This window comes from Orcinus orca, chromosome 10 (assembly GCF_937001465.1).
Source record: "Orcinus orca chromosome 10, mOrcOrc1.1, whole genome shotgun sequence".
Lineage (NCBI taxonomy): Eukaryota > Metazoa > Chordata > Mammalia > Artiodactyla > Delphinidae > Orcinus > Orcinus orca.
This window is the reverse complement of record NC_064568.1, coordinates 55267063-55339151: the sequence shown is the minus strand read 5'-3', so window position 1 is coordinate 55339151 and position 72089 is coordinate 55267063. Positions and strand designations below refer to the sequence as shown.

Below are 72089 nucleotides of genomic sequence, written 5' to 3'. Positions count from 1 at the left end.
AATGGTTTGTACATTTTGAAGCGTAACTTTTGAACTTACAATGAAGTAGTTTTGTAGTCCGTTTCCTGATTTCGCCCAGAGTGACTCATTCACATTCTAGAAAGAGCCCTGGGAGTTCTGAGGAAGGAGTTTCTCAGGAAGAATAATGCCTTAAAATACTGTAACCTGCCAAAAGCGGTTATTAGATTTGATGATTTAGAGTTTATTGGTGACCTCTGACACTGAACTGGAGGAAGCCATGTCTTAGGACCAAGATTCAGAGAGCATTCAGAAGGGTTTTCTTATTGGTTGGTTGGTTAGCTGTTTCTAGATATGAAGTTTTAAGTGAATACAAAAAGGCACTGGAACTTTCCATAGTGATGGGGAAAGACCACAAGCTGGTCCAGGTCTCAGTCACTCAGAGCTCAGAAGACATCTGTCACAATTAAAGCCAAGAACCCAGGACTAACAGAGGAAGCAGTAGGTCAGGTCCAAAGGAATGAGATGGAGAGAGGTTATTGGCCAGCGGGTTGGAAAAGTTCCTGTAGAGAAGTTTTGCAGTGACTGACATCTTTTGAAAGCCCTTGCTTCCTGCAAGTGACCTTTCTCAGTTACAAGGGACTTTCCACAATTTGATGAGTGAATGCCCGAGGAAGTGGTAGTTAACTTGTGTCTGGAAGGAAATATAGGTTAGCTTGGTAACTTAGAGGGAATAAAGGTCATTCTAATTAAGAGGATTTATTGAATGAGGACAGAAGTGGTCTAAGTCTGGCATATCCTGAAGACTCTTAGCAAACTGGCATATTCAAATCAATGTTTTCCAGGAGTTGGCGTGTGTTCTGAGAGTCTCAGTGCAACTTTGATTTTGTGTCTTGTGCTTTTCTTTGAGTGTAAGTGTGTAAGCTATTTAAGTTAGGTTATAAACGTGAAGGCTCAGCCTACAACTTTTATTTCAAAGGGCAGACAACGCTGGTGGAATTATAGCCCTTTTGGTATAGTTTTAACAAAATGCTGTGATTCTTTGTTTTCCTTCCCTTACCTCACCAAAGAGCTTCTTGACCTAGATCGGTGCAGATTATGATGTACACACAAATCACTTGAGGATTGTCAAAAATGCAGATTCTACCACTTATATGTGGAACCTAAAAAATAGTACAAATGAACTTATTTACAAAACAGAAACAGAATCACAGACATAAAAATCAAACTTATGATTACCAAAGGGGAAGGGGGGAGGGTTAAACTAGGAGTTTGGGATTAACAGGTGCACACTACCATATATAAAGTAGATAACCAACAAGGTCCTACCATATAGCAGAAGGAATTGTATTCAATATCTTGTAATAACCTATAGTGGAAAATAATTTTGAAAAGAATATAAAAATAGGATATAGATACATACATATATATGTATAACTGAATCACTTTGCTATACACCTAAAACTAACACAATATTGTAAATCAACTATAGTTCAATGAAAAACAAATTGCAGATTCTGTTTCCGTAGGTCTGGCGGGGGAGAGGCCTAAGAGTCACGCTGATGATGCTAGTCTGAGGACCTATTTTGAGTAGAAGTCACTCAGTGAAGGGGAATATGTTTGGTAGCAAAAAGGGGTTGAGCTTTATAACCAGGAAGGCCTGGGTGGTTTGAATTCTGGCTCTGAGATTTATGATGACTTGAAACTTATGTGACTTAGACAGGTTGTTTAAGCCCTTTGAGCCTTGTTTCCTTATCTGGAAAGTGGGGATAATGACTTTACAAGGACCATTCTAACCTATACATTTCCTCCTACATGTCTTGTTCACCCTTTCATCTCCAGTGCTAAGCACAGTACCTGACGTATAACAAATAATCCATAAATGTGCAGTGAATGAATGATTGAGTGAATTAACGAATTACCAAAAAAATAGGTTTGATTGTAAATTTTAGGATGTAAATGGAATATGCAGCAGTGTCTGGCCCTAAGAGACATTTGCATAAATGTTGGTTTCTTCCCTTCCCTTTCCCTCTGAAACCAAAGCTGAATTTGGGTGCGTCTCTCAAACTGTTGAAGCAACAACATATAAAATGGGTGCTCTCTTTAGGATCCTTCAGTGAAATAACAGTCACACTTCCAATGACAGACACTTGATGGATTTTTGAGGGAGCAGTTCCATAATGTTGTTCCACAGAAATGGACCAGGGTAAATTCAACAATCCCTTCTCACAAATTGATCATCGGAATCTATGTACATGTCTTACCTGCTGCTGGAGCCCTGGTAGGGAAGCAATTGTGAGAAAACACAAAGCTTTTTAGAATTCTGTGCATTTAGAAAAAACTGGAACCAGATATACAGCTGAATTTGGAAATACGAATTTCACAAGAGTTAACATGAATTCATGTATTAGTATGAGTTAGTTTAATCAGATTGCTTTCCTCACTTTCAGTCAGTCAACAGTATTTACTAAGTACCTGCTGTGTACCAGGGACTGAAGGAGAGACTGATCAATCTCATCACATCTTAGGCAGGAAACCTTGGGCAGTTCCTGAATTAATGATGATGAGTGAGCCCATGAGCTGGCTGGATAGTTAGATAGATGGGACAACCATTGATTCTAAAAGCAGCCAACCACACTAGTGGTGACCAGTGGGGAGAAGGAAGGAGGCAGGGGCAAATTAGGGCCATGGGATTAAGAGATACAAACTACTATGTATAAAGTAGATAAGCTACAAGGATATATTATACAGCACAAGGAATTATAGCCATAATCTTGTAATAACTTTTAATGGAGGATAATCTGTAAAAATACTGAATCACAATGAATTGAAGCTAATCTAATGTTGTAAATCAACTATACTTCAACAAAAATAAGTGAAAAATAAAAACACTCAACCGTATTGAGATTAGGAGTACTTAGAAATGTAAATGGCATCAGTTGAAGTACTGTCACTGTGTTTTTTATAGCTGTGAGAGAAATATTGAAAAGTGGTAGAGGGGAAGAGGGCTATAAGCAAAAAACACTATCAAAACAAGTCTTCTTATTGTTCTGGAGATATTGTCTCAAGAAATCCGTCTTTTCTTATTAGAAAAAGTGAAGGTGAGAAATAACTGCTCTTATTATTTAATAAGTAAAGTGAGTCAGAGCAGAAAGACCGCTCAGAGTTATATTTTTCTGGGAGGATAAGGGTGGAGACTGAAGGGGCCAAGTATACTGAAACTCGTTTCCAAATGGGAGAATGTGGTCTTGAGAGTAGGTGCAAAAAACAGACCAATAAGGGAACCATGTGTCAAGAAGGCAGTACACCGGGAGGAAATGAAACATGGACCTAGGCAAATGGAATTCATCTTGAAGCAGAGAAAGAGGAGGGGGTAAATGAAAAGGGGCGGGGGGTTGGGGAGACAGAGAGAGAGACAGAGAGAAAGACAGAGAGAAAACCAGGAGAGAAATCTACACCTTAAATTAGCCATGTGTCCATCCTTCCTGTTAAGCAAAGTGGATGGACTATACTAAGTGGTTTTCAGATTGTCCTTTGTACATTTTAGGGGCATGGGAGGGGTCTTCTCAGGGTGTAGGTGTTCAAAAGTGGCTAGAAACTAATGACCCAGGGATGATCTCTAGATCTAACAAATTAGGATTTTCTGACTTTTATCATCCCCCTAATAGGGAAGGATTGATGATGAAAAGCAAAATAACACTTCTATTTTATGCTTCCAATTAACTGAGAAACTTATTGTACTTGCTAAGTAATCTGTATGTAATGTGATTTGATGATTAGCAATTAACACTAGTATTTCCAAAATCTTGTTAGTTTCATGCATGCATCGTTTGGAAGAGGAGTCCTGGATTCATTTTGACTCATTGAACCACCAAGTTCCAATAGTGGTGTCAGGATGGAATAGGAAATGGACTAAGGTCCTGGAAAGAATTGCTGTACAAGTGATGCCCCCGATAATCCACATGTTGTATACAAATGATCTTAATTCGGGTTATGAGCTTAGTGTTGGCATTAGATTTTATTTGATTGGGTAATGTGGAGACTTGCCCTCTCTTAGCTCCAGCGAAGTAAAGAGTAAAGCACCCATGAAGAGGTACCAATGTTTTACAGGCTTTTTTGGTAAAATGAAATGACTCCTCCTAGTGGCAAATTAGGGGGAAGGGCGGACTCTAAGAGAAGGAGGGAAGAAAGGGCAGGGTGACAGTGAACAGCCAGTTAATTCCTTCTGAGCCAATCGTAGGGTGAGTTACTGACTATGCCGGGTTAGGAAAGGATGCACAGAGAGAGGATCTATAGGGCAGACAAAAAGAAGGTGTTGACCAGAAACTCTTTTCTGTAGTTCAGAATGCTGACCCCACAGTTCGGATCACAGGTTTTTTGGAAGGTGGATGGGTCTTCTAGGTAAAATGAAGGAAACAGCATAAGCTCCTCCCAACTAATTAATAATCAAGAGTGCCTTTTTAGAAAAACTTTCGGTGTGGTTAAGATTGACTAAAAGAATCTAATTCCTATAATTTTATCTTTGCCAATATTATTTTAATAGAAAACTGATTTTTAAAAATTCTTAGTTGTAGGAAACAGTTTATGTTTCATTGTTGGCAAGCAGTAGCTGGCTATGTTGGTAAACTGTCACACAGATGCTGTGGGACACTTTCTCCTTGAAAGAACTGACAGTATTAGAGAAGGAACACAAAAGCCGCTGGAGTGTGTATTGACTTTGTAAATCGTGTTCGGATAAGTGGCTGCCACCACCAGAAAGACCCACGGTCAAGGCTCGGTTCACTCCCCTAGCCCTTCAGCCCCTTGAATTTGCAGAAGCTGCATCTCATCTGCCTGTTAGTTTCAGGGTAGGTTTGTGCTGATAGTATTCTGACAAAGGTCAATAACTATCTCAAATAATGTTGTGTTACATCCAACACATTAAAAATAAAAAGCCGAAAGCAGTTACTGAATTGTTTTCATCTGGCAGTTAATGGAAATTGGTTTTTGACCTGTCCTTATGTCCATAAATAGTTAATCCCATTATTGTAAAGAAAATGAAGCTATTAGCCTTATTTATAGAAGGATATTTTAAAAGAGTGAACAACTGGGGCCGGAGAATACTTTCTCAGGCTTTTAAACGCAGTTAGGAGATTTTCAACTAAGAAACCTAGAATGGAAATTACTCTTCTAAATGTAATTTGAACACAGTATTTTGTGTATCATTATCTGTACAGAAACAACTATAAGAACCATATATTTTGAAGCCAAATGATTTTCCCGAATCATATGCCTTTTCTAATCCATACAGCTAAACATTCTGATACCCCCAAGTCTTATTCTGGAGCCATTTGTCAGAATTATATCAAAAGCTTAGTGCTTGGGCTTCCCTGGTGGTGCAGTGGTTGAGAGTCCGCCTGCCGATGCAGGGGACGTGGGTTCGTGCCCCGGTCTGGGAGGATCCCACATGCCGCGGAGCGGCTGGGCCCGTGAGCCATGGCCGCTGAGCCTGCGCGTCTGGAGCCTGTGCTCCACAACGGGAGAGGTCACAGCAGTGAGAGGCCCGCGTAACGCAAAAAAAAAAAAAAAAAAAAAAAAAAAGCTTAGTGCTTATGCTGTCATATTATCACCAGGGGCAATACCTTCAAGCCCTAAATGAAATAACCATGTATAGTTGTAATTTACCTGCTCACCTCTTTATTTTGTTTTTTCCCCCACCGTTCTTTACTGTTGTCTGTAAACAAAGTCACACCTCTGTGACTTCCAGGACTTCGAACAGTTTATGAGAATGTTAGAATCACTTTTGACATCTCAGGGCTTGACACATATGACTAATGATGTCCTTGATAATGCAGGATGTGTTTTGCTGCTTGAAAGCTCTAATGTACTTAAAATTGATGGAAAGAACTAATTTCCTTGAGGTGACAAGTCAGTGTATAGTGAGTTAATTGCATGCACAAACTCTCTTTTCAAGACAAGCCAAGATTTTATTTTCCAGCACAGAATGGTGAGTGCATGATCAGATCCCCTAGGTAACTGAAGCCTTTCCTCCTGGCGTGCAAAGTATTTAGTGTCTGGGTGCATTTCACAGAGTAACCGTCTTCCGTTTAGCATCCTCACTCAGCGAGGATGAGGTCACCCATCATAACCGTGAATGGCCTGGCCGTGTGAATTAGAGATTTGTTGAAAGTCTGTGGCAACACTGATCCTTGGCTCTTTCCCCGCCCCCTGATACTGAATTTAATGTAAGGCTCCATACGTGTTTTTTGGCCTTATCATTCAAGTCCTTTGTCACATTAACTGAGCCATAGCATCTGTCTCCTTGCTTTTCCTGTCCCACTTCAATCTCTAGAAAATTTGCAAATTTCTTTGCTGTGATTTTCCCGCTAACCCTGACCTCCTGGAATGCCTTCTGTCCTCCTGAATCCAATACACTTTTAAGTCCCACCCTTTCTCTGAAGGCTTCGCTGACCAGCTTAGGACCACCTTGGCTGTGTTCTCAGTCCCCTGGACCGTCCTGTCCTGTAATTTCTCTGTGTGCATATCTCCCCACAATCCAGATTCTGGATTCTGAGCTTCTCAAAGGCAGGTTCACTACCATAATTGTGTATATCCCTTCCTTATCCAGTACATATGTGTACATGTAGTTGAAGCAGTTGGGCAAATTGAAAATTAATATCCTGAGTCCATCTCTTTGCCTTTATATTAGCCTGATCCCCTAAACTAGAAGATTATAAGCTTATTGAGGACAGGGACCATGGTTGGCATAACTTTCAATCCCCAGCACCCAGAGGCTACCATGTTATAGGTGCTCTGCATTTTGTTGAACTGAACTGAATTACCTCTTGAACTGAATTAACAGGATATACATGCCTGTTTCAAAGATGTTCGGAGAAAAAAGATATTTCATAGCATTCCTTGATAACTGGGCTTCTGAACATTATTTGTGTTTAACTCAAGTTGTCCTAGTTGAGATGGCTTCTGCTTTGGCTTTGGCAAAACCTTTGGCTACTGATGACAGCTTGACTTAATCACCACTTCTAATGAGAGTTGCATTATTCATGTACACAGCCTCGCAATAGTTTAAATACTTTAAAATAAAATGACAAATATCCCAAGATACTTTAAATTATATGAATGGGGCACATCCAGCTGGGAACTGTAAGCATGGCTCTTATTATTAAAGCTTTGCATGGAGATGTATAGCTGCATTTCCAAATTTCTGAGTCTGAATCTCAGCTTTATTTAGAGAATGCTAGAATCATTGGCTAAAAGTCAAGTCATTTGACTGATCAGCTGACAATATTTCTCTATATTGACTGGTGGATGTACAACTTCCCACAGCACCCCCTGGTGACAGTCCCCACATTTACCACCCAAAGCCTGTTTGGAACATGATACGGTTGGTGGCTGATGAACAATGTTGAGACATGGCATTAAAACTCACAAAATGTGATTTTCATTTGCCCTGCCATTGTCATGGGCATTCCAACCATCTTTGAGAATAAATCCACCAAGAACAGACCCACCCTCAAATTTCCAGGTGACAAGATGTTCATTTCCATTGTCCTTTAAATGTAAATATAGATATAAATACTGAGAAAGATGTACTGTTATTAAAATTCTGTCAAAAGGAGAGCAGGGCTGGGGAACACATAGCCTCTTCCTTCCCCCAGGCGTATCCTCACTGTTCTCTATCACCTAAAGAGACCCTTCCCTGAACCTCAGACCCGAGAAATTTGTTGGACATAGTAGGTAGACTAGATTTTACACTCAAGTAAACACACTCTGTGTGCTCCCCAAAAGGCCAATATTTATATATCAAGCTCACCAGGTTAAATTTACTTTCCCACATTAAGCCTGCATGATGAATGGCTTTATCTTGCCTATTAAAGCCTGTTAAATCATAAATCCCCAGGCAGGAGAAAGAGAAAAAATGACTTCTATAAAGAAAACCACTGTGGGACAAACTATTACCATTTAAGATGGTTACACTGAAACACATTTGCTAACAATAATATGTAAAAGACCTTGGAAAACCCATTTACTCTTATTTTCCTTCCGTTTCAATTTCTTTTGCTAACAACAACCAAAAAGGAATGTTGATACAGGAATAGATATTCTAATGACTAACCCAGTATTTCTATTTCCCTATTTTATTACCTCCATAATACAGTATTCCTGGAACCAATTTTACTTATATTCTTATTTGTTAGATGAGTAAAGAAATGACTGAATAAACATGAGAGTGAGAGTGCTGCCATGTTCTAGTAGGGAGGCCCTCCTGCTGACCGAGGCCCCACCTGCTCCTCAGTGTTTAGGACACTTGCTGCTTCTCAGAGGCTCTGCCTCCTGTGGTTGGTGGGGCTCTTGTCCTCCTGCACCACACTTATATAGAGGTTTGTATTTTGTTTAGGTAACTATTTTAATCTGCTTTGTATTAAAGGTATTTAAGTAGTGCTGGTGGTCACCTAGAGAGCATGTTGTTTAATTTTAAATCTACCCAGATATGGAAACAACCTAAATGGCCATTGACAGATGAACGGATAAAGAAGATGTGGTACATATATACAATGGAATATTACTCAGCCATAAAAAGAATGAAATAATGCCATTTGCAGCAACATGGATGGACCTAGAGATTATCATACTAAGCAAAGTAAGTCAGACAAAGACAAATATCATATGATATCACTTATATGTGGAATCTAAAATATGACACAAATGAACTTATCTACGAAACCGAAACAGGCTCACAGACATAGAGAACAGACATGTGGCTGCCATAGTGGAGGGGGGTGGGGGAGGGATACATTGGGGGTTTGGGATTAGCAGATGCAAACTGTTACCTATAGAATGGATAAACAACAAGGTCCTACTATATAGCACATGGAACTAGATTCAATATCCTGTGACAAACCATAATGGAAAAGAATATATATATGTATATGTATAACTGAGTCACTTTGCTGTACAGCAGAAATTAACACAACATTGTAAATCAACTATACTTCAATAAAATTTAAAAAAACTACCCAGATAGTGTTTTTTATTCTTCTTTCTTTGTATTCCACAAAGTGGAGCATAGGGTATTTAGAAGATAGGTTAGCATCAGGTAACTGTATAATTTATAGTCCAAAATGGACACTCTTAAGAGTGAAGGAGGTGGTATTAGAAATATTCTGGGACAGCAGGACCCTCCAGGGCAAACCAGATGTGTGGGATCCCTAGGAAGCACGAATGATAATTCTGATTTAAATAAGATTGAACGTTAATGAGATTGTACAGAGGACACTATGTTTGTGTCTGTTTTCTGATACCTAAGAATAGACTTTAGGGGGTTGTTGTGAATAAATTTGTTCTTCGTATTCCTACTGGGGTTACACATTGGAAGACAAGAGAATAAACATGGATGGCAAATTTTTGGATGCTTCAGGCTCCAATCCTGCAGGTGAGAACATAAATAAGGTATGTGGTTTCTATTGTACAGGTTCTGTATACTGAGTGCATTCAGGAAATAATTGTTTGTAGCTTAACATGATGGCTGTGTACATGTCTGTCTTTGTTACTACACTATAACCAACTTCATGGCAGAAAATGTTTGTTATTTATGTTTGTGTCTCTCACAGCCTCTTGAATGTGCAAGTCAAAACACTGTGTGCTGTGAAATTGTGTGGAATCTTGGAAGAGCTTTGCTAGCTCAGCCTATGCTTAGTGAAGTCTCTTCTATAAAATTATTTAAAAAGAATTTTTTCTCCCTCTTATTATATTTTATTTTATTTTTTTGTATGGGTATAATTGCTTTACAATCTTGTGTTAGTTTCTGCTGTACAGTGAAGTGAATCAGCTATATGTATACATATATCCCCTCCCTCTTGCACCTCTCTCTCACCCCCCACCCCCATTGCACCCATCCAGGTCGTCACAGAGCACCGAGCTGAGCTTCCTGTGCTTTATAGCATGTTCCCGATAACTATCTATTTTACACATGGTAGTGTATATATGTCAATCCTAATCTCCCAATTCGTCCCACCCTCCCCTTCCCGCTCTATGTCCATAAGTCCAGTCTCTATGTCTACATCTCTATTTCTGCTCTGCAAATATGTTCACCTGTACAATTTTTCTAGATTCCACATATATGTGTTAATATACGATATTTGTTTTTCTCTTTCTGGCTTACTGCACTCTGTATGACAGACTCTAGGTCCATCCACATCTCGACAGATGTCCCAGTTTCGTTCCTTTTTATGGCTGAGTAATATTGCATTGTATATATGTACCACACCTTCTTTATCCATTCATCAGTCATTGGACATTTAGGTTGTTTCCATGTCCTGGCTATTATAAATAGTGCTGCAATGAACATTGGGGTACATGTATCTTTTTGAATTATGGTTTTCTCAGGGTATATGCCCAGTAGTGGGATTGCTGGGTCATATGGTAGTTCTATTTTTAGTTTTTTTAAGGAACCTCCATACTGTTCTCCACAGTGGCTGTATCAATTTACATTCCCACCAACAGTGCAAGAGGGTCCCCTTTTCTCCACACCCTCTCCAGCATTTATAGTTTGTATTATTTTTTTGATGATGGCCATTCTGACCAGTATGAGGTGATACCTCATTGTAGTTTTGATTTGCATTTCTCTAATAATTAGTGATGTTGAGCATATTTTCATGTGCCCATTGGCCATCTGTATGTCCTCCTTGGAGAGATGTCTATTTAGGTCTTCTGCCCATTTATTGATTTTTTTTTTTTTTTGCTGTACGTGGGCCTCTCACTGCTGTGGCCTCTCCCGTTGTGGAGCACAGGCTCCGGACGCGCAGGCTCAGTGGCCATGGCTCATGGGCCCAGCCGCTCCGCAGCATGTGGGATCTTCCCGGACCGGGGCACAAACCCGTGTCCCCTGCATCGGCAGGCGGACTCTCAACCACTGCGCCACCAGGGAAGTGCCTGTTTTGTTTTTGTTTTTGATTGTGTTTTTGTTTTTGATATTAAACTGCATGAGCTGTTTGTGTATTTTGGAGATTAATCCTTTGTCTGTTGCTACCTTGGCATATATTTTCACCCATTCTGAGGGTTGTGTTTTCATCTTGTTTATGGTTTCCTTTGCTGTGCAAAAGCTTTTAAGTTTCATTAGGCCCCATTTGTTTATTTTTGGTTTTATTTTCATTACTCTAGGAGGTGGGTCAAAAACGATCCTGCTGTGATTTATGTCAAAGAGTGTTTTTCCTATGTTTTCCTCTAAGAGTTTTATAGTGTCCGGTCTTACATTTAGATCTTTAATTCATTTTGCGTTTATTTTTATGCATGGTGTTAGGGAGTGTTCTAATTTCATTCTTTTATATGTTGCTGTCCAGTTTTCCCAGCACTACTTATTGAAGAGGATGTCTTTTCTCCATTGTATGTACTTGCCTCCTTTGTCATAAATTAGGTGACCATAGGTGCGTGGGTTTATCTCTGGGCCTTCTATCCTATACTATTGATCTATATTTATTTTTTTGTGCCTGTACCATACTGTCTTGATTACTGTAGCTTTGTAGTATAGTTTGAAGTCGGGACACCTGATTGCTCCAGCTCTGTTTTTCTCTCTCAAGATTGCTTTGGCTATTTGGGGTCCTTTGTGTTTCCATAAAAATTGTAAAATTGTTTTGTTCTAATTCTGTGAAGAATGCCATTGGTTATTTGAAAGCGATTGCATTGAGTCTATAGATTGCTTTGGGTAGTATAATCATTTTCAAAATATTGATTCTTCCAATCCAAGAACATGGTATATTTCTCCATCTGTTTGTGTTATCTTTGATTTCTTTCATCACTGTTTTATACTTTTCTGAGTACAGGTCTTTTGCCTCCGTAGGTAGGTTTATTCCTAGGTATTTTACTCTTTTTGATGCGATGGTAAATGGGATTGTTTCCTTAATTTCTTTTTCTGATCTTTCATTGTTAGTGTGTAGGAATGCAAGAGATTTCTATGCATTCATTTTGTATCCTGCAAACTTAACAAATTCATTGACTAGTTCTAGTAGTTTTCTGGTGGCATCTTTAGGATTTTCCTCTGTATGGTATCATGTCATCTGCAAACAGCAACAGTTTTACTTCTTCTTTTCCAATTTGTATTCCTTTTATTTCTTTTTCTTCTCTGATTGCCATGGCTAGGACTTCCAAAACTATGTTGAATAAGAGTGGTGAGAGTGGACATCCTTGTCTTGTTCCTGATTTTAGTGGAAATGCTTTCAGTTTTTCAACATTGAGTATGATACTTGCCGTGGGTTTGTCATATATGACCTTTATTATGTTGAGGTAGGTTCCCTCTATGCCCACTTTCTGGAGAGTTTTTTATCATAAATGGTCTTGAATTTTGTCAAAAGCTTTTTCTGTATCTGTTGAGATGATCATATGGTATTTATTCCTTGATTTGTTAATATGGTGTATCACATTGATTGATTTGTGTATATTGAAGAATCCTTGCATTCCTGGGACAAATCCCACTTGGTCATGGTGTATGGTCCTTTTGGTGTGTTGCTGGATTCTGTTTGCTAGGATTTGGTTGAGGATTTTTGGGTCTATATTCATCAGTGATATTGGCCTGTAATTTTCTTTTTTTTGTGATATCTTTTTCTGCTTTTGGTATCAGGGTGATGGTGGCCTTGTAGAATGAGTTTGGGAGTGTTTCTTCCTCTGCAATTTTTTGGAAGAGTTTGAGAAGGATGGATGTTAGCTCTTCTCTAAATGTTTGATAGAATTCGCCTGTGAAGCCATCTGGTCCTGGACTTTTGTTTGTTGGAAGATTTTTAATTACAGTTTCAATTTCATTATTTGTGATAGGTCTGTTTATATTTTCTAATTCTTCCTGGTTCAGTCTTGGAAAATTGTACCTTTCCAAGAATTTGTCCATTTCTTCGAGATTGTCCATTTTATTGGCATATAGTTGCTTGTAGTAGTCTCTTATAATCCTTTGTATTTCTGTGGTGTCAGTTGTAATTTCTCCTTTTTCATTTCTAATTTTATTGATTTGCATCCTCTCCCTTTTTTCCTTGTTGAGTCTGGCTAAAGGTTTATCAATTTTGTTTATCTTCTCAAAGAACCAACTTTTAGTTTTATTGATCTTTGCTATTGTTTTCTTCATTTCTATTTTATTTATTTCTGCTCTGATCTTTATGATTTGTTTCCTTCTACTGACTTTGGGTTTTCTTTGTTCTTCTTCTCTAGTTGCTTTAGGTATAAGTTTAGATGTTTATTTGAAATTTTTCTTGTTTCTTGAAGTAGGCTTGTATTGCTATAAACTTCCCTCTTAGAACTGCTTTTGCTGTGTCCCATAGGTTTTGAGTCATTGTGTTTTCGTTGTCTTTTGTTTCTCGGTATTTTTTATTTCCTCTTTGATTTCTTCAGTAATGTCTTGGTTATTTAGTAGCACACTGTTTAGCCTCCATGTATTTGTTTTTTTTATAGGTTTCTTCCTGTAATTGATTTCTAACCTCATAGTGCTGTGGTCAGAAAAAGTGCTTGATACGATTTCAATTTTCTTAAATTTTCCAAGGCTTGAACTGTGACCCAAGATGTGATCTACCCTGGAGAATGTTCTGTGTGCACTTGAGAAGAAATTGTAATCTGCTGTTTCTGGATGGAATGTCCTATAAATATCAATTAAATCTGTCTGGTCTATTATTGTCATTTAAAGATTGTGTTTCCTTATTCATTTGCTGTCTGGATGTTCTGTCCATTGGTGTAAGTGGGGTGTTAAAGTCCTCTGCTATTTTTGTGTTACCCTCGATTTCCCCTTTTATGCTTGTTAGTGTTTGCCTTATGCATTGAGGTGCTCCTATGTTGGGTGCATATATATTTATAATTGTTATATCTTTTTCTTAGATTGATCCATTGATCATTATGCAGTGTCCTTCCTTTTCTCTTGTAACAGTCTTTATTTTAAAGTCTATTTTATCTGATCTGAGTATTGCTACTCCAGCTTTCTTTTGATTTCCATTTGCCTGGATTATCTTTTTCCATCCCCTCACTTTCAGTCTGTATGTGACCCTAGGTCTGAAGTGGGTCTCTTGTAGACAGCATATATATTGGTCTTGTTTTTGTATCCATTCAGTGAGTCTGTGTCTTTTGGTTGGGGCATTTAATCCATTTACATTTAAGGTAATTATCTGTATGTATGTTCCTATTACAGTTTTCTTAATTGTTTTAGGTTTGTTTTTGGGGGACTTTTTCTTCTCTTGTGTTTTCTGCCTAGAGAAGTTCCCTTAGCATTTGTTGTAAAGCTGGTTTTGTGGTGCTGAATTCTCTTATCTTTTGCTTGTCTGTAAAGCTTTTGATTTTCTGTCAACTCTGAATGAGATCCTTGCTGGGTAGAGTAATCTTCATTGTAGATTTTCTCTTTCATTACTTTAAGTATATCCTGCCACTCCCTTCTGGCCTGCAGAGTTTCTGCTGAAAAATCAACTGATAACCTTATGGGGATTCCCTGGTATGCTATGTTTTGCTTTTCCCTTGCTGCCTTTTATATTTTTTCCTTGAATTTAACTTTTGTTACTTTGATTAATATGTGTCCTGGTGTGTTTCTCCTAGGGTTTATCCTGTGTGGGACTCTCTGTGCTTCCTTGCCTTGGATGTGCTTCCTTTCCCATGTTAGGGACCTTTTTGACTATAACCTCTTCAAGTATTTTCTCAGACCCTTTCTTTTTCTCTTCTTCTTTTGGGACTCCTATAATTCAAATGTTGGTGCATTTAGTGTTGTCCTAGAGGTTTCTGAGATTGTCCTCAATTCTTTTCATTCTTTTTTTTTTTTTATTCTGCTCCTTGGCAGTTATTTCCACCTTTCTATCTTCCAGTTCACTTATTCGTGCTTCTACCTCAGTTATTCTGCTACTGATTCCTTCTAGTGTATTTTTCATTTCAGTTATAGTGTGTTTCATCACTTTTTGTTTGTCTTTTAGTTCTTCTAGGTCTTTGTTAAACATTTCTTGTATTTTCTCAATCTGTGTCTCCATTCTATTTCCGAAATTTTGGATCATCTTTACTATCATTACTCTGAATTCTTTTTCAGGTAGGTTGCCTATTTCCTCTTAATTTATTTGGTCTTGTAGGTTTTTACCTCGCTCCTTCATCTGTAACATATTTTTTTGTTGTCTCAATTTTTTTTTTTTTTGATGGGTGGGACTGTGTTCCTGTCTTACTGGTTGTTTGGCCTGAGGCTTCCAGCCCTGGAGTTTGTAGGCTGTTGTGCAGAGCCAAGTCTTGGTGCTGAGATGAAGACCTCCAGTAGACCTCACTCTGATTAATATTCCCTGGGATCTGAGGTTCTCTGTTAGTCCAATGATTCGGACTCAGAGCTCCCACCACAGGAGCTCAGGCCCAACCTCTTCCCCATGAACCAAGATTTCACAAGCCACACAGGGAGGCAAAAAAAAAAAAAAAAAAAAGGCCAGAAAAAAAGAAGCAGAAAAAAACGAAGAATAAAAAATAAAATAAAATTAGAACACTAACAGATATGTTAGAAAAAATAAAAATATAGATGAAACAACTGGAAGGTAAAACAGAGCCACAATAGCAAAAGAGAAGGAAAAAAAAACCGGAAAAGGCCTTGGCTGTGGGGGGCAGGGCTTATGCAGGGCTTGAGTCTTAGGTAGGGGAGGGGTTTAGGTGGGGGGCGGGGCCTATGCTTAGGACCCATGCAACTGGAAAAGGCCCTGGGGGGTGGGGGCGGAGCTTAGGCTCAGCATGGCTGGAGGTGCCCTGACGTGCCTCTGGCATTTGAGTGTGGATCAGCAGGCCCAGAACCTCAGCAGCCTCCCTGGGCCCTGAGTGGTTGGCAGAAACACTTGCTGTGCCTCCCCCCTGATCCTCCAATCCCAGAAGGTCCTTCCCCATTTGCCTCTATTCTTACCCCCCTCCCTCCCATGCCCCTAGGACCCAAGGTGCCAGAGGGGGCCTCGGAGGGTGGAGGAACAGGCCCGGGAGCCTAGCAGGCTCTCTGGGGCCCGAGTGGGCAGGGGAAATGGTAGCTGCATTTCCCCTGATCCTCTGAACCCCCTCCCCTCCCCCAGCCACCCCTTAGGGACACCAGTACCATCTGGCCTCCACTTCTCCCTCACTCCCCCACACATCCTACCCCGTCACTCGGGAGTTCCTTCTGTCCCTTTGGGTGTCAAGGCCCCCCACCAGCGTCTAGCAGGTGCCCTAGTTGTGGGGAGATGCATATATATATATATTTAGATTTATGTATCTGAATCACTGTGCTGTACACCTGAAACTAACACAACATTGTAGATCAACTATACTTCAATTAAAAAAAGGAATACCCAGTTCAGAGCAAGATCTGCCAAGTGAGGTCTGAGCAGTGCAGTTGACAGCAGTTTATTACCAAGGCTGCTGTCCATTTGTGCAGGCTGCACACTGTGCAGTGGTGCCTGGCAAAGGTGGTGTAGGGAGGCCAAGTTCCAGCCTGCGCTCCTCCCACTAAACCCCCTGCCTGGGTAGTGTCTTCACAGAGGAGAGACCTCCATTTTCTCATCATCACAAAGGCATGATACAGGCCTGCCAGTACCAAGTAAATTACTCTGACCTCTTCTCACCTTGCCCACCTTCTAGACTCTGTGCATTGTTAAAATACAGCCTAAGATTTCCTACCCTGTTTCAGCAAGTGTATTATTCATGCATCATTTTGACCTTGTGGCTACTGAAAGTCCCTGGGCCTTATTTATATGAGCTTCTGTTCAGCCAGATTTCTGCTATTGTATCTGACATTGATATATGTCATTGAAAAGGATAAAAACTTTCTGCAACTTATACAGATTTTCTTCCACATTGATTTGAAGTTATTAATCAACACTCTTTGGGAATATTTTTTTCAACCAGCTATTAATCCATCTCACTCCTAGTCCTTTCTCCATGTTCTTTAAAAGGGTACTTGAAACAGTAAAATCTTTTGCTGAGCTTGTTATTTTATGTCCCTGAATCAGCCAGATTTGGCAACTTTATCTAGGTAAGCAAATATTAATTCTTGGTAATCACATCTTCTTTTGAAGCAGCCACAATTTATTTAATATATGCTTTAGAATTTTAAATTTTTTAAATGAAGTATCAATGATTTACAGTGTTGTATTAATTTCTACTGTACAGCAAAGTGACTCAGTTATACATATATATATATTCTTTTTCATATTCTTTCCCATTATGGTTTATCACAGGGTATTGAATCTAGTTCCCTGTGCTATACAGTAGGACCTTGTTGTTTATCCATCCTATATGTAATAGTTTGGGGTTAGTAGATACACATTAGAATTTAATTAAGGCATGATATCAAGCTCACCAATTTCTGGAGTCTATTTTCTTTCCTCAATGATCATCCCCACTCCCTTTGTAAATCAGGACATTTATTTCTCTCTGGATATCTGGCAGCTCTCCTATTCTTCTTAAATCTCCAGGGGATATCTGTGAAGACAGCTACCCAGTCACTCATTTTGTCCATCTATTCCTCTTACCTCCTTTTCTGGAGCATTACAGAAACCAGAGTAAGAAGGCTGGAGAACCCTTGAGGGTGAGCCTGTGACCCCACATTCCCCAGAGATTCCCAAGAGAACAGGAATTGAGCTTGCTTCTCAGAGTCATTGGACAAGAGTCAAGGGACAAGCAACAGAAGGTGATTTACTTCACCATAAATATTGGGCTTGCTCAAGATGATGACTTCTGAGATTTGTGAGGAGCCCACCTCTCCCCACTGACTGCTTCTGCTCTTTGGAGGGTCCCCAAGTGCTGACTCCATTTAAACACAGTGTTTTACTCCATAGGGAAGCTGAATGTCTCCTAGTCTCGGTATGTAAAAGGAGAATATCATTTGTACTGTGAGAACTTGAGATTAGAAAGTATTCATTCTCTTATCTGAGAAGAACCAACTCATTCATAGCTAGTCTATTAGTGTAAGAAATGCCCGTTTCTGCTCACTCTCACCACATGAGAAAGTCCAACATCTTTATCTGCACAAGTTACTTAATAGTGACTAGAAAAGCACAATTTTACCAGAGAGGAAGACTAAGTAGGCTGTACAGTAGGACACGTGAGACTGCTGCAAATAACAAAAGACCCCCAAATTAAGTGGTTTAAAATAAGCTTAATTCTCACCCACCTGCTATGTTCACAGAAGGCTGATCGGAGGGCTTTTCTCCACAGCATCATTTTTCATACTCTGAGGCTCAAGGTGATAGAAAATCTCTCTGAACAGTGGTGGTTGCTGGGACAGAGAGAAAGGAGTGTTATGAAGCATGACTATGCCTTAAAGCTCTGCTCTGAAGTTACACACAACACGTTCCTCAATTTAATGGCAGAAGCAAGTCACACTGAACTTCATGTGGGCAGGAAGTACAACCCACTATGTACTGAAAATGGAGAGGACTGAAATATGTGTGAACAGCCAAATTAACCAGTTGAAAAGGTTTTCCTATTGAGATAGAAGTAACAGAATTGACAGATGCAAACTTTACCAAAAAGGTAAGAAGATTTTTTTAAGTGATGCAATTAGAATCTCCAAATTCTAGAAGTAAGAAAAAATGCTTTGCAAATTAGAAAAAAAATCAGCACACAATTTGAAAGAATAGTCTCTTCTGAAGACCAACTATGATTCCTAGGAGATCAAGTGTAATGATTATCTCACAACACAGAGCAAAAATACAAAGAAATGAATTTACTGAGTGAAAATATGTGGTGTAGAAGGCAGTTCCAAGACATTTAATTTGCAAATTAAAATTTTCTGAGGACGGGGGAAGGAACAGATAAAGGAGCAATAATAATTTTTAAAAAAGAAGAAGAGAAGTTCCTTAAGATAAAGAAAGACTTAAAATTTGTTTGAAAAATATAATTCAGGTCCAGGCTGGTTTCATGAAAAAACAAAAATATGTGTATATATATGTATATACATACATATGTGCAGACATGTATATATCCACAAATATTTATACACACATATAAATATATACACACATGTAAACACATCCGTGAATACATGTGGGTGTGTATGTTTTATATGTATAGCACTATGTATAAATAAAATCCACACATACACACAGGGCTGTGTATATATAGCAGAATGTATGGTGTATATGTATAATCTCTAACTCCTGGTGAAATTCTGGAAGCACATGGACACAGAAATTTTTCTAAGCTTCCAGAGAGAAAGAATATATTTCTTAGTTGGGAAGGAGAATCAGACCAGCACTAGCCTGCAATCACTGAAGCTAGAAAGCAGTGGGGTGTTGAGAGAGCATTGAGATTTCGCTCATCAACCAGAGAAAAGACATGCAAAACCTCAGGCTGCCATCTATTCTTATGCTCTGTCTGTGAAAGTATTGGATGAACTAACATAACCAAATGAAAATTGAACCAGAATAGACATTTCAAGACGGAGGACAGTGATGAACAGTGAATTTCACAATATATAGTTAAATACTTTCTTATCAAAATCACTCTATGAATGTGTTACTCTTTTCTTTTTGACCAATTTATAAATGGGAAAACAGAGGTTTAGAGCAGATTAGCATTCTCAGTAGCTGAGTTGGAATCGAGATGAAGCAGTTTGAGGATAGAGCCATGGTCTTAGTTACCTGACAATGTGACTTTCCTTGAAGCCTGGGTGTCTTAGTCTGTACTGGCTGCGATAACAAAATACCACAGACTGCACAGCTCACAGAGAGCAGAATGTATTTCTTCTTGTTCTGGAGGCTGGAAGTCTGAGATTGGGGGTCAGCAGGGTCCAGTGAGGACCCTCCTCCAGCTGTGACTTCTCCTTGGTCTTCACATGGCAAAAGCCTCTTTTATAGACCTAGTCACCTCCCAAAGACTCCAGCTCCTCATGCCATCACACTGAGCATTAAGATTTCAACATATGAACTTGGGAAGGACACAAAACTTTCAGAAAATAGCACCTGGGTGGGGGAGGGTACTGCTTAGGTGAAACAAGAAAACTAGGAGTTATAGAAGAAAGAGAGACACATTGGTCAACAAAAAGTGTTTGACAAAAGATGCCAAATACAGAATCTAAGGATCAAAAGTAGACTTGGAAAAAAGTATTTCTAACACAGGGCAGGATAAAAGTTAATGTAACTAATATGATTGCACCAAATGATATAAAACTAAAAAGTGGGCAAAGTATATGAACAGGCCATTCACAGAAGAAAGAATGCAAACTGCCAGTAACTTACAAAAATGTCACTCACCTCATTTGTAATCTGGGTGGCACAAATTAAAATAACATTGGAATAAAATTTTCCACTCTTTCGATTGGCTATGATTAAAATCAGGTGTACCATTCACCATATAACTGACGAGGACTCCGCTTTGTGTATCCTTTCATATGATTATGGTCGCAGCATAAATTTATCTATTAAGGAAAATAAAATCTGGTAGCATGTATGAAAATTAAAAAATACACACCCAGTAAGCCCACTGGGAAACATAGTTCTATAGAAGTCACAGCTTATTACATCAAGACGTCAGTGTACTGGTGAGTATTTAACCAATAGCTCTCAAGAAAAAAAGAGAGGAAGAAAGGAAAAGAAGAATGAAAATCTCTCATTTGTAGCACTTGCCAGTTTCTATGCTGTAAATACTCCCACCATGGCCAAGTTCAAACTAGGAACATGCAGACTTGGGGAAAGATGCACACAATCCTACAGACACGCTCTAGCACACTGCTGCTTCTAGACGTGTGCACAAGGACCTTGACTGCAATGTTGCTATGATCCCATAACTTTGTCTTCTGGATTCTCTTTGTATTGTTAGACTTGTTTTAAAAAAAAAACATTTCATACTTTTCTAGTTTTTGACATTCTTATAAAAATTGTTAAAGAATGAGATTTACTACTGTCACTGTTTGCATATGACATGATACTATACATAGAGAATCCTAAAGATGCTACCAGAAAACTACTAATGCTAATCAATGAATTTGGTAAAGTAGCAGGATATAAAATTAATGCACAGAAACCTCTTGCATTCCTATACACTAATGATGAAAAATCTGAAAGAGAAAATTGTGCCTATATAATGAAGCCTCCATAAAAACCTAAGAGGACAGGGTTTGGAGAGTTTCCAGGTTGGTGAACACGTGGAGGTTTGGGGAGAGTGACTCACCTAGAGAGGGATTGGAAGCTCTGAGCCCTTTCTCCATACCTCTCCCAGTCATCTCTTCTGTCTGGCTGTTTCTCAACTGTATTTTTTTATAAAAACCGAGTAATCTAGAGATGATGGATATTCACTAAACTTACTGTGGTCATCATTACATGATGTATAGGAGGCAGAAAGAGGAAAAAAGAACTCATGATGCACAGGAGCTTCTTCTGAAAGAGACTAGTAGATAAGGTCACCAAAGACCAGAAATACTGAGTTTTCCATTTAGAGTCAGGGAAGAGAGAAATGGGAGACTTAATTCTTACATCGCTTATGTGTGTATGTGTATGCTTCTTTGTGTGATTTTGTCTGTATAGGTTTGCTTTTACCATTTGTCCAAGCATTCTGTCTGTCCATTTTTTTAGCATAGTTTTTAGTGCTTGTTATCATTGGTGGATAAGTTTATTGCTTGGGTTGTTCTCTTCTATTTTTTCTTTAAAATGTTTTAATTTTAATAATATATTTTTATTTTTTATTTTAATAACTTTATTTTATATTCTTTTCTTTCTTTCTTTTTTTGTTCTCTCCCTTTTCTTCTGAGCCATGTGACTGACAGGGTCTTGGTGCTCTGGCCAGGTGTCAGGCCTGAGCCTCTGAGTTAGGAGAGCTAAATTCAGGACATTGGTCCGCCAGAGACCTCTCATCCCCTCATAATATCAATCGGCAACAGCTCTCCCAGAGATCTCCATCTCAACATTAAGACCCCGCTCCACTCAATGACCAGCAAGCTCCAGTGCTGGACATCCCATGCCAAAAAACTAGCAAGACAGGAACACAACCCCACCCATTAGCAGAGAGGCTGCCTAAATTCATAAGTTCACAGACACTCCAAAACACACCACCAGACATGTTCCGGCCTGCCAGAAAGACAAGATCCAGCCTTATCCACCAGAACACAGGCACCAGTCCCTCCACCAGGAAGCCTACACAACCCACTGAACCAACCTTATCCACTGGGGGCAGACACCAAAAACAACGGGAACTATGAACCTTCAGCCTGTGAAATGGAGACCCCAAACACAGTAAGTTAAGCGAAATGAGAAGACAGAGAAATACACAACAGATGAACAAGCAAGGTAAAAACCCACCAGACCAAACAAATGAAGAGGAAATAGGCAGTCTACCTGAAAAAGAATTCAGAGTAATGATAGTAAAGAGGATCCAAAATCTTGGAAATAAAATGGAGAAAATACAAGAAACATTTAACAAGGACTTAGAAGAACTAAAGAGCAGACAAACAATGATGAACAACACAATAAAGGAAATTAAAAATTCTCTAGAAGGAATCAATAACAGAATAACAGAGGCAGAAGAAAGAATAAGTGACCTGGAAGATAAAATAGTGGAAATAACTACCACAGGGCATCATTAAAAAAAAAGAATGAGAAGTCTTGAGGATGGTCTCAGAAACCTCTGGGACAACATTAAACACACGAACATTCGAATTATAGGGGTCCCAGAAGAAGAAGAAGAGAAAAAGAAAGGGACTAGGAAAATATTTGGAGAGGTTATAGTTGAAAACTTACCTAACATGGGAAAAGAAAGAGTCAATCAAGTCCAGGAAGTGCAGAGAGTCCCATACAGGATAAATCGAATGAGAAACATGCCAAGACACATATTAATCAAACTTTCAAAAATTAAATACAAAGAAAAAATATTAAAAGCAGCAAGGGAAAAGCAACAGATAACATACAAGGGAATCTCCATAAGGTTAAGAGCTGATCTTTCAGCAGAAACTCTGTGAGCCAGAAGGGAGTGGTAGGACATACTTAAAGTGATGAAAGGGAAAAACCTACAACCAAGATTACTCTACCTGGCAAGGATCTCATTCAGATTCGACAGAGAAATTAAAAGCTTTACAGACAAGAAAAGGCTAAGAGAATTCAGCAACACCAAACCATCTTTAGCTTTACAACAAATGCTAAAGGAACTTCTCTAGGCAGGAAACAAAACAGAAGAAAAGACTTACAATAACAAACCCAAAACAATTAAGAAAATGGTAATAGGAACATACATATTGATAATTACCTTAAATGTAAATGGATTAAATGCTCCAACCAAAAGACATAGACTGGCTGAATGGATACAAAAACAAGACCTGTGTATATGCTGCCTACAACAGACCCACTTCAGACCTAGGGACACATACAGACTGAAAATGAGGGGATGGGAATAGATATTCCATGCAAATGGAAATCAGAAGAAAGCTGGAGTAGCAATACTCATATCAGATAAAATAGACTTTAAAATAAAGTCTATTACAAGAGACAAAGAAGGACACTATGTAATGATCAAGGGCTCAATCCAAGAAGAAGATATAACAATTGTAAATATTTATGCACCCAACATAGGAGCACCTCAATACATAAGGCAAATGCTAACAGCCATAAGAGGGGAAATTCACAGTAACACAATAATAGTAGGGGAATTTAACACCCCACTTTCACCAATGGACAGATCATCCAAAATGAAAATATATGAGGAAACACAAGCTTTAAATGACATATTAAGCAAGATGGACTTAATTGATATTTATAGGACATTCCACCCAAAAACAACAGAATACACTTTTTTTCTCAAGCGCTCATGGACCATTCTCCAGGACAGATCATATCTTGGGTCACAAATTAAGCCTAGGTAAATTTAAAAAAATTGAAATGTATCAAGTATCTTTTCCGACCACAATGCTATAAGACTACATATCAATAACAGGAAAAAAAATGTAAAAAATACAAACATATGGAGGCTAAACAATACGTTACTAAATAACCAAGAGATCACTGAAGAAATCAAATAGGAAATCAAAAAATACCTAGAAACAAATGACAATGAAAACACGATGACCCAAACCTATGGGATGCAGCAAAACAGTTGTAAGAGGGAAGTTTATAGCAATAAAATCCTACCTCAAGAAACAAGAAAAATCTCCAATAAACAACCTAATCTTACACCTAAAGCAATTAGTGAAAGAAGAACAAAAAACCCCAAAGTTAGCAGAAGGAAAGAAATCATGAAGATCTGATCAGAAATAAATGAAAAAGAAATGAAGGAAACAATAGCAAAGATCAATAAAACTAAAAGCTTTTTCTTTAAGAAGATAAACAAAATTGATAAACGATTAGACAGACACATCAAGAAAAAAGAAAAGATTCAACTCAATAGAATTAGAAATGAAAAAGGAGAAATTACAACTGACACTGCAGAAATGCAAAGGATCATGAGAGATTACTACAAGCAACTATATGCCAATAAAATGGACAACCTCAAAGAAATGGACAAATTCTTGGAAAGGTTACAATTTTCCAAGACTGAGCCAGGAAGAATTAGAAAATATAAATAGACCTATCACAAATAATGAAATTGAAACTGTAATTAAAAATCTTCCAACAAACGAAAGTCCAGGACCAGATGGCTTCATGGGTGAATTCTATCAAACATTTAGAGAAGAGCTAACATCCATCCTTCTAAGACTTTTCCAAAAAATTGCAGAGGAAGGAACACTCCCAACCTCACTCTACAAGTCCACCATCAACCTGATACCAAAAGCAGACAATGATATCACAAAAAAAGAAAATTACAGGCCAATATCACTGATGAATATAGACCCAAAAATCCTCAACCAAATCCTAGCAAACAGAATCCAGCGACACATTAAAAGGATCATACACCATGATCAAGTGGGATTTGTCCAAATAATGCAAGGATTCTTCAATATACACAAATCAGTCAATGTGATACACCATATTAACAAATTGAAGGATAAAAACCATATGATAAACTCAATAGATGCAGAAAAAGCTTTTGACAAAATTCAACACTGATTTATTGATAAAACTCTCCAGAAAGTGGGCATAGAGGGAACTTACCTCAACATAATAAAGGCCATATATGACAAACCCACAGCGAACATCGTTCTCAATGGTGAAAAACTGAAAGCATTTTCACTAAGATCAGGAACAAGACAAGGTTACACACTCTCACCACTGTTATTGAACATAGTTTTGGAAGTTTTAACCACGGCAATCAGAGAAGAAAAGGAAAGAAAATGGTACAAATCGGAAAATAAGAAATAAAACTGTCACTGTTAGCAGATGACATGATACTATACATAGAGAATCCTAAAGATGCTATCAGAAAACTACTAGAGCTAATCAATGAATTTGGTAAGGTCGCAGGACACAAAATTAACACACAGAAATCTCTTGCATTCTTATACACTAATGATGAAAAATCTGAAAGAGAAATTAAGGAAACATTCCCATTTACCATTGCAACAAACAGAATAAAATACCTAGGAATAAACCTACCTAAGGAGACAAAAGACCCATATGCAGAAAACTATAAGACACTGATGAAAGAAATTAAAGATGATACAAACAGATGGAGATATATACCATATTCTTGGATTGGAAAAATCAACATTGTGAAAATGACTAAACTACCCAAAGCAATCTATAATTTCAATGCAATCCCTATCAAACTACCAATGGCATTTTTCACAGAAGTAGAACAAAAAATTTCACAATTTGTATGAAAACACAAAAGACCCCGAATAGCCAAAGCAATCTTGAGAAAGAAAAACAGAGCTGGAGGAATCAGGCTCCCTGCCTTCAGACTATACTACAAAGCTACAGTCATCAATACAGTATGGTACTGGTACAAAAACAGAAATATAGATCCACGGAACAGGGTAGAAAACCCAGAGATAACCCCACGCACATATGGTCACCTTATCTTTGAGAAACGAGGCAAGAATATACAGTGTAGAAAAGACAGCCTCTCCAATAAGTGGTGCTGGGAAAACTGGACAGCTACATGTAAAAGAATGAAGTTAGAACACTCCCTAACACCATACGCAAAAATAAATTCAAAATGGATTAAAGACCTAAATGTAAGGCCAGAAACTATCAAACTTTTAGAAGAAAACATAGGCAAAACACTCTATATCATCCTATTTGACTCACCTCCTAGAGAAAGGGAAATAAAAACAAAAATAAACAAATGGGACCTAATGAACTTAAAAGCTTTTGCACAGCAAAGGAAACCATAAGACGAAAAGAAAACCCTCAGAATGGGAGAAAATATTTGCAAATGAAGAAACTGACAAAGGATTAATCTTCAAAATTTACAAGCAGCTCATGCAGCTCAATATTAAAAAAACAAACAACCCAATCCAAAAATGGGCAGAAATAGTCATTTCTTCAAAGAAGATATACAGATTGCCAAAAAACACATGAAAGAATGCTCAACATCACTAATTATTAGAGAAATACAAATCAAAACTACAGTGAGGTATCACCTCATACCGTTCAGAATGGCCATCATCAAAAATCTACAAACAGTAATGCTAGAGAGGGTGTGGAGAAAAGGGAACCCTCTTGCACTGTTGGTGGGTATGTAAACTGATACAGCCTCTATGGAGAACAGTATGGAGGTTCCTTAAAAAACTAAAAATAGAACTACCATATGACCCAGCAATTCCACTACTGGGCATATACCCTGAGAAAACCATAATTCAAAAAGAGTCATGTACCACAATGACTCTTTAGTTCATTGCAGTACTATTTACAATAGCCAAGACATGGAAGCAACCTTAGTGTCCATAGACAGCTGAATGGATAAATAAGATGTGGTACATATATACAATGGAATATTACTCAGCCATAAAAGGAAAGGAAATTGAGTTATTTGTAGTGAGGTGGATAGACCTAGAGTCTGTCATACAGAGTGAATTAAGTCAGAAAGAGAAAAACAAATACCGTACGCTAACACATATATATGGAATCTAAAAAAAAATAAAAAAAGTTTCTGAAGAACCTAGGGACAGGACAGGAGTAAAGACATGAACTTTGACAATGGACTTGAGGAGAGGGGGAGGGGGAAGGGTAAGCTGGGACGAAGTGAGAGAGTGGCATGGACTTATATATACTACCAAAGGTAAAACCGATAGCTAGTGGGAAGCAGCCGCATAGCACAGGGAGATCAGCTAGGTGCTTTGTGACCACCTCGAGGGGTGGGGTAGGGAGGGTGTGAGGGAGATGCAAGAGGGAGGAGATATGGGGATATATGTATATGTAAAGCTGATTCACTTTGTTATATAGCAGAAACTAACACACCATTGTCAAGCAATTATACTCCAATAAAGATGTTAAAAAAAAACCCAAAAACTAAAAATAGAAATACCATATGACCCAGCAGTCCCACTACTGGGCATATACCCTGAGGAAACCATAGTTCCAAAATAGTCATGTACCACAATGTTCATTGCAGCGCTATTTACTATAGCCAGGAAATGGAAGGAACCTAAGTGTCCATCTACAGCTGAAAGTAACAAAACAATGTAAAGCAATTATACTCCAATAAAGATGTTAAAAAAAAAACAGAATGAGTTTTACTGAGTATTCTAAAATTACCCCATAAAGCCTTCAGCATTTTAGGATCTGATTTATTGGGCTCTGGTGTGTCAGACTCAGTCAAGTGCTTCATGACGATTTCCTCATCCTCTCTTAGACATTGTAAAGAAATCTGACAGCTCCATTAACAAAGTGAATCTTCAATATTCCAAGGTTGGCAAAGGAGTGATGGATAACTTCATTTCTAACCTTGGAGGTTCTGTGCGTGATTGCATCAAAGGATCTTCCGGTTTTACTTCAGTGTTAATGCCACCAGAATGCAAGTTCCATGCAATCAGTGACCATGTTGTCTTCCTCTCCAAAGTTTGCAGAAATTCAAAGGATTGTACAATTCCTGGCACTTGGGAGTGACTTAATAAATGACCAATCTGCTTGTACATAACTAAATAGATTTTGTCTTTGCCACGCTTGACCCTTTTGTTTGAAAACCATCTTGATAGAGAAATGACAGCAAAAGAGCTTTTCTACTCCTTGTCTGCTGTGAACATTTGCTCTGCTACAGGTAGCTGTACTACCCTACCTTTGTTTTCCTTTTCTCCTTGAACTTAAAAGTAGGACTCATAGAAGAAAAAGGCTATTGTGTTTCTTTATATGTTTCTGAAAATTGTTTGGTTCTTTCTCAGCCTTTCTGACACTGTGTCCTTCACGTTGCCCATGATTACTGCCTTTGTTCTTACCCTTTGGAAAGATTAGCTCATTAGAGCTTTCTGGGCAGCCACTTATCATCTACACATCTACTCCTGTTTTCTTCATTTGGATCTTATGATAATATTAGCAGAATTTTCCCCTTTAATAATCTCTAGCTTCTTTTGAGCCATCTCCCTTTTTCATTTCTCAAGCCATGTTGTCCTTGTTTTTTGTTTTGTTCGATAAGCTCAGTATTTATGATTTTTCAACCTCCTTAGCCTACTGGAAATGAGTGTCACTAGATCTTGGAGTGTGTTCCTCAGTTTTACACCTATCTTTGCTTCTCAGCTCAGAAGCCCTGGGGCTGTGGTATAAGGCAGTGGTCCCCAAACTTTTTGGCACCAGGGACCGGGTTCGTGGAAGACAGTTTTTCCATGGATGGAGGGGAGGATGGTTCAGGCGGTAATGCCAGCAATGGCGAGCGGCAGAGGAAGCTTCTCTCTCTCTCTCTCTCTCTCTCTCTCTCTCTCTCTCTCTCTCTCTCTCTCTCTCTCTCTCTCTCTCTCTCTCTCTCTCTCTCTCTCGCCCACCCCTCACCTCCTGCTGTGCGGCCCAGTTCCTAACAGACTGCAGACCGGTAGCAGTCTGTGTCTTGGGGGTTGGGGACCCCTGGTGTATGGGACAGGCATTTCACTGTCCTTCACAGTCTGGTGATGAGGTAGTGTTTGCTGAGTGCCCACTGTCTGTCTGTCTGAGTCAGTGTTGCCTATTTTAATATAAGCTCTTAGGAAAAAACAAATGTCAGAGGATATAATATAGTGTGTTCCTATGGGCACTTAAATACTGTGTGTGCTTGTGTGTAGTGTATGTGTATAAAGAAAATATTTTATTTACATGTTTTTAACAGAAAAGTTCTGAAATAGGTTGGTACTTCAGTATTTAAGTAATTCCAAGTGCTTTGAAAATAGTGTAGTATCTGTGAGCAGCAGCTACGGAGGATTGTGGAATAAACCTTAGAGTAACAGACAGAGTGACTCAATTTCATTGTAGAACTCTTTCTCAAGTTAGAAATAAACTATAAAAGCATTCACAAAATTGGTCATATCTCTAGAGTGCCTGTTTTATCCTTTTTGCCAAAGCCATGCAAAGAAGAGAAACCAGGAAATCTGGAAGGGGAAAAAGGGAATATTCTGTGCTAAGTAGTCTGGCAGACAGGAGAGATGTATTCTGTTAATTTCAGTGTTAGAGAAAGTGAAAACTTAAATATGAAGAAAGGCCACATGGAGTTAGACACTCATAATGCTGGATAGATGATTTTTGAGCAAAGAGCCCCACCCAAAACACAGACACACATAGACACACACAGAGGTAAGAAACTTAGGTGGCAGGAGGTCTAATCAGGTTTATCTGTGATCACGCTTAGAGTGAGCAGTGACTGATAACAGTGTAAGGTTTGTAAACGGGGCCCCTAATGGTACTAGGTGTTTGAATTTCTTTGCTATTACTCTGTTTGACTAAATATAAAGAAAGATACTTGTATTAATAAGCAGGTCTCTTTTATGAAAAAAGACCTTACCTAAGTGGAATTATTGTGCTAGTTATATGTGTTTTGGCCTAGGAAACCGTTGTTAAGCCACTACTGAATATCTAAATCATATATGTATTTAGGAAGAAATAAATAGCCTCATTCTGTAAAGCCATGCCTAGAAAATGACAGTAAATGTCATTGTCATTGGCTCTTACACTCTGATTAGGGACAGATAAACCTGCCAAAGAATCTTTGTCTTGAAATCTGTGGCCTAAACATTCCATTGGCTGAACTCAGGAGACAGAGCTTAAATCTCTAAGGGATCTGGGATTATTCACTGAGTTACTCTTTGCTTCACCCACAAAAATGGACATACTCTTTGTCCGTTGCCAGATTCCCAAGGGGGTATAAAGAATGGAGTCTTTCCAGCTTTACAGAACATATATAAATAATCGTTTTAATTGAACCCTCTCCTTGGGCAGATAGGCCCTGTGATATGACAGGTTCCTTCTCATCTCTATTACCTTTAATGGAAATGCCTACTCTCATCTGTCGGGCTCATATGTTAGTATCTTCACGGGGTCCTCATGGATCTGCCAACCTGGAAAGATGTGATTTCTCACCAGCTTCGCATTCTGCTTGTGTAACAAACTCAGAAGGCCAGGCAGATCCATTTGGCTTTTCATGTTGCCCAGCACAGTGATGAACTCACCCCACTTTCTCCAGTGAGAGCACCGAGAAGAATCTTCAAAGGTCGATGTGTTTTAAAATGATGACCAGACATGAATTTGGGCCTAATTCAACTCAACAAGTTACTACAAGACACCTACTAAGTATAGGACATTCTAGTCAGTGTTTACTAGGTGGAATGTTTCCAAATGCCAATAGTACTTGGTCTCTTTTCTCAAGGAGCTTAAGATGCAACTTAGCAGGTAACAGAATACATATTTAATACTAGTGAAAAAAAATTGTGGTGACTGAGACCAAATTGCCAAGGAGAGATTAACTTTTTCTGATAGAATCAGGGCTAAGTAGACAGAGAAGGTGATTGGAAGTAAGCCTTCAGGACTTAAATTTATGACTGTTGTTATTTCTGCAGCTTTAAAGCTAAGGGCCTACTTAGATATAGGTGACAATGGCCGCCAAAGAGTGCCATTTGTTGGATGAATGGGCCTGAATGGGTAGGGTCAGTGTCTAATCCCATGAGTGTTCACTAAGTCTTTAAACAAATGAGAAGCTTTAAACAAATGAGGAAGCAGAGGAGGGAACTTCCTGAGAGAAGAGTCTTCCCAGAGCCTGGTTAAATGGCGATGCTGTGCGTGCTTCACACAGACTTTCTGAAGAGACTGATCTCCACGTGGTGGCCATGGAACCGGGGTGGGAACCTGAGAGAAGAGTGGGATTCTAGAGCATCAGGTCCTAACAGGAGACAAGATGTGAAGAACAGACAAGAACAAAGGAAAGGAAGTGCAGATGAATGAGAGAAAGTAGCCAATAAACACATTTTAACAAATAGGGCCCCGTTTTTAGCCTTAGATTTGAAGGGAACTTTATGTTTGGGCAGCTATCGATTTTGCTGATACTTTACAATGCTGACTCTTACCTAGCATTCCAAATATTTTTATGCAGTTTTGCTTTCATAGAAGATAATGTTGGATTCCTGAGTGTTTTACCTTGACAGTGTTGATATCCATAAGCCCTGTTTAGACAAACAGTGGTTTGGGATCATTTTGTTTGTCTACCTAAGTATCATTCTTTCCCTGCAGACATCAGACAGTACTGTTGGTGGTCCTGAGGACCGTTGGTTTCAGAACTGTCAGACGAAAAGAGAATCGAATTCTAATTTTATATAATAAACCAGGATGCAGGGCACTTCATACAGTAGTTTTTAAAAAATGAAAATTAGTGGATCCTTTGGATTTTGTTGAAAAGTATAAATTATCTTTTGGATTTTATATAAGAGAGAAAGTCTGTTAGTGTTTTTTCCTCCTGCCTCTTCCCAGTTTATATAAATTAAGATAGGGTCACATCAATTTCATTAGTCATTAACAACAACAAAATAGCACCAGCCTACTGGTTAACATTGAATATATCGATGAAACCAATACAGAGAAAGCACTTTGTGATCCAAGAGTTTAGTAGGAACTAGAGCTTCATGGAAAAGTTTACTGGCCAGGAGTCAGGAAACCTAGCTGTCTGTTTTGACTTTGCCACCCACCAGCAGGGACCAGACTACACTGCTTTTTTCTCTGTGTCTCTGTTGGTAAAATTTAGTGTTTAAACACTTGTTTCTTGGTTATGAATATGTTTACATTGAAACCATTGCAATTTGACTCTTTCTACCTCTATAATTTTATCTATAGAGGAAACCTAGGAATTTGGTAACTTACAAGCCAAATCTGCCTGCTCGATGTGTCTTGTTTGCCAGCACGGGAATTACAAAAATTTATAGTTGCCAATATTTTAATATCAGGAAGCTTGCCATAAATAATCTAGATTTCTGACCTCTTTTGAAAAATGGAAAGATCTGGCATCCCCAGGCCTTAATCCCTCCATGACAAGTGACCACTGGAATGGAAATCATGTGATTATCAGGTTTCACATGCACCCACCCAGCCCTCTTCATTGTCTGTTACCTCCAGGGCCTTTGAGTTCATATGAGTTTGTGGCTTCTGGATTAAATTAAAGATTTCTTCTCCAAAATCAAGGCATTTACAGGTTTGCTGCATAGCACAGCATGTGGGCTATTCCCCTGGCCTCCTCCTCAGGGCATGCATGGGAATGCAAGGCATAGTGGTGTGGTACCTCTTTTATGGGGCTTTTATAGACAGAGGATTTCTCCAGAGTCAGTGACATTTCAGCTTCGGGAAGGTGAGAGGAGTTGTAATTGGCCCTGTCACCATTTGGGTTTTATGCCGCCGCCTCATGTGTTTGCCCTGGTTGAGTAATCTGTTTGCATCTGGGTAGACCACACGCAGACCAACGTGAACTCTGTTTGTATTCATATCCTGCCTGGGAACTTGATTTCTGTGGGTCAAGCTTTGGAAAGATTGATAGATTGGAAATTAACTGATATATTCTTGGATGCAAAACTCACTTGAACCCATTTTGGGAGCTGACCTTAATAACCTTCCTCAGACTACAGCAAAAGAGCCTTTCTCATTGATGGCTCCAGTGGATTAGACCAACTGCATGAGCATCATGTCTGAATACAAAATGTTTGATGTCATGAAGACGTTCGGTATTCCCATTTTGTAGGTGAGGCAGTCAAAACCGAGCATTGTCTAAGGTTACATTAGCTCAGTAAGTTCCCATTATGGATCACCAGCACCTCTCACTAATGGGCAGAATTCCCTCTTGTTTCCTGGGTGCCTCTCCCAGGCAAGTCAACGAGCTCCACTCCCAGAATTCCTGAGGAGATACATGCACCACCTGTCCTCTGTAAACCACAGTCTGCAAGGGCCAAGAGGGAAGTGATCAGGCTTAGGAGACCAAAAACTCCTGGGTCTTCTCTATGCCTTGTCCTGAGGCCAATCACAGACACTTCCTAGGGTCTCTTTCCCCTTTGTGATGATCTGGCAGATTCTTTGCAGTATTGACATCAGTGAGCGGAACATATAGCTTTCTGGCATTGACAATCTCCTTCCCAGCCTCTGTCTTTAATCAGTGGGTTACAGGTAGAAGTGGGAGAGGAGTAAATGAGAAACAGTGGAAGCTCTTCGGGAGGAGGTTGATTGGCACCATCCTTATCAGGGACACTTCTCTGGGACCTACCCTTGGAAGCCTGGGGGATGTCTAGCCCCACCCAGTTTGGAAGCACTGCAAGATAGGTCCTAGTACAGAAGACGTGCAGATGGTCCAAAGCACACAAAAAGATGCTCAACTTTGCTAATTATTAGAGAAATGCAAATAAAAACTACGATGAGATATCACCTCATACCAGTCAGAATGGCCATCATTAAAAAGTCTACAAAATGCTGGAAAGGGTGTGGAGAAAAGGGAACCCTCCTACATTGTTGTTGAGAATGTAAATTGGTATAACCACTATGGAGAACAGTATGGAGGTTCCTTAGAAGACTAAAAATAGAGCTACCATATGACCCAGCAATCCCACTCCTGGGCATATACTCAGTGAAAACCATAATCTGAAAAGATGCATGCACCTCAATGTTCATTGCAGCACTATTTACAATAGCCAAGACATGGAAGCAACCTAAATGTCCATCAACAGAGGAATGGATAAAGAAGATGTGGTACATACATGCAATGGAATATCACTCAGTCATAAAAAAGAATGAAATAATGCCATTTGCAGCAACATGGATGGACCTAGAGATGACCATTCTAAGTGAAGTAAGTCAGAAAGAGAAAGACAAATATCATATGATATCCCTTATATGTGGAATTTAAAAAGACGATACAAATGAATTTATTTACAAAACAGAAACAGACTCACAGACTTAGAAAACAAACTTACAGTTACCAAAGGGGAAAGGGTGGGGGAGGGATAAATTATGAGGTTGGGATTAATATGTACACACTACTATATATAAAATAGATAATCAACAAGGACCTACTGTATAGCACAGGGGGAAAAAAAGCTATGTCCTATTACAGTGAGCATCAGATTTTTTATTAGGAAATATAGTCACCTTAACTCAACATCCAGCACTCTACTAGGCATCATGAGACTTACAAAAGGAACATGCCTAGGAAGGCTCAACCTTCAGGGAGTTTATACTCCAGGTGCTAAAGACAAGAATGTGTCTAAAATGTTCAAATAGGAGTTTGTAGTCTTGTTTGGGGCACTGACCATCAGCATAATAAAAACACTCCACACAATTAATAATCCCTTGCCCATTCCTGATTCATAATACCCAGAGACTGTCAAGGACAGATGCAATATGGGGGTGAAGGAAAAGAATTGCTCTAGAACTAAGGTGGGGAGATGTTAAACTGCCTTAGGATTGGAGACCAGGCAGAATTAGATTGACTTCAAATAAGCCTCGCTTTAATATGCAGCTACTTTCAACATTAACAGGGCTACCAAGGGGCCATGTTTAAATGATAACTTTCTACAGTTTAAATAGCCAATGATAAGTTCGGTGCAAACTTGAGCACAGTTTGGGATAGTAGGGAATATTTTTCACATGACTCGTAAGGAAGTGCCCAAGTCTTCCTTCCTTGTGGGTAAAGTCATTGACAACACGTGACATTATCCTCAGGCAGTGATGGCCCCATAACATGCATGCAAAGAACCCGGAGAGTAAATAAGCTTGATGGAATGTGTTTCCTTTTTCCCTTTTGCCATGGTTCTCTTTAAGCTGACCTGCAGCTCTGAAGGTGACTGTAATGAAACATCCCACATGCATTGTGTTTCTCACGTGTGAAAAGTTTAGTAGAGAATTTCTCCCATAAAGAGTGTGCAAAATCCTTGTGAATTGGCAAGATCATTTAGAGCTTCACTCTGAGACCACATGCCCTGGCTGTTGTGTGTGTTTTTGATGTATCTCATGTGTATGATGGTTTGTTGGCTAAGTCAATTTATCTGGCTGTCAGAGGAAGCCTTTCTCTGCAGACAGCCTGCAGTTAGAGGAAGTTTGCTATGCGTCTTCACGTTCGGTGCGAAGAGGTCTCTGGTTGTCACATGTGTCCCTCCACACCCTTCTTAATTCTGGCTTCTTTCCAGCCATTGTGACAGCTGTTTATTGTTCGTTCCCAGATGAATTACCCATTGCTCTGTCTGCTTGTCACTGTTGTAGCTTCTTCAAGTTCCCATGTGATGGGGGGAAGAAAGCAAACCAGTCTGGGATCTGTACAGGGCTGGACTTTCTATTCAAATTAGAATTATTTTTAGAAAGCTGCTATAGAATTTAAATTTTCTCAATTAGCAGGATTTATGTAAAACCATATGTTGGTGTGATTTCTCCAGATAAAGCCTTAGAAATGTTCTTTTAGGTTCCCAGAGCTGGGGCACGGTGCAACCTGTGGGTAGGATGCCCTGCGTGTCTGCAGGGTTGCAAGAGTCCCTGCAAGGGGCTGAGTGCAGGGATTTGAATGGCCATTCGCTTGTGAGGCACCAGATTCAACCAGGAAGGGCTGAAAGGCTGTGACAGTGACCTCTGCTAGCAGCCTAGCTGCAGATGTGAGTGATCTATTTCATCAATACCTTATCTGGACTGTCAGTTGTAAAAGGTTTAGAAAATAATGCAACAAAATATTCAGTTCTGAAACAGAGTGTCATTTCACCTTTCTTTGATTTGGAAGGCCTTTAGAATCTTTGCATCCTGGGGGAGCTGGTTAATAACGATTCCAGGTCTAGAATGGCTGATAAACCTTTATTTTATTTAGGAAGGGAAATAGTGGAGCCAGGAGAGGGTTGAGACCCCCAGGCAAAGGGGAATGTTTGTAGTCACGGGTGTTAGTGCTCAGTCCTACCTGTCTCTGATAATTGTCTCCCAATCTTCCCTTCTAGGGTATAAGATGGGTCAAGGTAGGGCCTCCTCTTTACCTGTTTTGGTCCCTCACCTATTAGCACTCAGTTCTGTGATGTACTCTGAGGTGCTTAATAAATCAGAGGGCTAATGATTTTCAGCAAAAATGCCAGGATTTTCAGGGAAGATCTCCTGGGGAAGGACCTGACTTTGTCTAGGCCCTCAGGCTCAGTTGACCTGGACAGGACTCTCACTCAGAAACAGGCTGAGAGAGCACATCTGAGACTGCAGCATCTCCCGTTCTGCTGGACTAGAGGGCGTGGAGGGCACCACCTGACTCTGCTGTCCTGACTTGTGCCCTGTCTCAGTGCCAGCATCCATTCTGGGCTTCCAGGCTCATCCTTCAAAGAGTTGAAAATAGCATCCCAGTTTCCTTCTCTTAGGAGCTTTCTCACCCTTGACAAGCCCATGGACCAAATAGACCTGACCTCTGTGGCCTCCTCTCTGTCGGCCCTGATTGAATATTCACTCTGCAGAGCATCATGCCAGGCATGGTGTAAAATTATAGAAAAAGGATGTGATGCACTCTTGGCCTTTGAACATCTTATCAACTTACAGGAGAGACAGAACCAGCACAATGTAAAATACATGAAAGCTCAAATATCAGCCAGATATATATCATTCATTATTTATAAATCCAATTAACATAGCCTGGGGACACATATTTATATATACACAGATCTGTATGTACACATGTTTATATATACACAGATCTCTATGTACATATATTTATATATACAGAGATCTATAGGTACATATATTTATATATACACAGATCTATAGGAACATATATTTATATACACACAGATCTATATGTACATATATTTATATATACACAGATCTATAGGTACATATATTTATATATACATAGATCTATAGGTACATATATAGATCTGCCAGCTCTCTGGGGAGGGCGCATACAGACAACATGGTCCAGGTGAGCCTGTTCCACAGCAGATCCACTTCAGAGGCACTGACCACAGCCGCCCTGGCCCACTCTGCCAGCGCTGTCAGTCTCATCCTTTATAAATACAGAAGGACACCAGGCCGAATCCCCACTGCTCGCTGGTCACCCCACCTCCCCGACCCAGCTGAGGTGCTGAAGGACAGGCTGACCCATCGCATCCCCAGCCAGTCTTGCTCTCGTCCTTCTGTGATGGTTCCTGTGGATGAATCAGGACTTCATGCCACAGATCAAGTGATGGTCTCACATCCACATGGGGCCAATCTTATCTGCCAGTCCCGATGTGGCCTGCAGCTCGGGCACAGTGAGTGAGTCCACGGGCGTCCTAACTGAGCACCCACCACTGCCTGAACCCTCACTCCAAACTGCCTCCTGCTTCCTGTCTGCTGCAGCTGGGAGCCTGGACACCCCTCCCTTGGCCGCCGGGCCACAAGCCCTCGAGGAACCTGCAGGAGAAAGCCTGTGGTCCTGGCTTCAGTGTCACCCCATCACTTCAGGTCTTCGTAGATGGCAGTTTCCTCAGTCTTCCCTCCCGCCTCCCCCTTTCCAGGCCATGGCTCTCATCAGCACCGTAAATGTGGCAGAGGCTGCCAGGGTCCCTCCCTCATCCCTCAGGCCTTTCAGAGGCCAACCTCCATCTGCCATTAGTTGCATCTCTTTGCAGGAAGGTTTTCTCCAAAAACCATCTGAGCACGGCAGTCCAGGAATCTCTGGGTGTCACCTCTTCCTGAGGGGCATCCTCAACCAGCAGCTGATGGAGCCTGGGGTAGTTTTGTGTGTGTGTGTGTGGTACGCGGGCCTTTCACTGTTGTGGCTTCTCCCGTTGCGGAGCACAGGCTCCGGATGCGCAGGCTCAGCGGCCATGGCTCACGGGCCCAGGTGCTCCGCGGCATGTGGGATCTTCCCGGACCGGGGCACGAACCTGTGTCCCCTGCATCGGCAGGCGGACTCTCAACCACTGCGCCACCAGGGAAGCCCGCCCGGGGTAGTTTTGAGGTACGTGATTCTCAGCTGTTCTCCAGAGTCCCTGTGGGCTCGAGCCCCAGTGTCCACGTCACCCACAGCTGGCCCAGCAACACCCCTCTACTGGTCGCTGTCCTTTCCCTGTCCTCCCACTGGTGTTTCCAATAAGGCCCCCATCAACTATTAGCTCTCAAATCCTTCTCCTAGGGTTACTCCTGGGGAACTAAAACTTAGTAGAAAACTACCATTTTCCAGCTCCAGTCACTTCAGCCATTTCAGCAAATGCTTTAACTTTACATACGTATAGATCTATGTGTGTGTATATATATATATATACACATGTGTACATATAGATCTGTGTATATGTAAACATGTGTACATATAGATCTGTGTGTATATAAACGTGTACCTATAGATCTGTGTATATATAAATACATGTTCACGGACACAGGTCGCTGGGCCCCAGGCTTTGGCTCACACCCCTGCAAGGAGTCCCCAGTGCTGATCTTCATTCATGTAGACGGGCTTTGATTACTCTCTCTAATCTGTCAAATTATATGATTTCATGTGCTTGACTTCTTTTTCTGTCCTGCATTTAGATGCTGGGCAGAGAGAATCTAGCATAGAGATGTCAGAATATGTTGATAATGTATTGATGTCTTTTATCTGGGAAAAAGTAGACGTGCTTGTACATCCTTATGTGCAGGGTGACAGTTTATCCCTGGAATAGGGAGAGGAAAGGGTGTCTCAGGCTGGGTTGGATTAGGAGACAGAAGCTACACAAGTTACTTTAGCAGGAGGAATTAGTAGGAAGACTTGTGCAGGGAGAAAAACATTTTCCTCAGCCCTCTTAGGGTCCCTGGCTGGGTCTGAAAATTAAAGGGACAAGAACAGATTAACAAGAGAAAGGCATACACATTTATTTAATATACGTTTTACCTGACACGGATCCTTCATAAGGAAATGAAGACCCGAAGAAACAGACCTGCGTATTTCTGTGCTGTGTGTGGTGAAGGGTGGGCTGTGGTGGAGGAATATGACAGGTTAGGAGTATGAGGTCAGCGCAGTGACCTGAGGGAACTTAGCAAGGCCTGTTTGCTGGGGTTCTTCTCTGCATCCCTTTGTCTTTGGAGATGAGGATGCTCCTTTTCTCTGGGTGTAGGGAGGGCACCTCTCTCAGGAATGTTTTATGATCTGTTTCAGGGAAGAAGTGAGAGGGGAGGAGGTTAGAGTGAGCATCCGGTGCAGCTGTTTTCTCAAACTCCTTCAGCTGCATGTATTCAATATGCGAGGTGCCATACGCTGGCAGAACGTGTCCTGAACCCCGTCCCTTGTTAACCAGTAGTGGACAATCCAAGAGGTGATGTGGGAGACTGAGACTCCAGAGGGGTGACTGCAGCTGTGCCTCTAGGGCTGGGGGACAGAGGGGAGACGTTAGCATGATGCAAACTTAAATACCTAGCCGGTGGGCCCTGCAGAGGGAAACCCAGACCCCCGACGACCGGGAGCTGGACAGCGGCTGTGCTGGGGTCTCTGAAGGAGGTGTGGAGAAAGTGAGGCTGGGAGGATAGAGAAACTGCAGAGTCCTCAATTGCTCTTCCTGGAGCCGGCTGCTGCTGCCATGCAGTTATACAAATCGCCATCATAGTAGCCTGGACACGAGAACTTGGTTCAGGGGGACTGGCATTAAGGACCCTTATTTACCTTGGGGAGGGGTGGTGATTAAGTTCTAAAGTCAGGGCATGAGGGGAAAACATATATAAACACTAGAATCTCTTCCTAAAGGTAGAATCTTACTTTTTTTATCTTTGTCCTCCCTTCCCCACTCTTCAAATGCTCTCAGATGCTGTATTACTTGATCGCACTAACCCTAGAAATGATATTACTGTGCCTCCTTAACCGAAAAGAGATCAGATGCACAGGATGGTGAACTAATGTGCTGTGGCACAACCAGTAAGTGATAGAACCTGCATTTCAAAGTCAAGTGTGTCTGCCCCACAGCCCAGGCTCTGTAAATAGCACAGCCCCGCTGCCCCTGATGAAGGTTCTGCCTTGAGTTCATGTCTGGGGCAAATCATGTTGACGCCAACATCAAACAAGGGCCCCTGTGAGGTCTTTAGATATGATAGACCCACACTCGCCAATCTGGCAGCCACTGGGCATGTGTGACTAAAGTGAAATTAATTAAAATTAAGTATAAGTTAAAATTCAGTTCCTTGAATTAGCCACTTTTCAAGAGCTTGGCAGCCATGCTGGCCAGTGATTCCTGAACCAGAGGGCACAGAACGCTTCCATCCTCACAGGCTGTGCATCCACAGGCCGGTAACTTAACCCCTCTGTGCCTCAGTTGCTGCTTCTGTCAAATAGGGATAGTCAGGCAGCTCCTCATAGGGTTCAGAGGAGGGTTAGATAAGACACTCTTGGTAACATTCTTAGCGTGGTGCCTGGCACGTTGTGTGTTCTTAGTATGCATTAGTTATCTAAAGGGGGAAACGGTACATTAGCGCTGACATTATGTGATTTTCTAAACACTCTACCATCTCCGTTTACCTCTGATATTTCTATTTGGGGAAGGTGGGAGGGTGTTTGAAGCAGAGGAAGGAAGGTCTTGATAATCTGTATTTGGAGTGCTTCATGGAGTCAAGGAGTTGTATGTGAACTCACAAGACTGTTTTATTTCACATACATTTCTGTCGTTCATATCATGTACCAGGTTCTGATCTAAGAGCCTAACAAGCATTCCCTCACTTAATCTCCAAACAGGCCTATGTGGTAGGTATTCTATACCCTCATTTTTTTTTTTTTAATTTATTTATCTTTTTTTTAAATTTTGGCTGCATTGGGTCTTCGTTGCTGCTCATGGGCTTTCTCTAGTTGCGGCGAGCCAGGGCTACTCTTTTTTTTTTGCGGTACGTGAGCCTCTCACTGTTGTGGCCTGGCCTCTCCGGTTGCGGAGCACAGGCTCCGGACGCGCAGGCTCAGCGGCCATGGGTCACGGGCCTAGCCGCTCTGCAGCATGTGGGATCTTCCCGGACCAGGGCACGAACCTGTGTCCCCTGCATCGGCAGGCGGACTCTCAACCACTGCGCCACGAGGGAAGCCCCTATACCCTCATTTTTAATACTCTCCACATTTCTATACCTTCCACATGTTATGACATCTTGGGAAGTCCTTCAGGAGTGGCGAAGGGAGGACTAAAGAATAAGATTCTGTCTTTAAGGAGAGTAGAGAAACAAATAACTTTAGAGCGTCTATTATCTCAGGCTCGACATTTTGTGTGCATTTTCTAATTGAATGCCTAGCCCTGTGACAGAGGGGAGAGTCTCTCCAGTTTATAGACATGGAAACAAGCTACGGAGGTTTAATAACCAGCCCACCATCACACAGCTAGTTCAGTGTGAGAGCTGCAGTTCTAACCCAGGCCTGATTCCAAATCCTATACACTTTCCACTGCATCTTCATGGCCATTAGTAGGCAAGATAACACTTTTGCATGTTTAACTCTAGTGTAAGGTAGAAATGAAAGATGTAGATAAGCTGCCCTCGGAGTTAAGATGGGGAAGGGATGACCCCCCAGCCAGGGGGCGTCGTGTAAGAGTCTTCCTTGAAGACATAACATTTAAATGGATCTTGGAATTGGGTGGGATATGGCTGGTGGGATTGGGGGAAGCAGATTTCTGGTGGAGGAAGGGGCACAAGCAAAGACTCTGGCGAGATAAGACCAAGGAGTAGGGGGTTTGTCTGGGCGGCAAGGAGTATTTTGCCACCCATACTGCTTAGAGTTGCCAGTGAGTGCATGGTCGTAGTGAAAAGCACACTGGCTCTTAGTTTTATTATTACTTTTAAATTCTCTACAGACAATGTCCCCTCTTTATTACATGTGCCCAGGACAAACTACCCCCTCCAGCGCCTACCCACTGGCAGCTAGGTTTGTTTGGATAAGTGTCTCTGGAATGCCTTCCTCTCTCCGCCTTCCTGGTAGCTCTCCAAGTTCTGGGGGTTCTCAGCCCCATTCTTTCTGGTGTGCTCCTTACCCCGTGTTCTGGGGACACAGGTCCTTTGAAGGACAGAGGAGTGGCCCTGGGCTCTGGGAGAGGAGGGGCAGATGTGGAGCCAGGTGCCTGTCTCACTCCAGGTCTGGAGCTCTGCTGCCCTAGGCAGGGAGCCTGACTGTGACAGAAGCTTCCTTCAGGAGCCAAAGGATGCTTTGGTTGAACCAAAGGGTGTGGACCACTGGCCCGGGGGACACTCTTAGAGATTTGTCACCTGGTGGCAAGTGGAGAGTTGGAAGCTGATTGAACTCACTAAAGAGAAGCCCAAGTGGTGGTTGACGCCCCTTCTTCCCTGCCTGTCCCCCTGCCCGCTGCCACCCCTGGCTAATATCCACTGCGTTTTGCTCTCTGTTATATAGTATCTCAGTGGCAGGACCCACTCGGGAGAGTTGGGGCGAGGCTGGCTGAGGTTCTCGAGGAGCTGAGTTTTGGGCTCAGGTGCCCGCCCGGCAGTGGAATGATGCTTCCCGACCTTTCAGACCTTTGAGACCTCTGCGCACTCTTAGAAAGCACTTCAAGCCTCCCGTTGGCACCCGGCTGCCCAGGGGAACCCCAGGGACAGGTGTCAGGTAGAGTATCCTTTCTGAGTTTATTGTCTCCTGTCCTCCCTCCCCTCCTTTCCGTGTGTCTGTGTTGCTCTGTTGTGTCTCCCTCTCCTCAAGGTTCCATAGGCCAGTGATGCAGGGGAATTGATTTATGTTCTTGTCAACAGAGAGATCGTGGCCCGAGAGGTGATGGATACCCGGATGCACTCACGACAGCATCTCAAAGATTCCACGCCACTAGCTGCTCCCAAGCATGAAGCCACCTTCCTGCAGAGGCGGCAGGAAACCAGCCTGGAGGAGGTGAGGAATGTCACTCTTCCCTCTGCCCTTGACTACATCGGCGTTTAGCTGTCAGTTGGTTTGGGCCCCAGCATGACAGGCCTTTTCCTGTGTGTCCTTCCACAGGTTCTACTTTTTATCTGGAGGATGGACCATCTTCTCAGGTGTCCTGAATCTGCTGAAGGACCATGAGGAGGAGGAGGTTGCGGGTCCCCAAGACAGAGCACAGCAGGTGGAACGGAGAAGCACCCAGAGCGGGACGCAAGCCCAGCACCCTTCAGACTGGAGCACCCTGAGCTGCGGTTCCTGATTGGACTGTCTTTGCTTTGTCATCACCCAATTGACACCAGTTCTGGATGCTTTTGAATGGTTGGCTTTTTTTCCCCCCCTGTCTTTTCTTCTTTCTTCCTTGACCTTGGGGATTGTAAGAGAAGAACTGCTTTGGAAAATATAATTCTGTGGCTGAAATTAGCCTTGTTTATGAACCAATTCTGTCCCTAGGGATATTTGAATTGTCATCCCAGATTACCTAGTAAATGGGGCTGCATGGTTTGATGTGTGTAGTACCGATATTTAGATTAAAAATACATTTTCTTTCTTCCTTTTTTTCACATCTGGATCCAGGTAATGGCCCGAGTCCCATTTGCTTTGCTACTGAAGCGACATCAGTGCGGCAACGCTTGGGGTTGAAATAAATCAAACATATATTATACCCGGGGCTCTTGCATGCTATTTGAGATGTATGATACTCCACAAAGAAACACAAACCTTGTAGGTGGAAATTTAATTCCTATCTGATCCTGCAGCTAGAATGGTGGAGAAATTATGGATATCAAAAGTGGCTTCAAATACTTTGAATGTAAACTAACCAGGAGTAGGTGGATGCTTCTCTAAGGTAGAGCAGGGACCAGAGATCACCTGCCCCGTCAACCGTGCCCCTTCTGGAGGAATCTGAGAACAAGGCCCACTTCTGTGTTTGCGTTTGCGTAGCCTGTGGCGTTTCTGACTTGTGTTCTGTAACTGTGCGTGCCTCGCAATAAAACACCTTCCACTGACTCAGCAACAAGGTCTCTGTCCATTTCCTGCAGTCCTGTGTCCTCACTGGCTTTGCAAGAAAGTCCAGGGTAGGCATGCGAGTGGCTGCCCTGCCAGAGATCTCAGCTGGATGCAACGCTATTGGTCCTTCAGGAATGTCTGCAAATGGGGTCAGCATGTGTGTCCACCTCTTCTGCTCTCGCTATTATAGTCACCTTCAGAACTTTCTAGTCAGGCATTGCCCTGTGAGGCCAGTGTGCTGCCGTCTGCCAGCATGCTCTAATTCTGGAGCCCCATTTATTTCTGTGAGACTTGAGGACACACACTCTCTGAACCTCCTTTTCTTCATACACAAAATATGTGGAAATATGAGGATAATGGTGCTTCCCATAGTGATGGTGCTAAGTGCCCATAAAAGGACGTCACAGGGATGGTTCTCACACATTATACACACACTGGGCTGGGGCCGCACTCAAAAATTGGTGGGGATTTTATTTCTTAATAAAGAATTGAAAGAACATTTGAATTCCTTAGAGTTGGCCTTTGGTTGAGAGCACCGAGTAACCTCTGAGTGTCATCTTAGGTCTCCTTGCTGAAAGCGTTTAGAAGGAAAGGTGGAGGTTCATGGGCAGAAGTCAGGGGAGGAGACTGCCAGCCCCTGCCTGGACCTTGTACCCAGACACCTTGGTCCCTCCTGCAGGACAGGGTAGGGCTGCACGCCCTCCTCAGGGACGACGCTGCTGCCTTTACACAAAGTGAAACTGACATGCACTCGGGTGTGTGAGATGCCACCTTTCTCACCTGTTTTCGCCACCAGGCCCAGGGCATCCAAGGGCAGTCGAGTCTCTCTAAATACTGGCACAGAGGTCTCATTCACCTCGGGGAAGAATTCCACCCAGGCCTCATCAGACTGGATCTGCCACTTAAGTAGAAAGCAGTTTCCAGAAAACCCCAAGCACTCTCCGCTTGCACACATGAGATTTCAAATGTGACACACAGACCAGAGCTAAGGTAACTCATTCCATGTTGGGTGGCAAGCAGAATTTGCTCTGATTGCCGTGGTACGTATTATAGTCCCACAGATATTATGCTGGACTTCAAGCCATGCACAGTAGAAAGAACATTTCCTACTTTCTACCTTGAAGTCATTAAAATGATAATGATAACACAAGAGCAAGTAACAATTATTAAGTCCTTACCACATACTGGGCACTGGGCACAGCACTGTACAAGCACTGGCTCATTTAATTGTCACAAAACCCACATGAGGTAGGTCCTGTCACCTCCCATTACTTGGATGAGAAACTGAGGTACGAATGGCTGGGTCACTGGGCCAGACCCCCCAGCTGGTGGGAGTCCCAGCTGGGATGCCCCAGGCCTGCCTGACCCCAAAGCTTGGGTTCTTTACCACTGTGCTCAGCTGTTCCCTCACCTGGGTCCCAGCCCCTGTCTGCTTTACTGCCTTCTGACTTTGAGCCTCACCTAGGGAACTTCATTGTCCTTCCTTGTAACTTGGGGCCATTGATTACCATCCTCTCCTGCCTGCTTCCTACAATTATTGTCTAAGCTTGGCAAATGTATGCCAACTAACAGCGAATCAATATGAAAATTAAAGGTTTTATTTTAAAAATTAGTATTTTTTAAATTAAAAAATATGCCTATTTCTGAGTGGGATCCAGGTTCAGCCCACTGTGTGCTGAATTCGACCTCTCTTTAGCATTCTGATGTTCCAGAGTGATGCACCCAGGGGAGGGCCTAGTGGACGGGAACGTTGAGCCCAGGAGCTACCTCAAGGGTAAATGAACGGACACCTACTAGAGGCGACACGATGTTAGATTCTTCAGCAAAACTATACTGACTCTAACCTTAGTTCCTAAGGTCTGTATTAAGGGTATCATCAAGTGGGACGGAAATAACCTCTTCCTAATTCCCTCCAACGTCTTATCAAGGAGGAGGTGTTATGGCATGTCTTTCTGAAGGACCACCGGCGTTGAAAGCAGTTTACATATTTGCAGGCAGATTGTAGCGGACGCAGTTGGCTCCTTGTCCCTATTTCTGAGGGCTTTCTCGGGCTGGGGTAACTGTGTGCATCCCAGGCCAGAAGTTCTAGGGCGTTCTCCCCTCCCCAGTGAGTCTAGCCCTCAACCAGGACTGAGGAACGTTGGTATATAAATGCCCCACCTCCCTCACCCTTTGGAGAGATGGACTGAGGTGCATTCTAAGCTGGCTCTGAGGTCCCCAATGAGGTGACACTTCGGTGGCCCATGGTGGGAACTAGTTTGTGAACCCACTTTTGCTGGCTGCCTTTCCTTCCTTGTTTAACACCTCACTTCTCAACCAGTGTTTCCTGGGATCACCTCTCCAATAAGTAGCTAACTTGCACACAAATACAAATACCTCTGCAGTGTTAGGAACTGAAAAGGAGACCTTATCAATTAGAGACCCACTTGCCAGGGGATAATTTCCTTCCTGTGAAACAGGCACCATCACAGGCTATGAGACACTTTTTCCTTTAAGTGAAAGACTCAATTAGCATATGAGACCAAGCAGAGAGTCACCTAATGGCAAATCAAATTACAATTCACTGGCTAGAACAAGTAATTAAATATAAAGGGGTAATGGGAAAAGGAAAGAGTCACAATCCCCAAGCCACCCTGTCACCTCTCAAGGACTCCTATTTGTCTTTGAGTCACTTCTGCTTCAATTAACATTGATGGAGCCTGCCCAAAGTGCCTGGCTTTTGTCAAATCCCATTACGAGAGGCTCCAAGACACTGTCCACAGCCTTTGTTGTGCCGCTACCTTTTTGTGGGAATATTGAATATTGTGTGGAGTAGCTAACACATTGATCAGGACTGTTATACAAGAGGTTTGCTTTTTCTGGCACTGCAGTTTTGTAAATGGGATTTCATCTCTGCCTTTATTGTGATCAACCCAAACCAGTTCTCTGAGTTCAAGTTATGATGCTCCAAAAAAGCATGTCAGACTCACCCACGACTACTTGTCAAGATAAACGTTGAAAATGTTGACCCTGTAAAGTAAGAAAATGTGCCAGAATCTCTGTTGAAAATGTCCCCGAATCTCTGTTAGAGGCATTGCACACCTCATTTGTTTTTTTGTTGTTGGGTGGAGGACACGTACAAAAACCCACGTTTCCTCTATGGTGTTCCCAGTAAAGACTTGGTGTATCAGAGATGTAAACAGGATTATGGTTGTACCAGAGTCTGCCTTACCTCTTTTCACTCCTTGCTCAGGTCTTGGAGGGTAGGGCTATATTTTATGCTTCTTTGTTTTCAATGATGACTGAGATCAGGGCTTCCTTCATTATTGGTAACCATTCCACCTTTACTTAAAAATAACTGAAGTAGACAATGGAAAATAATTATTTTATAGATTTCCTACTGAATCTCAGTTTAAGCCAACAGGAGTGTGTACCCAGCCCTGCACTTCTGGGGGAAAGAAGGAGAAATCAGAGCCCCATCCTTGGGTGTATGATCTGATATTGAAAGGCAAAATTCCTACTAGGAAAAAATCAGAGAATAACATCTTCTAGGATCTCTAGTGACCAAGGATCTTTAATGATCAAGGATCTTTAGTGACCAGGTGTAGGGAAAACACTTGCTACTATTGGTAACTTTTTAATTGCTCACGTTTGTAATCTTATTCATTATTAAATTTTTTCCTCAACATTCAAACACTACTTTTGCCACTAATAAATCAAAACATACTTTAGGAATCAAATCATCTTAAATCTTTAATTGCTGATTACAAATTTAAGTAGACAGCTGCTCCTAAATATTTTGATAAAATCTCTATCAATTTCATTTAAAAGCTTCAGAAAATTCAAAAGCAGACAGCATGCACATACGTGCATATAAACACACAAGTAATCACAATGGGATTCAAAATGTATTACACCTATACTTAAATGATCAAGAAATATTTATACTATGGGTTTGATTTATGTCTTCATTATTTATAAACTTGTTTTATACCTTCCCTGTATTTTATACTTCTCAGTGTTTCTACTTTCCTAGAGCTACAGTAATACAGAATGAGGTGTCAGACCAGCTGAGTTACAGAGTCGGGTTATCAGTCACTTATTTTTGGTTGGCATATGGGATCTTAGTGGATCTCTTCAAAATTGATTCCATCCTGAGCTGATGTTTTTTGGCCTGAGTTTTGTCTTAGAGTCAAGGTTCAGTTGCTATGGCAATGAGTCATCAGAAACCCTTATACTAGCAACATGGAGCCCCCCCGAGAGCGCCCTGTCCATCCAATCTTAGTCCCAGGCAGTGAGCCTTTACCTCACGATGCCTTGGTTTCTCAGTATTTTTGGAATAAAAACACCCAGTGGTTTCCTCATTGAAGGAGTGAAAGGGGGAGTCTAGGCAGCAGACCCTCTTCTTTGGATGCTGCCTCATACATCAGCCTCTAATACACAGCTGGACTTCCTATTGACTGTTAAGTGTGGCCATAGGAAGTGATCACTCCTCTGGTTAACCAAGAAAAATCTCTAACTTTCCTTGAGTTATTTGACTTAAAATTAACTCTATCTGTTCTTTTCTATTTACTTAGAAGAAAAATCAAAGAAACAGAACATCTATATCATGTCTATATTTCTATATCTATCTCTATATAAATTCTCTAACCTACTTATTAAAAATATTAAAAAAAATAAATATGCCCTTATTTTTGTTTTCCAGTGAACTTTTTGTGTACCTTACACTTTTTCATCGTTGAGTACTATTATGCATCAAGGCATTTCATAGTCATGTTGTCCCAGTGAACTATAATTATTCATGTTGCTCAAATGGTTGCAATGTGTACACTCCATTAAGCTGCCTCTTTTGTCTTCCTGAGGCATTTTTGAAAGTCTGTTTCTTAAAGGTAATGAGATGTTTCATACCCATATTAATTTTTTTCTACTATTAGCTAAGCTTTTAGTCCCTGAGAAGCCCTGATTCCTATTAATAGAGAATAGCACTAGAGTTGCATCAGTTTTATCCCCATGAGTGTGGTGGTAGATAAAGTAATGCTACTTTTGGCCACTGTTATGGAAATGCTGAAACATATATATTTTAAGATCATAAGTTTTATTATCATTTTCTAATAGGAGAATACTAATATTATTACCCATCCCACATTTTTAACTAATATTAATTTTAAAAATTTATTTTCTATACCAGGCCCTCTTGGATTATCAACTCAAACTGTAATCATGCTCCTTTCTCAGTTATTCGCCTTATATGTTTTATTGATCACCATTTTGGAGTTCTTTTCTTAACAAACATAAGAAAGGATGCAAGTGGACATAGCTATGAAATACAGTAGAAAGATCAATCTTCTCATTTGTAAAAGGAATGTGCTGATGAGGTTTAGAATGGAGATTTTGTCTTCTGGGCACTGGGCTAATCCTTGGAATTTTTATCATTGGTCTAAGGTAGAGACCACACTCTGAGGACCACTGGTTTAGGGAACATAAAGTAGGTTTGTTGGCCAGGTAGGGCTAGCCTTTGGGACCTTGAACTTTGAGGCTATTAATCAAGCTGAAGATTAAGTTAAAAAAATAGTAACTTCTAGAAAGACAAATCCTGGGGTTATAAAAATTGAAATTATCATTGTGAATCTTGCATATTCAACCAGGTCTGTCTTCTACTCCTTGGTACCAATTTCTTCAGGCAACTCTGACTGCTTATCAGTTGTAGATCTCATATAAAGACTGAAGTGCAGAGAGGTATACAAACCTCAATGAAAAATTAACAGAATTTTCATAATTCACGTAGAAAATTATTTTCACCGTAAACAAACACCAATGAAATTTCTCTCCCCATATTCTTTGGATGGGGAAAGAATTCACACAAACAAAGGAATTTTGTATCTTTAAAACCCAGATCCTAAATCCTGATTTTATTTTAAGGTGGAAGTGTACACCTTGACTCCTTTTCCCTGACATCTGTTACAGCAGGAAATCTCTTCCTAAGTGTTTTAACAAGTGCCAGGTATGCTGTCACTTCGAGATGAATAATAAACAGCCATGATAAATGGATGTTGTGGGTGACATTAATAAGATATTTGCAATCCTGAAGGAAGAATCATGCTGGAAGATAAATAGATGCATTAATTGATACTACTGTTAGGAACTTGAACTTCTGACACACAGAGCACGTGTTCAGTCTATTTTGGAACTTCCTGATGAAACTTCTTTGCTTCCCTCTTCCTCCAGCTGCCCCCAAATGTAGATGTTCCTTGAGGTTCTTCTGCCTTTTCTCTTTGTTCCTTCACCTCTGTATTTTTCTATCAGTGAACTCTTCTGCACACTTTAAGTTGTTATCTCTAGAGGAGATGATTTCACAGTCCAACCAACCCCTCCCCCCATTGAATCTTCATTTCCAGTTGGCTGTAGGGCATCTTTATCTAGATGTCATTCTGCGAACTCAAACCACTTGCCCATAGCAGGACTCAGTGCTTCCTCTTCCCAACCCAGTTTATCCTTATTTTTTCTTCTCTTTGAATATGAGCCACATTATTTGCTTCACTAAAACCTCTCTCTTTATTTATCATCTCAGACATCCACAAGATTCAGCCTCCAGGATGTCTCTCTGACATTGGTATCTTTATTTCATCTTCTACTGACAAAACTGGATCTTAGGCACCCAATGCTGCCATTCAACTGATTGTTAAGGCCTCTTAACTGATTTCCAGTCTCTCTCCACTACAATCCATCTTAAACATCATTGCAACACAAATTTGGGATTTTTCTGGACACCCAGTATATAATGAGATGTGGTCAAACTCTATCCTGCCATTCTGGATTCCCAGGACAGCCCTGACTGGCTTTCTCACTTTTCTCTCTCACTCTTTGCTTATGAACCCTCTCACTCCACTGGGGTAGTATTTATCTCTAAACATGTCTTTCAATGTAATCTTTTGTTTGTATTATTCCTCTTCATATCATCTTCTCTCTTTTTTTTTTATTTATTGGAATCCAATGCACGTTTTAAAGATAGATAAGAAATGCTACTTTTCTATAGAGTGTTGCTTAATTCACTTCAACCAATACCACCTTCTTTTCCCTTAAACTCCTACATTACTCTCTGGGGTTTTCACTTATGCCTGTACTGGGTGGTTGTGATGAGGCAGACCATTCTTTGTTAGCTCCTGAACTCTCAAATCCTGCCATGCATCTATATGGGAAGTGTTGAGGTGGACATTCCTGGCAATGCATGCTGTTACAATCACTCCCACATTTGAGAACCTTTTCTTGGCCAGGCACTGTGTCAGGCATTGGAGCCACACTCAGTTCAGGCTTTCATAGAGCTTATATTCTAGAAGAGAGACAAAGACAAGAAATAAATTAACGTAGGTTGTGATTTGTACCAAAAAAAAGAAAACAAAGTGATGTTCAAGAGAGTTGTGGGTATGAGATGTATGTAGTTAGGGCGAGTTCCTCTGAGTCAGTAAAATTTAATATGAGATCAGAAGAATGAGAAAAAGCTAGCCTGGCAGACGACTGGGGGAAAGAGTTCTAAACTGAGGACCAGCATGTGAAAGGCCATGAGCCAGGAATGAGCTTGGTATGTTTAAAGAAGAGATGAAAGGCCAGTGAGATGGAGTATTGTCAATAAAAGTTGTATGAAATGAGATTGAAGTACAAGGTGGGAATCAGATCATACTGGGCCTTGTAGACTTTGGGAGAGCATTTGGATTTTATTCTAAGTATCGTGAGAAAACATTAAAGGAATTAAAAACAGGCTAATGCTCTGTGGGGATGGAGTTAGAGTGGCACAGAAGAAGAAGCAAGCAGATGGTTTATTGTCCTAATATGTTAACTTCAAACTGTTATTTGGAAACTCTAGGTTGAGTGAGCTGGCCTATGGTTGGGTCTCAAAAATTCCCTTTGCTTTGTGGTCTAGATCAAAAGCAAGTCAAGTTACCATCTTGGCCTCTTTCCCCATTGGCCACAAGCTTACCTTGGCCCTTGATATCTTGTGGATCCTAGGGCAGGAAAAGGAGGGAAAGAACAAACTCAAAGATAAATATCCCAAAGATGCTCAAGGACCCAGGGGCATGGGAAAACTTTCAGAAAAGGGAAATTCTAAAAATACAGGAAATCCAAAGAGTCTAGGCTATGCGGATCCTACAGTTTTTAACTTTTTGGCTTATAACACTGTAGATTCTATGATTACAACAAAGTTTCATGCTCTATCCACAAAGCCAAACAGTGATCTTGGCCTGTGTCCCATGTCAGTATCCCCTCTTACGGATGGACAGAAAAGGGTCTTGAGCTCTTCATAAAGACTTTCAATTTTTTATTCCTTTTTAGGAATGGCATGTATATAATAGGCACAAAATATATAACTGCTAAACCAAGTTAAATATTTTATAAGCCACTGTCTTTAATCAGACACTCAGAGGTGGTCACACTCCAGAGTTTTTGCATTATTAGTTAAATTCTCTCCCTATTGTTTTTTGCTGAGTCCAGCATAGTCTGTACCTCTTTTTTTCCTACAAGTGACTAATTGTGGTGTTAGTTACTCCTTTTTAAAATTTTAAAGGATATAAACATTATTTAGGAACTTCTCTGATCTTTTTACAATTTACTTTTTCATGGCTTTTTAAACTTTACTTGTTTTGGGTCTCATGACTGCTGGATCATTCTTAGGTAAGATTATTAATTTATTGATGAACAATAATAACTTGATATAGCATTTTCCCCAGATTAAAAAATAAGTTGTTTCAGCCATCATAGCCTTAAAGTAAGGAATAGTTAATGAATCAAAGTATTATCTGATGTAACATATGTTTATTAGCTTCAGCTATGTTCTAGTTTGTGTGCTAGAATCAGAGGTGAGGAACAGTCTATGACTCTAAAAGATCACAGTCTAAACTCCAGTAAAATCTCAGGGAAGGGATTTTAAGGATTATCATCCAAAGATTAAATTCTCTCTGTAGAGTTGCTGCCAAATGGTGATCCAGCTTCCCTTGGAAATCCTCAGTGTCAGTGACCTTGTTATCGTCCATGGCAATCAGTGCATCTCTGGGAAGCTCATGCTTATTATCAGGTGAAAATCTCTCTCTCTGTGAGCTTACCCAGGGATTATCCTTCTAACTCAAGAAATCCAAATCCAAATTCCTACAGAGACATGGCAGATGGTACACGAGTTAAGCAATCCAGGTATTAAAATTAAGAAGTTCAAGTGACAGCTGGTATGTGGCCACAATGTAGTGAGGACAATAGAGAATGGTAGGGACTATGGTAAACTGAAGAGTAGGACACTTTTCAGCTCTCATTTATTGTCTTTTTAAGCCAAATGTGGGCCAAATATTCCTATGGGTTTTTTTTCAAATAAACCAGAATGTGGCCTTAACAATGTGTCTCTGTGGCATGGTCTGACTTTTAAATTGGCAACCAATTCAAAACCTTGAAAATATTCTGTGGGTCAGCACTCTGAGAGGGAAACCACACATCTACAGCTGGATTTGGCCTGTGGGCCATTCACTTCCAACCTTTGTTCTGAGCCCCACAGCTGTAAGGAAGGAATGCAAATTTTCTTTTACTTGACAGCCCAACATCCAGTCACCATCATTCATTACCACAATCTTCTCCATAATTTCTTCCTTCATTTAAGCATCACTTCAGCCAAACTCGCAGGAGATTCTTGATCTAATCCACACACTGCCAGTAAATAATTGTGATTAGGTGACATCCATACAAGGATTATGAAATAACTCAAGGGTTATAACTACTTGGAAAACCTTTGCCAAACTGTTTCTTACCTGTATAAAATGTTATTCTTCCAGAAGACTCAGGGCACAAAAATAAAGCCAAATCTTATTGAATGCTGGACATTTCACGTTGACAGTGAAAATATTTGGGGAAAGATTTTCTCAAATCATCCACCAATTCTACATATGGCTTTAATTAGATAAAATTCCTAGTCTGGTGTCTGCATAGTAGGCATTCAGTAAATGTTTATTCCTGTGCTAGTTATTCCCCATCTGCCTCCCACCTAGACCCACTCTGACACAGAAGGGTGGTTCCTCTGGACCACACAGCCAGGCTCCCTCGCCAGGTGGCTTCCATTAGGGTGTAGCCAATGGAACCATCAGAGATCAGAGCAGAGTGAGGTCAGGCTGTTTCTTCCACATTCCCTCCCTGCTTTGCAGGCCCACCTCTGACAAGAACTGTGTCTCTGTGTGGTCCCACGTATATCCAGAAAGCCCTGTGCCGGGGCTCCCATGATGCTGATTGTCTCTGCTGCTGCCTTGGCTTCTTAACGTTAATGCCAGATGCCTCAACATCCCTTGTTTGTCCCTTACTCTTGCCCCCAGTAGCTCTGTCTCTTGATTTTAAATATTTGGGGTGATTTTGTTTTTCTACCCTGAGAGTTACATACTCTTTCCCTTCCTCCTTAGCTCTTGCAGTGCCATCTCTCCATCTCTGAATGAAGGAACTTGTCTCTAAAGAAAGGTTTCTAATTTGTAGTTAGGAGTGTTCCTCATATTCTCTTGTTTCTCTTTTGGTGGGTGTCAGGATCTTCTTGGACAAGTCAGTCTCCAGAGTCCTGTTTCTAATTACTAAGCACTATCCCATGGACCCATGGGGTGCAAGAATATCTTTTTAAAATTTTTTATTTTTTAAAAATATTATTGGAGTATAGTTGATTTACAATGTTGGGTTAGTTTCAGGTGTACAGCACAGTGATTCAGTTATCCATATACATATATTCATTCTTTTTTAGATTCTTTTCTCATATAGGTTATCACAGAATATTGAGTAGCGGGACCTTCTGTGCTATACAGAAGGTCCTTGTTGGTTATCTGTCTTAATGAGTATATAAGGCTGCCATCTCCAGTAGGCTCTGCACATCCAGAAGCCTTAGTTCTTCCTAGTTTCTGAACTGGGCCTGACCTCTTAGGATGTACCAGAAACTTTATTCTCAACAGCAGGATAGGAGTTTGTCTGCCTTTTCTGACCCTTATTTCTGGTGAGCTTGAAAAGATGCCCACCAAACCTATCCTTTACTATAATTTCTGCACTTTGCATCTGCTCCTATGGTATTCTCATTTCACACCTGGAGACCTTCTCTTAATTGTACAAACTTCCCAGAATCATAGCCCTGCCACCCCACCTGATCTCAAGTATAGAGGGCTACATGGATTCTGAATTCAAGCCTCTTAGGCCCTGGAATTTTGTCCTCTGGCTTAGGCTGTACCCAGTCTCTTCTTTCTTTCCTTTTCCTTATGCCCTTCAGTTAAGGTCCAGCAATGGCTTGGGGAAGAATCTGAACCAGTTATGACAGTGTAATATAATAGGTCACCTTCTGTCAACAAAAATTTTATGTCTGTTAAATGTCAGGGACCAATAAACATAGCACTACAGCCAGCCCTACATCTGTAAAATCCACTAACAAGTAATTAGGGAGAAATGAGTAGAGGTTTGGTTTAGAAACTCAGAATATCTCTTAGCAAAATCCATTTTTAAAACAACATAGGTTTTAAAAGCTACACTAATGATTTTAATATGGTCTTATCTTTAAAGCACTTTCTAAGTGCTAATTGTCCCAGCATGTTTCTGAAGCATGTATCATTACCAGAGGTGTGTGCCAGACTGGGTTATTTTTATTTATTTATTTATTTATTTTTATTTATTTATTTTTTTTTATGAAAGAAAAAGAATATTCATTTATTTTTAATGACTTATTGGAACAAATACCTATAGATATCATTATATATATGATATATAAATTAATTATACAATATATCATGTATTAATTATTAAAACATACTCTGGTAAATATTATATATTCAATATGAAACAGGAGGAAAGGGGGCAGGGCACAACCTTTAAAAGAATTACATAGCCCGAGGACACAACATAAACTGATTAGAACAAAATAGGTCCAAGATGGCGGACGAGTCTACTTCCACTAGACCTTGAGCCTCAGTATACACTCATTGTAACACATCAGCAAGCTAAGCGACACACCCACAGGTGCCACGACAGTTCCAAGGATGACCAAAAAGTGGGCGGTGGCTCAATTCCTGGAAATCCCCACCCCTTCCCCAAAATAGCTGGAATACTCCTCCCACTCATCAGCGTATGAAATTACTCACCCCTATAAAACTAACAACCCCATACCCTGGTGCTGCCCTCGCCTTCTTTTTTTTATTTATTTATTTTTTTTATTTTTTTTTTATAGGTATACCTGGATTTAATTCTCACTTCTACCGCTTGGTAGCTGGATAGCCTTAGGCAAGTTTCATACCTCCCTGAAATTTACTTAATTCAGTCTGTAAAATGGCATAATAACTTATTATAGCATCCTTTTAGGAATTTTAAATCAGTTCTTGAAATAAAAGTACACAATATATAGACAAGTATGGATTCCTCAATAGATGTTTGACCTTTCATTTCTCCAGTATCCCACCCGCATCAAATAAAGAAAAATACTTTTTAAAATTCACGAATATTTCATTGTTGTAAAGTTAAAGCCATAAAAATAATCAAATGGCCTACTATCATCCCGTTAGAAGAAAAAAAAAAAAGGTGTTCATGAGAGTTCCATATTAGAATACAAGTTTTCCTTAGGCACCTGTTTATGTATGCTATTCTGCTCTTTACAATAAATAATTAAATTTAAAAGACTTAATTCCTCACTTTTAAGACCTTATTAGTTTACAAATTACATATTGACCTATGCTAAATTTTATACCGACCCATGCTAATGAATTCAGTACAGAAAACAAAAAACACTGCACTCAAGCAAACTACATATATATATATATATATATATATAAAACTTATATGAGAATTGCTACTCCAGCTTTCTTTTGGTTTCCATTTGCATGAAATACCTTTTTCCATCCCCTTACTTTCAGTCTGTATGTGTCTCTAGGTCTGAAGTGGGTCTCTTGTAGACAGCAAATATATGGGTCTTGTTTTTGTATCCATTCAGCCAATCTGTGTCTTTTGGTGGGAGCATTTAGTCCATTTACATTTAAGGTAATTATCGATATGTGTGTTCCCATTCCCATTTTCTTAATTGTTCGGGGTTTGTTATTGTAGGTCTTTTCCTTCTTTTGTGTTTCTTGCCTAGAGAAGTTCCTTTAGCAGTTGTTGTAGAGCTGGTTTGGTGGTGCTGAACTCTCTCAGCTTTTGCTTGTCTGTAAAGGTTTTAATTTCTCCATCAAATCTGAATGAGATCCTTGCTGGGTAGAGTAATCTTGGTTGCAGGTTTTTCTCCTTCAACACTTTCAATATGTCCTGCCACTCCCTTCTGGCTTGCAGAGTTTCTGCTGAAAGATCAGCTGTTAACCTTATGGGGATTCCCTTGTGTGTTATTTGTTGTTTTTCCCTTGCTGCTTTTAATATGTTTTCTTTGTATTTAATTTTTGACAGTTTGATTAATATGTGTCTTGGCGTATTTCTCCTTGGATTTATCCTGTATGGGACTCTCTGTGCTTCCTGGACTTGATTAACTATTTCCTTTCCCATATTAGGGAAGTTTTCAACTATAATCTCTTCAAATATTTTCTCAGTCCCTTTCTTTTTCTCTTCTTCTTCTGGAACCCCTATAATTCGAATGTTGGTGCGTTTAATGTTGTCCCAGAGGTCTCTGAGACTGTCCTCAGTTCTTTTCATTCTTTTTTCTTTATTCTGCTCTGCAGTAGTTATTTCCACTATTTTATCTTCCAGGTCACTTATCCGTTCTTCTGCCTCAGTTATTCTGCTATTGATCCCATCTAGAGTACTTTTAATTTCATTTATTGTGTTGTTCATCGTTGCTTGTTTCATCTTTAGTTCTTCTAGGTCCTTGTTAACTGATTCTTGCATTTTGTCCATTCTATTGTCCATTCTATCTCCAAGATTTCGGATCAACCTTACTATCATTATTCTGAATTCTTTTTCCGGTAGACTGCCTATTTCCTCTTCATTTGTTAGGTCTGGTGGGTTTTTATCTTGCTCCTTCATCTGCGGTGTGTTTTTCTGTCTTTTCATTTTGCTTATCTTACTGTGTTTGTGGTCTCCTTTTTTGCAGGCTGAAGGTTCGTAGTTCCTGTTGTTTTTTGTGTCTGTCCCCAGTGGCTAAGGTTGGTTCAGTGGGTTGTGTCGGCTTCCTGGTGGAGGGTACTAGTGCCTGTGTTCTGGTGGATGAGGCTGGATCTTGTCTTTCTGGTGGGCAGGTCCACGTCTGGTGGTGTGTTTTGGGGTGTCTGTAGACTTATTATGATTTTGGGCAGCCTCTCTGCTAATGGGTGGGGTTGTGTTCCTGTCTTGCTAGTTGTTTGGCATAGGATGTCCAGCACTGTAGCTTGCTGGTCGTTGAGTGAAGCTGGGTGCTGGCGTTGAGATGGAGATCTCTCCGAGATTTTTGCTGTTTGATATTATGTGCAGCTGGGAGGCCTCTTGTGGACCAGTGTCCTGAAGTTGGCTCTCCCACCTCAGAGGCACAGCACTGACTCCTGGCTGCAGCACCAAGAGCCTTTCATCCACAGGGCTCCTTAATTTGGGATGATTCGTTGACTATTCAGGTATTCCACAGATGCAGGGTATATCAAGTTGATTGTGGAGCTTTAATCCGCTGCTTCTGAGGCTGCTGGGAGAGATTTCCCTTTCTCTTCTTTGTTCTCACAGCTCCCAGGGGCTCAGCTTTGGATTTGGCCCCGCCTGTGCGTGTAGGTCGCCGGAGGGCGTCTGTTCTTTGCTCAGACAGGACGGGGTTAAAGGAGCCGCTGATTCGGAGGCTCTGGCTCACTCAGGCCGGGGGGTAGGGAGGGTCACGGAGTGTGGGGCGGGCCTGCAGTGGCAGAGGCCGGCGTGACGTTGCAGTCTGAGGCGCGCCGTGCGATCTCCAGGGCGAGTTGTCCCTGGATCCCGGGACCCTGGCAGTGGCGGGCTGCACAGGCTCCCCGGAAGGGCGTGTGGCTAGTGACCTGTGTTCGCACACAGGCCTCCTGGTGGCGGCAGCAGCGGCCTTAGCGTCTCATGTCTGTCTCTGGGCTCCGCACTTTTAGCCGCGGCTCGCGCCCGTCCCTGGAGCTCTCTCAAGCAGCGTTCTTAATCCCCTCTCCTCGTGCACCAGGAAACAAAGAGGGACGTAAAAGTCTCTTGCCTCTTCGGCAGGTCCAGACTTTTCCCCGGACTCTCTCCCGGCTAGCCGCGGTGCACTAACGCCCTGCAGGCTGTGTTCACGCCGCCAACCTCAGTCCTCTCCCGGCGCTCCGACAAAAGCCGGAGCCTCAGCTCCCAGTCCCGCCCGCCCCGGCGGGCGAGCAGAAAAGCCTCTCGGCTGGTGAGTTCCGGTCGGCCCGATCCTCTGCGCTGGAATCTGTCCGCTTTGCCCTCCGCACCCCTGTTGCTGTGCTCTCCTCCGCGGCTCCCAAGCTCCCCCACTCCGCCTCCCGAAGTCTCCACCCGCGAAGGGGCTTCCTAGTGTGTGGACACTTTTCCTCCTTCACAGCTCTCTCCCGCTGGTGCAGGACCCGTCCCTATCCTTTTGTCTCTGTTTAGTTTTTTCTTTTGCCCTAACCAGGTACGTGGGGGGTTCCTTGCCTTTTGGGAGGTCTGAGGTCTTCTGCCAGCGTTCAGTAGGTGCTCCGTAGGAGTTGTTCCACGCGTAGATGTATTTCTGGTGTATCTGTGGGGAGGAAGGTGATCTCCGCGTCTTACTCTTCCGCCATCTTCCCGGAAGTCAGACTGGGTTATTTTTAAAACAAATTAGTATAGTGAATAAGCATTCTGCTTTTGCCTTAATAGTTAAATTGGATTTTGGGGGTATCAATTAAAACTACACAATCAAGGCAATTAGTTTTACTCAATGGGTTCATAGACTAGGTTATATGTAGACATTTTATAATGTTATAGTCAATGCCCATTTCTTTCCTGTTGTATATTTCTACAGAGTGACCCCCTAGAGCAGAGATTCTCAACCAGCATAAATTTTGTCCCCCTTGGGATATTGGTGATGTCCAGGGACATTTTTTTTAATTAATTTATTTACTTATTTATTTATAAGTATAGTTGCTCTATAATGTTATATAAGTTATAGGTGTACAATACAGTGATTAACAATTTTTAAAAGTTATACTCCATTTATGGTTATTATACAATATTGGTCATATTTCTCGTGTTGTACAATATATTCTGGTAGCTTATTTTGAACCTCATAGTTTGTAACTCTTAATCACCCATCCCAGTTTTGCCTCCCCCTGCCTCCTCTGGTAACCGCTAGTTTGTTCTTTATATCTGTGAGTCTGCTTCTTTTTTGTTATATTCACTATATTTACTAGTTCGTTGTATTTTTTAGATTCCATGTACAAGTGCTATCATACAATATTTGTCTTTCTCTGTCTGACATATTTCACTTAGCATAATACTCATCTGGAGAAGTTTTTCCCCGATAGGGAGGAGAGGGGTCAGTATGCTACTGGTATCTAGTGGGGAGAGACCAAATACCCTAAATACCCTACAATGCACAAGAGAGACCCCTACAACAAAGAAGGATCTAGTCCAAGATGTCAATAATGCCAAGGTTGAGAAGCCCTGCCCTAGAGAGAAACCTTGTGATTTGCCATTTCTGCAGGCTGTCTACCCCGACCCCTCTCCAACCCCAGACTAGGGCAAACACCTTACTAACTGCAGGTCATTTCAACTAAGGGGGATTTTTGCTTAGGATTTCTTCCATCTTGCTACGTAGTGGCTGTGCCTGTGATGATGCTGCCTCCATAGCTGAGTGGAGAACAGAGGTGCTCATCATGATCTGTCAATCAAAACACGCGTGGCCAGGAGAGGACATTGTTATTTGAAACCCAACTGACTGTAGCTGCCTTTCCTGCTAGGAGAAGGGGCCGGGGGGTGGGGGCAGGAATAGATGATGGCAGCACAATTCTTATCATGAAAAATAAATTCGTATACGGCTTCTTCCCTTCACAACGACATATTGAGGACAGAAGCAGGCGAGCCTGCAGTTGTAAATTCTGGGTTTCTGAAGATGAGGATCTGAACAAATGGCCCTTTAGTTTAACTGAGGATGTTGATGAGTTTTGGGATTTGCACAGGGAGGCCTGTGAGGGTAACTTGTTCAGTATAATAGGATGAGGGGGTTGGCTTTCTGGGCGAAGGAATCCAAGTCTGAGAGATCAGGAAAATAAGAAAGCCAGAAAAGGTGTAGAGTCTAGAGGAAGAGGAAGATTACCAAGCAAACAGTAGGAGACCAGAGATGGTTGAGATAAGTGACCTGTGGGAGATTCCACTCCTGGTGGAGACTCTACATGGTTTTACAGGGAAGGTATGTCTAACACTCAGTCAACTCAGGCTATATGTCTCTCTGTGCTGTAAACACACACACACACACACACACACACACACACACACCACACACACACACACACACACACACCCCTTGTGAGTAGTTTTTGGCAATGTCAAAGTAAAGGGGATAAATCCCATGGCTGAATCAGTGTAGTGTGCAGAGAAAGGCATCTACATGGGAGCATCAGACTTCACTTGACACAAAGTAAGGTCCCAGAGCTAAATACAGGTAGGAAACTGTAAATCCTGACAAACTTGCAGACATCTTGGGAAAGGCAAATGAATTACTATAGAATAAAGGGAAGGGGACACAAATACATTTTATTTAAATCTCAAAGGATGAGGTTACTTCAGCTGGATCTGAGTAACATCATATATTAGAAGATGCCTGATTTCCAGTAACAGAAATCTACATCAAACTGGCTTAAGCAACAAGGGAATTTATTGGCTTCGATCGTTGGGAAAACCCAGAGGCAGCTGCTTCAGGTACAGTTGCATTGAGAGGTACCAACTGCCATAGGGGCTTTGACCATCTCCATCTTGGGACTTTACTGTCCGCTATGAAGACTTCACTTTAAGGGTCATTCTTCTCATGAGGCAGCACAGACGGCTCCTGTGTACTCCAGGCTTCTGGACACTTTGGTGTCTCCTTCCTATCTCAGAATGAAAAAGGCTGTCTTATTTGGGTCATGTGCTCAACCCCAGGTCAATGCCTCTACCTAGAGGGCAGCATAGTCTGGCCCTCCTGGGTCATGTGCTCATGCTCTTGCCTGGGGAGTCAGGATCCTGTGATGGGTAGGCCCACCAGGTTTAGGGGGGCATTTCTCCAAAGGAAAAATTACTAAGGAGACAAAAATGTAATGAATATGCACTGAACACAAATTAATCTCTGGTGGGGGGTGGGGTGCAGTGGGGAAGCACAGGGAGGTGGAGACATCACCCCTATCCCTCCCAGCCCAAGCTATGTCTTTCTTATCCTCTTATCCTCCACTTGAGCAGGAGTGGAGGCCCCTTCTCTGATCCTTCGTTCCTCGCCCACTTCTACATTGTGGCAGATAAAGGGGAAGAAAGCTCCTGGGGAGGAAAAGGGCCCTCCTTGCTGTGCCTGGGACCTGGCCTGACCCCAGGGGGCTCCACCCCCATGTCTCTTCCTCCCTCTCTCCTGTACCCATGTGCTTTCTCTCTTTCTCTCTTGAACTGTCTTTGTCTGCCTTCGGTATCAGGGAAATACTGGCCTCAGAAAATGAGTTGGGAAGTGTTTCCTCCTCTCTTTTCTGAAACAGATTATGTAAAATTGTTGTTAATTCTTCTTTAAATGTTTGGTAAAATTCTTAAGGGAAACCCTCTGGCCATGAAGATTTCTTATTAAGGAACTTTTAAACTAGGAATTCCTTTTCTTTCATGGTTATAGACTGATTCAGATTGTCTACTGATTATTGGTTGAATTTTTGTCATTTGTGGTTTTTGAGCAATTGACTCATTTCTTCTAATTGTCAAATTTATGAGCATGAAGTCATTCATAATATTCCTTTATTATCTTTTTAATGCTGCAGGAGCTGTAGTTATATTCTCTAATTCATTCTTGATATTGGTGATTTGTGCCTTCTCTCTCTCTATTTAAAACAAACAAACAAACAAACAAAAACTTTGTTATTCTTAGTAAAGGTTTATCAGTTTTATTATCTTTTCTGAAGAACCAGCTTTTTCTGCTGTTGATTTTCTTTATTGTTTTTCTCTTTTGTTTCACTGAATTCTGTTCTTACCTTCATAATTCCCTTCCTTCTTCTTGCTTTGGACTTATTTCATATTACTTTTTTTAATTTTTTGAGGTAGAAACTTAATTTATTGATTTAAGATTTTTCTTTTTTTCTATTGTAAGCATTTAGTGCTATAAATGTCCCTCTAGCACTGCATTACTTGAACCCCATAAAATGTATGCTTTGTCTTGTTTTTATTCAGTTTCATGTATTTTTTTTCAATTTTTGAGACTTTTTCTTTGACCTGTGGATTATTCAGAAGTGTATTGTTTATTTTCATGTTTTTAGAGATTTTTTTGTTGTCTTTCCATATTGATTTCTAGTTTGATTATATTATGTTCAGAGAACACACTCTACATAATTTAAACTCTTTAAAATTTTTTGAGGTTGTGTATGACCCCAATACAGTTTATCTTAGTGAATGTTCTATGTGCACTTGAAAAAGAATATATATTCTGCTATTGTTGGATGGAGTGTTCTATTGATCCTACTGGTTGATTGTGTTGTTTAAATATTCTATATCCTTGACGAATTTCTGCCTAGAAATTCTATCTCTTACTAACAGGAGATACTGGACAATTTTTCCAGTAAAACAAACAAACAAACAAAACATATATGAACATGCATACAATTATTTGCACACAATTTCAAGGATTTTCTAGGTTTTTCTATTGCTCTTATAGGGACAATAGTCTCTATTTAAAATCTCTGGTCTTGATAGAGATTTTCACTCTTTTTCATACCATAAGTAACAGAGATTGTCTGATAAAGTCTTGAAGTAGGGCAATAACTGTGAAGGGAAGAGGACTTCATCACAGATGAGATGGTGTTGACAATTTGCATACTTCACAGTTTTGCCCAGGCTTGGGCATGGCTGCTTTACTATAAATAATAGTAGAGGGGTTCCATGTAATTAGGGATTGTGATCATCATAAACATCCCTCTAAATGTAGGGACACCATTTAGGCACCACAGGTGATGTTCCAAATGTCAATCACCTATCATAATGTAGCAGGTACAAAGTATATGTCCAGAGTCTTGGTGTGTGTCAACTCCACTGAGGTTAATATATGTCAGGCAGACCAATGATCACATGGTGAGGAGATGAAGATGAGGCCTATATCAGTTAGCTATGCCTGCATAACAAATGCTCCACAACTTAGGGGCATGAAACCATAAATATTTATTATTGCATACAGGTCTTTGGTTTGGTTGGATGGTTCTTCTGGTCTCAGCTGAACTAACTCATGTGAATGAGGTGAGTTCCATGTTGGGTCAGCAGCTCTGTGGACATTGGCTGGGCCCTGTCCCATATTCGAGGGGTTGGTTGGCGACTGACTGGTCATTGATACTGCCCTTGGCCAGGACAATGTGGATCTTCCCATGTGGTCTCACTGTGTGACAGTGGTGGAAGTCTGAGCTGGAGAGTCAAATACACAAAGGGCCTGAGGCCTAAGCCTAGGATGGACATATCTCTCTCCTGCCATATTCTACTGGACAGAGCAAATCCTCGGCCAGTCCAGATAAAAAGAGTGAGGAAATACACTCCCCTCTTGATGGGAGGAGCTGCCCAGTCACATTGCAGTGGGAGAAGACACAGCATGGCCATGAATTAGGTCATGACTGCAGTTAGTCTCCCTGATTCCTTAAACAAGAATACTGGGAAGTCATTTGGTTTTCAATTACTGAAGCTTGCTTTAAAAAGCTTTCTGCTCCTTAAAATCATAAAGAACGTTGTGAGATTTTTCTCTGTGTCTTAAGGTAATTGGGTACTATTTTCTTGACTGTAGGTAAATTGTTGTCATCATATATTCCTAGAAATAAGACTACAAAACAAAGAGGGAGGGAGAGAGAACAGAAATGGAGAGAGGGAAGGAATGAGGGACGGAGGGAGACAGAGAGAGAGAGAGAACAGCCTTATGTTATGAAATCCAGACTTTATGGATTTCCAGGGCACTGATAACAGCTGTTAATTCTGTTAGGCCGAATAGACCCCTACTTGCTATTTCAAGATAATCCTGTCAAAGGCAATGGCTCTGTTGGAAGGCATTACAGTTATTTTTCAGCATTGCTAGAATCCTTTATGCTTGCAAAGTGCTTTACAGTCTCCTTTATTTTTATTTTTCTATGAGTAGTTTGGTATTTTTAGTTTTGTTTTATAGCCGAGTAAGTGTGGTCACGCTCTTTTCCTACTGTTACCCCTTGAATATTATTATAGAGCCAGAGGGCCTTTGAGAGGTCATGAGATAAAGAAAGGATGGGGACTTTTCATTTGGTCTCGCCAGAAGAGAAGGTTCTGGAGACTCTGGAATGTTCTTTGGCATCCCCGTTTCAATATTTTGACACTGTGACAGGTAAGTCCTCTTCACGTGCAACCCTAACACCTGCCACTTCTTCTTGTTCAGTCTTACAAGGGCATAGAATGCAACGGCCAGCATCTTCCAAAGACCAGCATTAACAAAATGGATACAGTCATGGGGGGCTCTCCTTGGGGAAGGAAAAATTTTTCTGAAGCTGTTGGAGATTTCTAGTGATAGTTCCTTAATGCAAAATCAGTCTAAGAGGCAGAGCAAAACAGTGTATCTAGGCCAGATAAATCAGGTTGAAAAACTAGTGTTCATTCATGTAGTTATTCAATCAATCAAATACCTTCCGGATGTCATGTGCTGTTCTAGGCCTTGAGGTGATAAATGGGACACATTCCCTGCCCTCAAGAGCTCACATTGGAGTCCAGGAAAAACAGACTTGTAAACAGATAAACTACTATCTTCTGTCACAGGTAAACAGGTGATTACTATACGTTCTGTCGCCCATGTTTTTTTTTTTAATTTAATTTTATTTATTATTTTTATACAGCAGATTCTTATTAGTTATCTACTTTATACATATTAGTGTATACATTTCAATCCCAATCTCCCAATTCATCACACCCCACCATCCCCCTGCTGCTTTCCCCCCTTGGTGTCCATACGTTTGTTCTCTACATCTGTTTCTCTATTTCTGCCTTGCAAACCAGTTCATCTATACCATTTTTCTAGATTCCACATATATGTGTTAATATACGATATTCGTTTTTCTCTTTTTGACTTACTTCACTCCATCCGTGCTGTTTTTAGAGAGACAGCCTGAGAACAGAGAGGGGTTTCAGATACCATGACCTATTCCTTCTTGCCATCTGCTGTGGTTAGATGCCTTGTGTCTTCCTTGCAAGGAGCTGTCTGCTCTTTCAGCCAAAAAAATATCTGTTGCATTCTAATTCCTCCAGTTTAGGACTTAATACTAGACTTTGGAGGGTTTTCCACAGCAAAGTGTAAAACTATTCACAGTGTTTTTGTTTTTAACATTTTTAAAAATTTTATTTAATTTATTTATTTTTGGCTGCATTGGGTCTTTGTTGCTGTGTGCAGGCTTTCTCTAGTTGCAGTGAGCAGGGGCTACTCTTCGTTGCGGTGCGCAGGCTCTAGGCACCCAGGCTTCCAGAGTTGTGGCTCGTGGGCTCTGGAGTGCAGGCCCGGTAGCTGTGGCGCACGGGCTTAGTTGCTCCGCGGCATGTGGGATTCTTAACCCACAGGCGGATTCTTAACCACTGCACCACAAGGGAAGCCCCTCACAGTGTTTTCTGAAAAAAAAAAAAAAAATCTCATACGATTTTAAGAGCAATGGAAGAGCTTGCTTTTGAGGAATGACTTGTCGAAAGTTTGAGAATTCAAAAATCAGGTTTCCGCTGCTAAAAGAAAATGGGCAACTTGGTAATAACTTGGTTTAGTTGGGCAGTTGGCAACGGAGTGGGGTGCTTTATTTGGATAATTGAGATTCAGATGGAGAAGTTTGGATGAATGATTCAGCTCTCCTGTGAAGGTTTTGTGATGGGCCCCAGAACCACAGAAAGCCTGCCATCAAGACAGTACTTGAAACATAAAGTGATACATGAGCAAAGATGAGGTCAAATCATTCATCAAATTCCCTAATTATGCCTGAGAAAACCCTGCATATAAAGTATCCCAAGAATATAAAATAGAGATGGTCTCTGACTGTTATCAGGTAGGGATACTTGGCATTAGAGTCTTTGTCAAACAAAGGGAAAATTTGTAGAGGAAAGGCTGTATTTTGGGATGAATTCAAGTGGGGAGCAGGAAACCACTCAAACATAGATTCTCTATCACTTAGCAGAGAAATGTACTTTTTGAGATGCGTAGTAACTGGGACTAAAGTTTGTGCCAGTGGAGGCACTGATTTGGGAGGGTCTCAGACCCTGATTAATATACAGCAAAGAGGCATGGGGGGTATAGAAAGGGCAGCATCTGGGATTTACATATTTGTGATTAAGAGTTAGATTATTTGAGGTCTTAGATATTCTCATCCTCCCAAGGCAATGTGGGCCTCACACTTGTAGGCCTGTTCCAGAGAGATGGTTCTGATTTCTGAATGTGTTAGTCGGGATAGGCTAGGTTATGCTACTGTAACAATCATGTTCCAACCTCAAGGGTTTAGCACAAGAAAATATTATTTCTTTCCTCTTTGATCAGGCAGGAAAGCAGGTAGTACCTTTAAGGCTTTACTGTGGGAATCTTTCTAATCCTCTAAAGATAGTTAACATGCAAAAATAAAATTTAGCAGAGCTGCAAAAATATGTTTTTCTTCTAGCTTCTACTTTGGCAGTCTCAGCACTGGATATAGGAGGGTGCTTCTGGTTCCCCTCCGAAAGAGAAGGCACATTCCTTTGGCAAGTTTTTCCATTCTTGTATTTTAGCTGAATGAGGCTGGGAAATAGAAAACTGTTTCATTTATCACATTTAGTGATAATTAAAGAGAACCTTGCAGCTTTTCTTGAAAAAAGTTAAAAATAAAATTATGAGAGATTGAAATTCATACAAGCAAAGCATGTTACTATAGGAAAATGCATTGCTTCCAGTAGCGCTCATTGGCTCAGATATTGCCAAGCATGAATCTTTTTTCATCACTTGGGAATATTGGAAACCTGGAATATTTTAGCTTGTTGTAGTGCCTCATTTGGCCTGGTAGCATTGACATAAGCCACACATTACCTTGATTTGTGTCCATTGAAACAACTGAAACATGTTTTTATATCAGATTGAAGATCTTGTTCTCACCCTCATCATCTTTGTGAACTTCGTTGGGATGTGGTGGAGTGGTGCAGAGTTCCCTGACCTCAGCGCTATTGACATTGACCCATCTTCTTTGCTGGGGAGCTGTCCTGAGCATGACAGTATATTCAGCACATCGTGGACATGACTCACTAGATGCTAGTGGCATGTCTTCTCTGGCCCAGTTTTGACAATCAAAATGTTTCCAGATCTTGCCAAATTTCCCCTGCTGCTATTTCCACCCCCAGGTTGAGAACTAGGGGTGGGTACCAACTGAGTTGAAGGTAGCCTATATATATATATATATATATATATATATATATATATATTAGTTTTTTAAATTTTATATTGGAGTATAGTTGATTTACAATGTTGTGTTAGTTTCCGGTGAACAGCAAAGTGATTCAGTTATACATATACATGTATTCGTTCTTTTTCGAATTCTTTTCCCATTTAGGTTATTTCAGATTATTGAGTAGAGTTCCCTGTGCTATACAGTAGGTCCCTATTGTTTATCTATTTTATATATAGTAGTGTGTATCTGCTAATCCCAATCTCCCAATTTATCCCTCTTCCCCTTTCCCCTTTGGTAACCATAAGTTTGTTTTCTATGTCTGTGAGTCTGTTTCTGCCATGTAAATAAGTTCATCTGTATCACTTTTTTTTAGATTCCACATGTAAGTGATATCATATGGTATTTATCTTTCTCTGTCTGATTTATTTCACTTAGTATGATAATCTCTAGATCCATCCTTGTTGCTGCAAATGGCATTATTTCATTCTTTTTTATGGCTGAGTAGTATTCCATTGTATATATGTACCACATCTGCTTTATCCATTCATCTGTCGATGGACATTTAGATTGATTCCATGTCCTGGCTATTGTAAATAGTGCTGCAATGAACATTGGGGTACATGTATCTTTTCAAATTAGACTTTTCTCTGGATATATGCTCAGGAGTGGGATTACCAGATCATATGGTGCCTCTATTTTTAGTTTTTTAAGGAACCTCCATACTGTTCTCCATAGTGAAGCTAGCCAATATTTAACCAATTGAATTTTTTTTTTAAATGAGATTCTCAGTGGCAGAGAACAATTAGAATGTTTAATTTTAGCTACACAGGCCAGTTCCTTTTTAAAGACTATATTCAATTTCCCAATTCCGCGTAGTGGTTGTCACAGAGGAGGTCATAGGTTTCATAAGATGTCACAGCTGGAAAGGACCTGAAGAATCATCTGTCATAACCCTCTGTGACAGATGAGGAAACTGAGGCTCAGGTTGGAGGCGGCCCACTGATGCCGGCAGCACAAGGTAAATAGTGCTGTGTTTCTAATGCTCTTTGGAAGAGTGTTTAGACCTAATGATTTTCTCCGCTGTGTAATTTTATGCTGATACAGTTTCTACAGAGACAAGGCCACGGTGCATTGGGCTAATTTGACACCACACTTGAAGAAGCTCCAGAAGAAAAGAAATAGGGAAAACCAAGGTGGTTTTCATCAAAGTTCTCTTCTTAGAGCCACTTAATCTGGATCCCAGAGTTGTGGTCACAGGGCTGCATCCCTCCTACTGGGATTTTGAACTTGTTTGCCCCATGCAGGTTTTTCTAAGGAAGCAGGGATGTGGTTTGTGTTATTAATGCCACTTTTTATGAATTGTTTAGCAGACACTATATTATTATGCATTTGCTGTGCATTGGGAGCTAGTGTATTGTGATGTTGACCTGAGGAAAAATGGAGCCCAACATCAAGCAGCAGGAAAAAACCAGAAAGATGACCCTTCAGGAGAAGTAGAGCTAACATCTCAGAGGTAAATATATGCTTGATACCTTCACATTAAGGATAATAACACAGAATCATAGAACTAAGAAATGGAATAGGGGAGGGCAAAGATGCAGCATTCAGATGGTCACTTCCCCTTCCCATGCAGTGACAGTTATTAACCAGTTATGACACCTGTGATGAACACAGGCTTATCATCCTTCTCAAGACAGTACTCCAGGGAGTCACTTCCAATGCACTGGCATCGACAAGGAAATAGATCTATGATTTAAACATGCTTTTCACCTTAAAGGTATTCTGGGCATCATTTTTTTAAAAAGGGCGTCATTTTTTTAAAAAGGTAATGACCCCAAATCATGAAACTAGTCATTTAAAATATTAGGAACCAGAGTGTGTATTTTTTAAATCACTGGCTATTTTTTCGTTCTCTCTACCAGGCTGGGAGATTGTGCTAGAAATTCTTCCAGGAGAAGACATGTGATGAGGGGATGAACACGTGCCAAGTTTGGCCAGGTAGAAGCCTGGGACAGGTGATGACTGCTGATCAGACCGACCTTGTTGGCACCAGAGGATGGGGAATGGCCTTGTGTTAAGGAACCTGGTGGTCCAGGGTCACTCTGCAGCCACCGTGCTTTGCAAAGCAACGCTAGTGAAGAGAGTGCTTCCAAATCTAGGCGCTGGCTGTGGTTGGACACACAGGGTGGATTATTGAAGAATGCTCCCATCTCCTCTCTTGATCAATGGAGTTCTTTCTTTGAAAGGGACAGAGACTTACTCAAGGTTCCATGTCTAATAGGGGTGAGAGGATTGAGAGGGTATCCAGAAGCAGAGAACCCAGACTCAGAAAGAAGAGGAGGCAGAGAGTTTTCCCCTAGTGATGCTGGGGGCCCTGTCAGGAGGTTTTGGGGGAAAAAGAGACAGCAGAGATGACATGGTATAAAACACGTTTACCAGGGCTGTCTCTTCCTTGGTGACCATGGATAGAGCAAGTGCAAAGGTTGGCATTTCTGGTACATCTTCTATCTACTACAGCACAGAATTGGGGGCCAAATTTCGAAGCCTTAATTTTAATCGTATCTCTGTTACTTGGAAGTTTACTGGCCACAGTCTCACTTTATTCATGGGTACAATATAGCAATACTCACACTTGGGAATCTGTAGGGATCAAATTTGATGATAACTAATATTTAAGTAGACTGTACAGTTTATAGCACACTTATTCATATGTTTCTCAATTGGTCCCTCAAGTAAACACGATGGAAAAGTATTTGTAAACTTCGATCTGCTATAAAACTGTAGTTCTTGTGGTTATTATATTCCCCAGGAAAGCTTGAGGAAGAGAGATGTTTCGTGTGGTCCAGCCTGGCCTGCACACGCAGTGACCATGCGCTTGTGTCACGACTCTCATACCACAGGATCTGCTCTTGTAAAGTTGACATCCTCAGGCCCTGGTTTCTAATGCTTGCATAGGACCAAATCAGGTAGTATATGCTCCCCACTCTTGGAACTTGCTTTTACAAAAAGTACATTAACCACATGCATTTTTCAGAGAACATCATAGACCTAAAAGTCTTAACTTTGGGAACTTAGCAAATTCTTATTTATGGTACAATTTTAATGTCCACAAATGAGTATCTCCATACTCTCAGTTCCCATGGCAGCTATAGTTAACTATTTCTCATAAGTCAGCTGTGGTCAAAGTGTGGTCCTTGGACCAGCAGCTTTAGTGCTGTCTGGGAACTTGTTAGAAATGCAGAGTCTCAGGATCTACTCCAGCCCTCCTGAATCAAACCTTCTGGGTGGGGCCCAGCAATCTGTGTTTTGATTTTTTTTTTAATTTTGTTGAAGTATAGTTGATTTACAATGTTGTGTTAATTTCTGCTAGACAGCAAAGTGACTCAGTTTTATATACATATATAACTGAATATATATATATATGTACACATTCTTTTTTTATATGTTCTAATGAGCCTTCCAGGTGGTTCTAACGCTCTAAAGTTTCTTAGCTCTTCTTAGTCCTGCTGAGTATTTTGGGGGAGCAGGGGTTGTGCCTTAGTTCTTCCTGTTATGGTCTTCATAGTGTCTTTCATGTAGGAAGTGCCTGATAACCATGGGCAAGTGAGGCGGTGGGGGTGG

The 72089-nt window shown here is 41.0% G+C and overlaps 1 long non-coding RNA gene across 1 annotated transcript; it reads left to right on the top strand.

The window, feature by feature from the left end:
- Positions 1-17195: 17195 nt before the first annotated feature.
- On the top strand, positions 17196-44039 carry LOC125965606 (uncharacterized). The gene is made up of 4 exons (XR_007479693.1): positions 17196-17578; positions 42496-42705; positions 42849-42981; positions 43087-44039. It is a non-coding gene; the product is annotated as an uncharacterized LOC125965606 (long non-coding RNA).
- The last annotated feature ends 28050 nt before the right edge of the window (positions 44040-72089 follow it).